General features: G+C 39.9%; 1 protein-coding gene across 1 annotated transcript; it reads right to left on the bottom strand.

The window, feature by feature from the left end:
* Positions 1–13944: 13944 nt before the first annotated feature.
* Positions 13945–40434, bottom strand: LOC134533706 (lysosomal acid glucosylceramidase-like). The gene is made up of 10 exons (XM_063371269.1): positions 40287–40434; positions 36379–36573; positions 35003–35144; positions 30788–30941; positions 29936–30093; positions 25230–25458; positions 22904–23048; positions 22415–22485; positions 15168–15463; positions 13945–14175 (listed from the first exon to the last, which is right to left on the bottom strand). Exons 1-10 carry the CDS (start codon positions 40399–40401, stop codon positions 14076–14078), a joined length of 1605 nt encoding a protein of 534 aa, XP_063227339.1. The 5' UTR covers positions 40402–40434; the 3' UTR covers positions 13945–14075.
* Positions 40435–72089: the final 31655 nt, after the last annotated feature.

The following is a 72089-nucleotide window of genomic DNA, read 5'->3' on the forward strand; positions in this document are numbered from 1 at the left end:
CTTCCGGAATGAATACAGAATCATAGATTTCCCCTACCTCATCAGAGAGCATTACCGCGGCTGAATGGGTTGTAAAATGAAATGTCTCACTCTCGCCTCCCTCCACAGATTCCTTAACAAACGAAGCCGAGAGTGAAATGTAGACTTTAAAAGGGCGTACCAAGACGGAAGTTAAGGCCAGAAAGGGAACCCTACATCTCTGTAGAAACCGGTCCAAATCGGGATCAATAGACTCAACATCATTTCCGATCCGAAAGTCCACTATCCGGTTAGCAAAAGCAGAGTCCAAGATAACACTCTCCAGGGGAGGCAAGTCGCCAGCTTCACGCGGCTCCACCCCGGACGCCCGCGCGCTGTCGCGAGTGCCCGACGTGGAAGCCTCATTGGGACGGGGTCGCTTCGCCTCGGGGGGAGTAGACATGGCGAGGAGGGGATAGACAGGAAGTTACGTTCAGCGGTACAAATAATGTTCTGGAAACATAAAATAAACATTTGTTAATATTAAAGGAAAGGGTCTTGAGCGAAGCCCAAGCTACGTGAGCGCAAACTATGTGTCGCCGTAAACATGACTGAGCGACTGTGAACATGTTACTCTGCGCGCGCCGTAAACGCGACTGAGCGCACTCCCCTCCGCTCCGTGTTGTCATGACAACGAGCCTTTCCCCGCCCCGTGGTCGGGGAGGGGGAGTCCGCCCAGCCGGCAGTCGGGGAGGGAGCCCGCCCAGCCGGCAGTCGGGGAGGGGAGCCTGCCCAGCCCAGCCAGCGGGCGGGACCGTGTAGAGACGTAGAATTAACACTAGCGGAGGAGACTTACCTCATGTAGCATGCGCCGACATCAAATGCAAGCAATCGCCTCCCGACGGCGGTATTTATACATGCCCAGATCGGTCAGTCTGGGTTGGACACACTTTCACCACACGTACGTCACACGAACGTTTTCCGTCTTAAGACAAAATTTAGTGTGAACACATTAGTTGTTTGCAAGGTCATTGCAAGGTCACGGGTAAACACATTAGTGTGGTTTGCAAGGTCATTGCAAGGTCACGAGTAAACACATTAGTGTGGTTTGCAAGGTCAAGTGTGAAGACATTTTTAAAATAATATTTATGTGGTTTGCATGGTTACCAGTGAACACATTAGTGAGGTTGTCAGGGTCAAGTAGAAAGAAAAATACATCGAGACATTTTTTTATGTTTTTAATAGCCCACACCCGTTGGAATAGAGTTACAAACTTGTTACATTGAAAACAATTTACGTATAAAGATATTACACCGAAGACAATAATACGTATAAACAATTTTTATGTATAAACAATTTTACGTATAAAGTTATTACACTGAAGACAATGTTGACGTATAAACAATTTTACGTATAAAGTTATTACATTGAAATCAATACTACGTATAAAATAATACAAAACGTGAAAACAATTTACGTATAAAGATATTACATTGAAGACATGTTTACGTTGAAATGATATTACACGCAAATTAAAAAAAAATCACTGAAATCAATTTACGTATAAATTAAAAGTTACATTGAAAACAATTGAACGCATAAATGGCATTATGCATAATTGATATTACATTGAAATAAATTATATTTTCTTTAAAAGGTCTGTAAGTACTTTGCGCAGTGCGGTTCTGGCAATGTCTAACACTCTTTCGTCACTGCTCACCGCTGGACCCAGGTCGCCCTCATCGAGGCCCCGCGCTCTGCGAGCGGAAGGGCGGCGTCGGCGTCTCGGCGCTACCGGCGGCAGCGGTGAAGTCTGGCTGCAGGCGGGCAATGGCGGCTGCGTCTCGAAGGCGTGTGCGTAGACCTCTTCCCTTGTTGCGGGTAGAGTTGTATCGGTGCGTAGCATACTAACGCAGCACTCGCCGGAGCCGGGGCAGGGAATCACTTCTAGAGACAGGTCTTCCGGTCTTGGGTTGTGTATATGTTTCGAGTGCACGGTAGAGTCACATTCTTCCGTAACATGTCTCAACGCGCCCTGACTCCACTCGCCATACTCTACACTGCCTACGCTTGGAGTTACATCTGGATACGTGTTCCGGGGATTAAAGCTAGCCATCTTTACACCGTCACTGTTTCTGCACGACTGTTCACGCACGAACCTGCGTGTCTATTTAAAACAATATTTACCAGATGAATAATTAAATGTATTATGCAATCACGGCATTCGGAACAGTTCATTGCATGATCTGTTACTTGGGTATTTAGATACGAAGACATTGGGATGTTGTTTACTCTGGACCACCGAGCTATATTTATACCGACATCTCACCACTTGCGGTGACCTTGAAGCCTACCCCTCCTCTGACATTTCCGCCTTATCATTGCTCTCGGCAATGTTTTCAACCATCCATGCTCTGAGCAGCGCTGCGTTGTGGCGCGACGATACCGGTCTTGTGCCTCTGCGGTTGTTGCTGTACGTTTTATCTAATAATTTTAATGATGGGCAGCCATATTCACTTTGAACGTTCACTATGCGCACATGTTTGCGACAATGTTTAGCTAGCCAACGTTTCTGTTCGGCTCCGGCGACCATTATAGTTCCACTCAGGTGTGCCGTCAATATGTTTGGCAGGCTTGTGTAGGGAAATATTCCGTCTTCCCATTTCAGATTGTGGAAGGTGTTGGTGAGCCACGTGTTTGTTTGTTGATGTTTGCTAATTAAATGTTCCCACACAAATGGTGGTTGAAACGAGCGTGTAATCACGTTCCCTTCCGCGTCTGCGATGCTAACTTCCTTAACGATAAACCCGTGCTGTGAGAAGAAGCCTTGGAGGTTAACACACTTCGCCATGGCGGCTGAGACACGACTGAACATACATCGCGTTTAGCTCATTATTTTAATACTTTGATCCCTCGGGTTGTACGATACTAATCTATCGTGTAGAATAATTGCGTATGCCTGTGTTAGCGGCGGTATATTGTTTGCTGCGGTAATGTCTATTTTACAATCTATGACGGTTGAGGTCAGTTTTTCGTTTTGACGTGACACGTCGAATACAAAGAGAGGGGCCTTATCTTTAAATCCCTCCGGGTCAAGTAGAGGCGTATTTAGTCTACCGTAGTAGCTCGCTTGAAAGTCCGAGTACATGTTATATGCAAGTAGGTAGTATCCATTCGTAAAGTTTATTGCTAGGTCCGAATATGGATACGCCTTGGAATTAAGATAGACCTTGATATTTTGTAAATTACAATGGTCGAATTTAGATTTGTTTGCGGCTAGAACATTATGCCTGCCGGTTTGAAATGCCACTATTATATAACGAGGGCGTTCGCTGGAGAAACTAGATTTTACAGCCCAACTGACGCTCTGTGATGGTGGTAAACTCGGGTAAACTTCTACTCCCCACGATCTGAAAGCCATATCTATGTCGCGGCCTTTTTCAATCATTTTCAACAGCCGTGTGTGCTGGGCGGGGCTTACCGTTACATGCGGAACAAGCCAGTCGATAGATTGCAAACTTAATGTCACTTGCTGTGGCTGATCGCTTGTGTCCATTATAGCGTTAATATAACTGTTTGCGGTGATTATAACGAGTGTTTGTTTACAATTTATTAATATTTGTTTATAGTCTTCTGCAAAGCCTAGCAACTGGTTCAACGGAACGCATATTTCAAACTCGCCTTGCGCTGTAAGTGGTAAACTGTAATCGCCGTCCGGACACCATCCCGCCATCTTATTTACGGATTTTTCATCACGCGTGCGCGATAAATAGTTTTTCACAGTTGTCACAATTCCAACTTCACGTACCTCGTCGATTGTCACGCCGTTAAGTTCGAATGATATTCGATTTATCATATGCAGTATACCATTGTTTACGATTTTTGCATTGTCTGGTTTCTGCCCGTTTGGTTTCGTGAATGCACCGCGAATTCGTAGAAACGATTTAGCAATGTGCGTATACACGTCAGAGTTTTGTATTGCTATAACTATCTCGGAGCTTGGCTCGTACGGTCCCGCAATGTATGGTTTGTACGTGTGCATTTCACATTTTGAGACTGCATCGTCAAACTGCGGTGATTGTTGCACATCGAGTATACTATATTCCATTTGGAAATACTTTGAAACCTAATTTTTCTAGGAATCTCACGTTGGCAGGTGTTAACCGCTTGATGTTTGCTTTCGTACTGGCTCTATGCTTGCTCACCCCCGCCCCTTTATGCAAACCAAAGTATCTTACGCCCATACTTTTTTCAAATGTAAGCGTAGTGTAATCACCTCGTTTCTAAAGTTGATTAATTTACCGTTCTGGTCTACCACTCTAATAACCAACTCTCGTATTTGTTGCACGGTAACCGGACTGTAAATGAGTGTTTGAGGCGTATCACTGAGCTTATATCCTGGAGGAACGTTCGGGGAAAATTCGTGTATCGTACTGTTTGGTTTTCCATTAAGGAAGCTGTGGCCAATAATATTCGCCGTGATTCTAATCACGTTTACCGGCATCACGTTTACGGGCTGGGTCGACTCGTGAATTTTATTCGCCTCGTAGACTTCCGGTTCGAATCCAAGCATCGGGGCTAGGGAACAGTCGCCGGTGCAGTCGATTTGTGCATTGCTGTGCAATACGCATTGTAGAGTGTTTGGATTACCTTTCAACGAAAACATTACGTCTGTGGGTAGGTGTTGTTTAATATACGTTTCAATGTCTAAGACTTCGTAGGAACCTATAGGTAATTTAATTTCTCGCATCATCTCTTCGTTCTTCAGCTTGTACCTAAACATCCGGTTGTTTTCGTCCACGTTCGGGATGGAATTGTATACGGTAAAATCCACGAGAGCGAGCTGCCATAACCCGTCACTTACGTCGATCGGTGGGAAGTGTGTTGAACACAGTTCCGACGTGTTTCCACTTAGTATTAGCGTGATGGACATGTTCTTTCGAAGCCGGTTCTCTTATATACCGAGATGAGAAACTTTATGCACAAGTGTCCGCAGTTGAATGAGTTTAACTTTTGCTGTCTATCGTAATTATATGTTATTTTGCAGCCTCTCAGGTATCGCTGCATTTCTAAAGGGGGCGGCAGGTCTCCAAAACTATCGTAATACCGAGCCGTACGACCGGTCTTGGCATACGCTACCCAATGCGTTCCGGGCCCCTTACTCGTATCTAAATTAATAATACCGCTCTCGTTGTGATATGGTTTTGTGGGTAATTTATCCTTCATAAACACGTTTCTAAAATGTGGAATTTTTAATTTCCTAATTGCTGTCTTTATGTCTGCGGTGGTAAGGGCTCGCTTTGGCAGGTTACTCAGTATCCTCATTTCCTTTTCCCGCCCCTCTTCCTTCTTCTTATCCGCTTGACCCCTCCCCCTGACTTTGGGTAGGGACGCAGGTATAGGCCCGAACCGTTTTTTGCAAGCGCCCGCATTTTACTATTGTGCTGTGCGTTGTTTACAGTCTTGGCTATACCCGCCGCTCCGCCAATCAGACTGCCTAGCGCTGCCAGCGCTGGGAAAATGAAAGGTAGTAGCCCGCCTTTTTTCGCGCGGTTTTTCTTTGTTGAAACACCGCCGCCAATCTTACGTTTTACTCTCATTATCTTATTGACTCCCCACGCTGCAATCTTTTCACCGAATTTCGTTGCGGGGTTCTTTGCTATTTGTGCGGCTTTGTTCGCTAATATACCGTCGGCTATATGTCTGTCACTTAGGTTATTACTTTTAGAATAGCTAATATCGTGGAGACGACACGCCTCGTCAAGGGAGTTGACTCCTGTATCTCCGCGTGCTAGCCTCTTGGCGAGTTTCGTTCCCGGACCGCAGTAATTATATCCTGGCAGATGTACTTCTACTGGCAGCTTGTTAATAACAGAGTTTATTATTCCTCCACCTCTTTGTACCTTCTTTCGTGTACAACGCATAACACTATACTGATTAGAGTTGGTATAAGTACGCTGTTTTTATAGTTTTTTGTTTAGTTGCGTAATGGAAGTAGTGCCACAGCGTGAGTCGCTGCCTGTGCGGATTACACAGGCTGATGAAGCCAGTGCTCGCGAGTCGCGGCATGGTTCTTTATTACCGTCGACAATAAGATGTTTAATTGTCGGTCCGTCCGAATGCGGAAAAACGTGTGTCCTACTCAGTTTACTCGAGGAACCGAACGGTCTTCGGTTCGAGAATGTGTATCTATATTCAAAATCACTGCACCAACCAAAGTATAAACGGCTGGCTACGGTTCTTAGAGCGGTGGAAGGTTTGGAATTTTTCCCGTATACGGAAAATGCTGATGTGGTACCTCCTAGCGAGGCTGGGGCCAATTCAGTGTTTGTGTTTGACGATATAATGTGTGAGAAACAAGGAATCATACAGCAGTATTTTTCTATGGGTCGACACGCACATGTTGATTGTTTTTACCTAGGTCAAACTTATGGCAGAATACCTAAACATTTGCTTCGTGATAATGCGAATGTTATCGTGCTTTTCCGCATGGATATGCTTAATTTGCGACATGCCTACGATGATCATGTAAACAGTGATATGGAGTTTCGCGCGTTTAAGGATATGTGCTTCTTGTGTTGGAAAAATGAACATGGTTTTCTTGTTATCGTAAAGGATTATCCTTTACTTAATGGCAGGTATCGTTGTGGTTTTGATCATTTTATTGTTGCGAGTCATTGAAGGATGTCCTACAGCGTATCAAAGTTTGGAGGTGGTCCTCTGAAACGTCAGCTTGACTCGTGTATATCTCGCGATCTTGATGGGAATTGCGATTTGGGTGGAAAACGTTTAAAGCGTGTGGGTATGCCAAAGGATGCTGGGGATGGCGCGAGTAAACAATATATCGACTCTGTCGCGAGTGTAATCACTCGCACGGTGACGGAGGAGCTTTTGCGTCGGTTTACGGAGCTCAATTCATCGTTAGTCAATGTACGGGATGTGCAGGTTGGTATTATCGAGTTTTTACGTAATATGGAGTTGAAGGAGCAGCGGTCTGTGGACCAAATCAATTCTCGTCTGTCGGTACTGCCAACAAAGTTGGGTGATATGTATGTTACTTTGTTGGAGAATAAACTCGATCTATTTGAGAATACGATTATAGAAAAGGTAAACGGTATCTTGGCGGAACTGATATTGAAACTTACCGCTAGTGGTGCTGACATTTCGCAACGTGTTTCTCAATTGGCTCGTACTATTGGTGTTGTTAAGAATGGTGTTGATGGATTGGTTTCTGCATCGACTGTGAGGACTGTTGCTAAGCGGCCCACACCTCCGAGACCGCCTCCTAAAACTTAGACATTTTGTATATAAAAAGGCTTTATGCTGTATGGTTATCTTCAGTCATGTCTGCCGAGGCAAACGCTTTAGATCATGTCATACGGAACATACGTGCCAAATATATTTTGGCTAAGCGAGCGCGAATGGAGAGGGATGCGATTAATCAGGAAATGTTCAAGTCTGTTAATTCGCGTTTGGATAGTCTTGGACAGTCGTTTGTGATCCCGCAACGTGATATTGTTCCGAAACAAGAGTCTTCAGATGTGAAGCCGGAACCGGTAATGAGTGATGGTTATGATTCTGACACTAGTATACGTCGCAATGTTATGAATGATTCATTGGGTGAATTACAGTCTTACTTACGGAGCTACAACCTTCGCTTGGGTGATGGGACCTACGGTCTCTATAAACGCAACAACCATTGGTTCTTAGGGGATACGGAAGTATTTTTTCACGATAATAATTTACTTCGCGTCAACGAAGAATTGATACAGCCTGCTCCCGGCTTATTCGAATTATTGTTCCGCCGAGTGCCGCACACCTACTCCGATTCTGCCTTAAAACAATACGGACATTTACTAGATATTACAAATGCTTATTATAAAAAAAATGATCCTACGACAAAACGATATAAAAGCGAAACGCATACAAAGTTTGATATCATTAAAGGATTGTTTCCGAATATTGACTCATCTCAGCGAGGAAGTGGCTTGTTACAAAAAACATTGGATTTGCAACGCACAAAGCAATTTATCTATTGGGACAACCCGAACCAACTTATTGCTCGCCTCAGATTACTAATGGCCTCGCAAGCTGCTGGCCATACCGGACATAGCAACGAGGTGATATCTATTCTTGAAGAGTTGAAGGAAGCTGGATATATCATAAAATGAGTGTCGCACAACGTGGGATTTCTAATGAATTGCATCGCTGAGTTCGCAGAATTTTTCCTCGTAGACGTGTGTTGACATATGGGCTTCGCGATTTATTACAGATTGATTTGGTGGAGATGATTCCGTACAGCAGGATAAATAGCGGTTTCAAGTACATCCTTACTGCTATAGATGTCTATAGCAAACGTGCATATGCGGTTCCAGTTAAACGAAAGACGGGAATATTAGTCACCGCGGCCATGAAGAGTATTTTAAATGAGGCGGGAAGTTTTAAGAATATTGAAAGCGACGCTGGAGCGGAATTTTACAATAAACATTTTCAAGCCTTAATGCAAAAGTACGCAATTAATCACTACTCTAGTTATAGCGAAGTCAAGGCGTCTGTTGTAGAACGTTTTAATAGGACTTTAAAGGATATGCTTTACCGTGAGTTCTCGGCACAAGGAAATTATAAGTGGCTTACACTTTTACCGAAATTACTTTCTGTCTACAATAATAGGTTCCACCGCACTATAGGCATGGCTCCGAATGCTGTGAGGGATAACTCTTTGCTACAAACAGTTTACAGGTATGTTAAGAAAATAGATTCTAGACGGTTAAAGGCTCGCGTGGGTTCGTACGTACGTATATCAAAACACAAGACAGTGTTTGAGAAGGGATTCAAACCCAGGTGGTCGCACGAAGTTTTCAGAGTGGTCAGAGTTATGAATAATTTTCCACGTGTGTTTCATTTGAGTGATTTGGACGGTAATGAAATTAAAGGCGGATTTTATGGTCCTGAGATTCAGGTAACTGCGTACCCCGATACTTATTTAGTGAATAAAATTCATAAAAAGTGTGGCAACCGTTTCCTAGTGTCGTGGAAAGGTTTTCCCGTTTCCGTAAAGACTTGGGTTAATTACCGTGATGTTATCCGGTAGGTTTGTGGGTCGCACGTCTTTTGTTTTTCGGCCTCGCCGTCGGTGTCCGGCATAACACCTTACCGCCTGGAGCGTTCGCGGGCGAGATCTGTAGTGGAGATTTCATTTCCCCCCTCCGGCCACGCGCCTCTTCGGTCACCACTTTTTTGTCAACAAGTCATCTGCAGTCACCTTCCCCCCTCCGGCCACGCGCCTCATCGGTAAACATTTTCCCTAGCGGCGTTTCGTCAACAAGTCATCAGCAGACGCATCGCGGCCCCCGGTGTGAGAACATGCTTCCCTACACGACATTTATTTTGTTACATGTCGCCGGGGTAGGCGGGGTGTGTTCCGGTGTTGTTTTTTCTGGGTCTTCGCCCCTTATTTTAAATATGTTTATTACTTAACGCTAAGGCGCTAACTCATTGACCTGTAAAAATATTATTAAATTTAATTATGCTTAGTATTATTAAAACTTTTAACTATGCTTATTTTACTCGACGTAATAGTAACTATGCTTATTACTTGGCGTGTTGCACACACACTGTTGTTTTTAAAGACATTATTATGCTTATAATATGATGTGGGGATTATAGTTGCGCAGTTTACGAGTGACGCTCCAGCAGGCAACATCTCGCTCTCTCTGCGCGGGATTTTGAGGTTATGTTTGTTTTAGTCATAGCTGGTATTGCGGGGCTTTTAAGCATTTCTTTTTTAAATTTAATTATGGTTGTTGGAAATTAACTTTGGCGGCTTATGCATACTTTTCCAAATTTAAACATAGCGATATTTTATTTCTTTTCGAACTTTAAATATGGCGATTAAGCATACTTTTTGTGGCGGGGTTTATAGACATAGCTATAATGACTGTATTATTTAAGCATAGCGTAATTTTATTTTTTTTTTCGAAATTTAAACATATCTTCTTTTAAGCATATTTTTTCTGTAACAATATGGCGGTTGTGGAGTGGTGGGGGTCTATAGGCATGTTTTTTTTAAGACATGGCGGTTAAGCATAATGGTGGGGGGTTTGCTTTAAGCATACATCATGGCGTCATTTGTTTTAAGCATTCAACATGGCGGCGGTTGTGGAGTGGCGGGGCTTTTAAGAATATTTTTTTACATTTAAACATGGCGGTTTAAGCATACAATATGGCGGGTATTTTAAGCATAGCGGTTTAGGCATAGCTAGTATGGCGGGGGCTTCTTTTAGGCATACTTGGGTGGGGGTGGGTGTGAGTTTATAGACATTTTATTTTTCGAAATTTAAACATAGCGGTATTTTATTTATTTTCGAATACAACATGGCGGGTTAAGCATATTTTAATATGGCGGTTGTGGAGTGGTGGGGGTCTATAGGCATATTTTTAATATTTAAACATGGCGGCGATTGTGGGGTGGTGGGGTCTATAGGCATACTTTTTTAAAATATGGCGGTTAGGCATAATGGCGGTTAGGCATACTTGGGGTGGGGGTTTATTGACATATATTTTTTTCGAATTTTACGCATAGCTAGTATTGCTTTTAAAGACATAGTTTCTTTTAGGCATAGCTTCTTTTAAGCATATGTTCGTTATTTATTTGTCCATACTTCATATGGTCCCGTGGTCTAGTGGTCAAGGCGTCCGTCTCCTAACCACGATGTTGGTGCGTCCCCGGGATCGAATCCACCCAGCGCCCAGGTTTTTTTGTATACAATTCCCGCCTTTGGAGCGACGGTGGCGCGCTCCGGTAACTAAAGGCTGAACTAAGATGGCGGCCTACCGGCGCGCCCTGGTAACCAATGTCAACAACAATGGCGGTCCCCAGTGGCTGCGACTCTGGCGCGCCCTGGTAACCAATGTCAACAACAATGGCGGCCCCCCACGTGACAAGATGGCGGCCCCCAGGCTGGTACTGGGGCCAGTGTTTACTTTCTATGTTTACATCGGTCCCAGTAACGGCTTACTCTCCCTACTGCCAACTACTGGCGATTTTAAATATACACATTGATTTTTCCGCATTCCTCACACGCTGCCTTTTTTTTTTTTTAAAAAAAACTTGCTTTGAGTGCTGAGAGTAATTTACTCTATTTCGAATTTAGTTTCTTCGTGTCTTCATTTTCTTGCATGCCCTAATAGTTGAAGTTGTATAATAGTAACACAGTATTTTTTTTTATCATGTTGTTGCATGTAACTACGTTATTTGTTTTGTGCCGGAAATTAGGTAGTTCGGCACGTTTTTTAAAATTGTTATTATAATTTTAAATTATTTTTGGAAATTTTATTTTCTATATAATTTAGTTACAAAAGGGTGATTTACACTTTGTTAGGCTGGTGTACTCTACTTAGTTAAACTTTGCTCCAGTGGACCATAGCACCTTTTCTCAGGGGCCAATATGATCTTTTGCAAGTCTAAGACATTGTTAGCAGCCCGTATGACATTTCTCCCGCTTGCAGTCACGCCCGCAGGCCTGTAACATTATTTACCTGCATGACTTTATTTGCACACAACAGCTCTGGACGAGTTGTTACCATTTCTCATAGACGAGCTTACAACAGCGCTTCCCGTCATGCATACGTCTTAGGTTCAATCATAGAAAGTCACGTTAGGACGCTCTTTCCCAGCCTCGTTGCGGTTTTTGTCCACCCTCACCTCCCAGTCCCCTCCCTTTGGTTCTCATAATTTAGCTCAGGATCATTGCCCTGACGTGAACTCGGCAGGCAGTGGCCGACTTCAAGGACGATTTGCCACAGAAAAAATATGTGCAAATATGGACCACACACGTCACCTAGTGGCAGAAATAGTAACTTCTTCATTTGCCGCCAGCTAGTGGAGCTAACGTCCGTGACATTTGGTGGCGACATTTCTAACCTTCCTCTTTCTTTCTTCTGTAGGCCGCCAGAGAGCAGCACCGACTGCACCATTAGCCCCAGGCTGTAGCTGACGTCTCGGGCGAGTCGATCCCTATTTGTTTCAGACACCCCTCAACAGGTAGCACTAAAATCAGCCAGTGCTACCAACTTCGAGATATCGAAGTCAGAGTTTTTTGTGATTCCCACTCTAAGAACTTCGGAACATTTCGGTCTGGACGCCCTAGTCTCCCCCACCTTTGGATTGAGCTTTTCCTTTTAATTACGAGACGCGGCCCTTCCGCGGACACTTCGCGTCGCGATTCCAGTCGGACTGTTTTAGATTATCGGCGGATCGGCGAGACGCACCACTAGACTTCTGTCCGGCCGCAACCGACGATGTAGTCGATTAGACAAGGGATGCTATCCCTGCAAATTCTTTAAATAGTTTAGTCCGTCTGTACAGTACACAGCGTAGTAGTTATTTCTTTTAAATAATTTTTTTTTGAAATGATGGAAACATCCGCGCCTCCCGAGTTTTCGCGATCTTCAGATCCGCACTTGCTACGCTTCAGAAGCTAGAAGCCAACTTCCCTGTGTGGTGAGTTACTATCAGCTTTATTCCCCGACCTCCCCTTATCTTTTTGCGGGCATTTTCTGCCCAGTTTGCTAACTGTCTGTGTACTAGTTCTGATCATGCTTGATTCGGACTGTTCACAGACAGGGTCCAAGAGCCGGATGCGGACTTAGTCGCATTTTCACACACTTCCTCTTCAACAAACAGGCGCCCTGTCACCTTGTTGACTGCTGAACTCCGGCCAGCAAACATCAGACCTCCGGTGATACAGTATATATGAACCTTTTTTGAACAACCTTTAAATTACTATGTTCGAAGAAATAAGAATTATATAAAACTTTCGTTCTGGACTTTAAGAACTTACACTGGGATGGTTTGAGTCTTTTTGTATTTTTTAAATTTATTTATTTATGTTTAATGAAACCTTTTGATAATCTAATTTAGGGCCGGCCCATTTTTTTTTAACATATCCGAGAGCTCTTTTAATTATGTAATTGAAATTGTATTTTAATACATTTTAATATCTGTTATAAGTTTCCTTAAATAAACATGGAGCAATTATATTAAAACGGAATCACACCTTGTTTCTGTTCATTCCTCATATCCTTGTGAAACTAAAAGATCTACTGTTACAGCAGTGTATAATGTTTATGGTACTATTTATGTACTTAATCTGATTTACCTACACTGCCTCAACGTAACAAAAAATGGTAATCAGAGCGCAGTGCTGTAACACTTTGGGTCGCCTTCGTGTCTTTTCTTCAGGTTTGTTTATTTTTGTCAGTCTTATTTTAAGCGCCTTTGTGCAGCCATTGTCAGGACTGCCACCTACTGTACATTTATTTTTCTCTCCGGCACATTTTCACAAACCATTAGAGTAGATAGATACCCTAAACAAGTCTAAATACCCAATAAAAATTTCATAACACGAATGTGGGATCACATTACTGGAACGTTATTATTGTGTCATTAATTCAAATTTATATGAAGTGCCTCAAAACTATTAGCAGCACACCCGCACTACTCACCGTTCTGCTAGGGCTTGCGTCTCCCTAAGAATCAGCCTACAAGTGGAACCACATAGCACAAAGCACAAAACCAGAGCCGTCGATAGAAACTAAAGTCCCGGGGACAAATCATTTGACGGGTCCTCGTCTAGTTACAAAATTTACAACATTTCAAACCCAATAATCAATAAACACATCAATAAACACAATCGGTGCGTACCGCGTAACATGTACGGTTTCAAACGAATTCTGTTATCAATAAACTTGTAACTTTCTTCATAAGAGGGTAAACCCAAGCATTGACAAAATCTCGAAACCCAACCGGGGCCCAGGTGCCCGGACTCCAGGCACCCCTCCTCCCCCCCCCCCCCGATTTTCCCCCCATCACTCATGATGGCCCTGCATACAGCTGTGGTAAAAAAAACACATACTTGAAATTTGCCGCTTTAGAAACTCCACAAAATTTGCCGAAAGAGTGCAGGATGAATGAAAGAGATAAAATACAATGTTATTATATTTATTTATTTAAAATTTTTAAACTAGGTATCTGTTGGTTTTCTGCGGTGTTGTTGAGCGATACACAGTTCTGAGAGAGCGCTGATCTCCGCAGCACAGCAGGTCAGGCGAGCGAACTAGGAGTACACGACGGTGTGTATGCTCCTGGCGCTCACGACCAGGTTGATGTGGCCCTTCCCGGCGTGCGTGATGACCGTGGAGGCGTGCGAGTGGGCCCTGGAACACACACCAGCGTCACTGGCTGTCCGGGCCGCGCACGGACTCCACATCCAGCCCGCGTGCTGCGTCGCAATCCCGGACATTGTCCGCTCCACCTCTCTACCAGTAGTGACCGCCCTTCAAGTCTACAGCTCTGTGCCATCAACACCTGTGGGCTTGCAACAAATATACTTAGTACATGGAGTGACACAATAATAAGTATTCAGTTAATTTTTGATTTTCATCGGGCGAAAAAACATTTTTCGCTTTTATAGGGAATTTTAACTACTGTAGGTTCATTTATTACCACAACTTTGTATACAATTAGACGAAATTTCGCTAAGAGAAAAAAAAAATTACTTTGTCATATTGTTGATATCGTAAAATAAATAACAAACTAATTTCTAACGGTACATATTTTATGCCATACATTGGGACGGGGTGACAAACACCAGGATTGTCTCGCAAAAATTCTTGTAGCTTTAAGTTGTTTCTAAATGTCGGTCCGGAAAACAGGCTTCAGGCTGTGGATGGAGATTGTCAGTCACAATCCACGATGGCTGACCGACAATGTCCATCAACAGTCTGATGCCTGTTTTCAGGACCGACATTTACATACTGCTGCTATCCAACATTGTTATGTAGCACACTTGTATTTATTTGAAGGTGCCTTCATAACGATTGTTTCTGTTTTATTACTTAATTTTTGCTGTATTTAATATTTTTGAGTTGTTTAATGTTTCAAGAAAATACACACATGTGTTTAATACAGGGGAAGCATAAAGATGTATTATAGACGAGAGGGTATGAAGCCAAAAGTTAAGAAGGGCACAGCTGTAGCTTTTGCTGCTAGTAAAAGATTATCAATATTTTATTTTTTCTACAATAAAGCAATGAGATAAATGTTATGACCTTCATACGGAGGAGCGAAAATGTCCGGACTTTCCTCGGCAACAGTCCGGATTGTTTGGGTTCTCTCCCACAAGCGCGAGATCCATCTGCCGACTCACATGTTGATGAGCACGACAACGTAGCGGTTCTGGGGCGTGTGGAAGGCGATGTTGTAGAGCCCGCCGTTGTGCACGGACGTCATGCCGATCCTCCTGGAGCCGGGCGGCACGAAGGTGGAGAAGTGCGCTTGGAAGTAGTAGGGCGGCTGCTTGTACAGCTCGTTCGTTTTGCTGTTGACAATGATGGCGGCGTTGTAGCCGAACTGCGTCGTCTTGTTGTTCTTCGTCATGGGGCCTCCCTCCAGGTTCACCACCATGTTCCAGTCGGTCCAGCCGCCGACCCAGTTGTTGAAGGCCTGAGAACAAGGTCGACGACTCAGCAGCTCTAACAACGACTTGTTTATTTATTAGTGGCTATGAAAGGTGGTTTGGTAAATTTTTTGTCACGTACTGTGTGCTATTTTTGGCACTATTTTAAATTTTAATTTTTGAAAAAATCATGTCATTTATTTTTTGCTGCAAGAACTTAAACTTTTTCCGCCTCCTGTAAACTCCCATTTAATCTTTGTCAGGCCAGCCTCCCAAATCTTTTCCCAGCATAAAAACTAATTTTGCCAACCGTCTAATGACCCAGCAAGTGCGATCGTCACATCCCCGCCTTGGTGCACGTCCGTCACCTGTAATTCTCCTCCGAGCCGTGACAAGAAGTGCTCCGCCCTGCAAGCTATTAGAGCAGCTAGGTTCTGAGATCCAGGCTTACACGAGCGATTTCAGGCACACCCGCGGGTCACCTTAACATAAGTTTCGGCACGCTTCGGACTCCTGCCAAGAGTGTTTCCCACTGGAAGCAGCACATTTCCCATCCGCCCTTACAGACTTTCCAGGGAACCAGGCCCACTTCAATGGCCAGCCGTCAACCCCGGTCCAATCTCAAGGACACCTATTGGTCTCCGAATGTATCGCATCTGCCCTCTCGTGGCAGAGTTTAGAGTTATTTCTCCTGGGTGTTTGAAAACCCGCTAAACGCCTGCCCCTGGCACCTCATGCAACAAACAGTGCCCGGTAGTTCATTTCCAAGCCACCAGAGCGCTGCACTAGTCCACTCCATAAGCCCAATGCTTTAGTAGTCTCCTCGTGTGAGACGATCTCTCCTTGTTTCGGACACCCCTCAGTAGGTCGCGCTGACATCGGCCAGTACCACCAACTTCGAGATATCGAAGTCAGTATTTCTCGACCACCCCCTCGGAAATCTTCGGAACCTTTCGGTCTGGAAGCTGAAGTCTCCCCCTGTCTTTTGATTGACTTCGTCTTTTAATTACCAGTCGCCGCCGCCCCAAATTTACTTCGCTCCGCGAGAGTAGACGGACCACACCGCATCGTCGGCGAGCCGCAAATAAATATTTCACTCTGGTCGTTGTTCAAAAATGTATTCAGCTAGGAAAGGGATGTGGTCCCTACAACTATTATTAGTTAGTTATTAGTCAGTCTACGTATCTCGTAGGAGTAGTCATGCTTTGTTAATAATACTTCATAATATTTTATATCTTTTTAAATCATGGAAACGTCCGCGACAACCGCGTGTTCGCGAGCTCCGCACCCTGGCTGACGCTAGAAGCCATCTCCCTCTAGGGTGAGTTTTTGACAAACTTTATTCCCCGACCATCATCGTTGTTAGAAGGCATTTTCTGCCTATTTTGCTAACTCTCTGTGAACCAGCTCTGAACATATTTGTTTCGGACCTGTTCACAGGCAGGGTCCAAGGGCCGGATGCGGGCCTAACAACACCACCCTCAAGTCTTTCCTCCAGCAATCAGGACGACTAAGGCGCCCTGACGCCTCGTGAGCAGCTCAACTTCGGCCAGCGAACGTCAAACCTCCAGTCCTCCAGCTCTTTTATGTCTTCTGTATAAACATTAAATCACGATTTGAAAAGATCGGAACACCTGAAATTTTTCTTTTGGGACTTTAATCGCTAAGTGCCAACTCTGGGATTGGTCAGTCTAAACTGTTTATTGTTTCTGATTCTATTTTAATTATGTCCAATGAAACATAATGGTAATTTTGTAATTAGGACCGGCCCATTCTTTAGATAATGTAATTTTAAATACGTGTTAATATAATTTAATAATTTTAATATATAGGTCAACCAATTTATCAATTATTATAATTCTAAGTGAAAGTAATTAAAAGTTAAATAAACATAGAGGTACTTATATCTAGACGAAAACATCTGAGCCATTATTTTGCCCTTTGAAACTAAAAGATCCACCAGTTACACAAGCCATCAAGAGAGAGTGAAGTGTAAGAAGCGGTATTTATGGTTTTCTGCTTAATTTGGTGTATATTTTACTAAGATGATTTGATTATAAGAAATTTAATACATATTTTATTATGTTACCCCACAAGCAATTGTTTAAGTTTTTGGTGATCATTTAAGTTAAAAGACGGAAAGAATTTGTTCTTAAAGGCTGTGATTTGCCTTGAATGATAGTAAAGATTGCGTTTAATACATATGTGGTTATGGTATTGTTTTCTCTTTGGCTTCCAGATTGGTAAACTGGTTGCTATGGTTTTGTTTCCTTTTTGATATCCAATGCGGTAAAAACAGTACTTTATGTTTCATTAACAGCATAGTTTTTGTGATGTAAATAATCTGTTTTTACAAAATTATTCTGCAGGGTTTTTGTCTTGCAACAAACGGAATTTCAAGAAAATAAGAAACAGGGGGAAATAGGTTCTACAGAGCTGTTTCAGCACAAAAAAAAGTGATGCTAGAGCCAACAAAAAATGAAATAATGAGATGGACTGCGCCTCCAAGTGCTACCCAGAAGAAACTTACTTGAGCCTGAGTAAGTGTACAGGGAAAATAATTCTGGTTATATTAATATAATTTTAGATTTAAGTATATTTAGTTCAGTATTGAATGATACTGTGTGTTGTAATACACGTGACTAGATAAATATTTATGAAAATGATCTCGAAAGAAATGTTTTTTTTTTTTTTTTTTTTTTTTTTTTTTTTGCATTTTGAACATTTCTTGTGGGAATTGTGACAGTAAGAAAGAATTCCGGACATCGAAATATTTAAAAACTGTGAAATTTTTGAGATTAATGTCAGATTATTTTATGGGCTTAGGTGCATTGACAGGGAAAGCTTTGTGTGCTATCATCTGAATCTGCCTCCCCCTACCTTTATAACAGTTCAAAATGCAGTGATATTTTAGGGGAAGCTATGTAAATCGTTTGTGAAGAATTAATGAACATTTCAGTACAGGAAGCAGTAAAATAAAATTATGGCAACAAAGACATTTTCATAGTTTTTGATGGATCATGACAGAAAAAAAAAGGAATACCAATCTAAATATTTTGTGCAGCTGCAACAACCTTTGGTACTGGGAAGTACTGTCAACACACTGAAATGGATGTAGTACAGTGGGAATTAGTGATGAAAATAGGAGACTGTATGGACATAAAAGTCAGAATTAAACTGAGAGGGCCAGTGGAGGAACAGAAAGAGCTTTAGCTGTAAACATTTCACAGAACCATCAACAACATCGAGAGGTTCCTTATGCTCTCTTCATTTAGAGATGACGACTCCAGTTCATTCAAATCAGTATTAAACAGCCGATAATTTGATTTTTTTGGAACCAAAGAAGTTAGAATGTATATGTCATATGCGGAATCGAATGTACACACAATACGATAAAATAAGTAAGATATCTTCTTCGAAAAAACGTTCAGATGGCAAAACTATCAGGAGATTTTGACTGACAAACAAATTAATCAGCTTAGTGAATACTGTAGCCGATCCATCAGAATAACCTGGGGGAACGAGGAATTCAGTGTGGGCAAAATTATTCAAAATATCGTCAAGCTACATCACATAACTTGTGCTCAATTAAGTGATGAAAATATCGCAAAGCTAAAGCAGCAGAGACAGTTTCTCAGAATCCCCTCACCAACATTATCCCAGAAGTGATAAAGCCAGTATACAGGCTGTATCAAAATTCATGTTACAACGCTTGAGGGTAGAAAGCTCTTATTATTTGCAACAATTTATGGCAATAAATAGGTTGCCGGAAACGCGTAGTTAAGCCCCTGTAGCCCCAGAAAGAGTCAGCATAGGCAACCCGTTGGAGAGTGTTATGTAGTGGATGTGCGGGCGGGCGTTCGAGTAGAGAAATAACCGTTTTAATCGTGACACAGATTTTAATTTCACTCTGAAATCAATCACAGCTTCGGCTTTGTTTCACAAAATTGAAATTGTTGCATACGTTTTAACAATGTGACAGCCTAAAGCAACGGCTCAAAAACACGCCCACCTTGAGCGACACAGAGGTGGCAACGGCGAATCATGTTTTCACGGATAAGCTGGAGCATGTGTGGAGTCGACCATATGATTTCGAACGCTTCAATGATTCGCTGTGTAAGCTCTTCTACCGTTTCTACTGGCGTAGCGTAGATAAGCCCTTTTACGTAACCCCACAGAAAGAAATCTAACGGGGTTAGGTCCGGTGACCTTGGCGGCCATGCGACAGGGCCCGCTCGTCCAATCCATCGGTTTGGAAATGTTTGGTTTAAATACTCTCGCACTTGCAGGGAAAAATGAGGTGGTGCCCCATCATGTTGTTACCACATCACACGTCGGACATGCAATGGAACCTCTTCAAGAAGACCTGGTAGTTCGTTCTGAAGGAAGTGGAGGTATCCGGTGCCGGTAAGTCGTGGAGGAAGAAAAAAAGGCCCGATGAGTACGCCGTCAACAATACCGGCCCACACATTAACTGAAAAAAGTTCCTGGCGAACTGTAACACATGTTGCATGCGGATTGACATCATTCCAAACATGACTGTTGTGCGAATTGAGAATAGCGTCTCGAGTGAACTTGGCTTCATCGCTGAATAAAACCGCTAACTCGGGGTTCCTCAATACTCTTCGAATGTACCAATGAGAAAAGGTCATGCGAAGAGGATAGTTCGCTGGACCCATGTGTTGCACTTTTTGAAGGTGGTACAAGAGTTGCTCGTGAAGAACTCACCAAACAGCCATTTTGTCAGCGTCCATATCGGAACCTTCAGCCCTTGTGCTTGTATCCGGACTCTCCTCAAATCTCTGAAGTACATCTTCTTCAAAACTGGGAGTACGAACCCTGCGTGGAGCACCAGCATTTGGTCTTGTGATGGCACATGTACCAGTATCACGCATTCGCTGAGTAAGTCTTGCAAACATGGTGTGAGCTGGAATTCTACGACCCGGATATCGTTCTTCGTACAGACGACGGGCGGCTCGTCCATTTTGTCTAGCTTCCCCGTAAACAAGCAGCATGTCCGTGTACTCACTAAACGTGTACTACATTGAGCTCCACTAAAACGTCGCCTCAGAACCACAGCGAAAGAAATGACACCACGAGTTTGCTTGTACGACAGAACAGTCAACGACAGACCACCAGTGATATAAAAACACACTGCGACACTGCGACACTGCGATGTCACGCTGCGCAGTGCTATGGCATGGCGCGCGGAAGAAAAGAGGTGAGGGCGCCACCAAAGGAAGTAAAAAGGGGCGGGGGTCAGCATTCGACATCGTACAGTCCACTCGAGCGCTGCCCGGCGTCATAAACACGTAATTCACCACAGCATCGTCTGTCTCGCACAAAGCCCAACGGGTTGCCTACGCTGACTCTTTCTGGGGCTACAGGGGCTTAACTACGCGTTTCCGGCAACATGTTTATTGGCAAAAATGGTTGCAAATAATAAGAGCTTTCTACCCTCAAGCATTGTAACATGAATTTTGATACAGCCTGTATATAGTTCAGGTACAGTCTGATCTCCGGAAGAAGTGCCTCACAGGGTAAACTCATACTGTAAATGAGTCTTTTAACAATTTAGTCTGAACTAGGGAGCCCAAACATATACTGTGGGTCTGAAAACTATTAAGCTTGGGGAAAATTATGCTGTTATATTCTTCAATGAAACTAATGCACGCAGAATAAATGGTATCAAACACCATGGAACGAAGACTGGTTGAAATAAAGAAGTGACAATAAATAAATTAGATAGACATTGATTAACCAAAGCAGAGATCATTGCATGAAATATTCCAGAAGAAACAAGATCAACGAGTAGAAGGAAGAGACTTCGTCTGGATGATGGTGATTAAGATAAAGATTACCTTGCTGGAAGATTATTGGACCCATCTTGGGAAGTGCGTTTGGTCTGACGACAGCTCTGGTCGTCAGGCGTTTAGTGACCCAAAAACTCCGTGTGCGAGGCTTAAAAACATTGTTAAAATTACGGCGACGTTTCACGGCTGTCGCCGATGTAAGATTTCCTCCGATCTGCACAATACAGATGATTATATGAATGAATGAAATTGGACCCTGCGCATCACCAGGTAACCATTGAAAAACGTTATAGCTCCAGGTGACGCTTTTTCGATTAAGGCCGAAATAATCATCTGAGTGAAAAAGTGTAAGGGTAACATTTTTCATCATTTGGAACAGCTACATTTTGATATATAAATCTTAAAGCCAATTTTTATTTATTTTTATTTGTTGACATTCAAATAACACACAAGACTTTACGACCGCAGGTCCAGAAGTCTTGAACGATAGAATTTCGAGCCCTAACGACGTGATGTGAGGTTGTTTTAAGAATATTTTCGATTTCTGAAAAAAAAGTATTTTTCCTGGCAAAACTTTCCCATTTTCTCAAGAACTGCTTATGCCACGAAATTATAAATAGTCCCACCTATTCGTGACATTACTCTGGTAAAGTGGATCTGCAATGGTAAATATAGGATAAATAATGTTGTCATAAAATAACTTAAAGGAAACAAAGAAAAAATTGCATTAAAATATATTTTAGTTATAACTTATGGCAAAATGTATAAAACAATACCAGATAATAAACAAGAAATGAAACAATATCATCTGCCAATTTCATTACATTATCTTGAATAGAAACAAAGATTATAGGACATTATTTTGTAAAATTTTACATTAGTGAGATAGCCATTTTGCACCCCCCTTATCCTTATGTTTTTGTGAATAATATTTTAAGCAGGTTTTTTTTTGTAAATTCCATTGAATCACAACATTTTTTAAAGTTTCTTACTAACTCCGTTAAATTTATCCGAGTTGTGAGGGGTACTAGTCAGAATACAGTCGACATCAATCAGTGGTGAAAGTTAATACAGAAATTACAAAATTTGAAAAATTAGGTATGCATGAAATCTAGTCGTTTATAATAAATTACAGTTTAATGCCTCTTGGAAATAGTGTTAAACCACATAAATTGGGGAACTTACCTCCATCATACTCTTGCCATACTTCTCTCCTATAGCCCAGTCACCGTAGTCCTTCTCCACCACCCTCACCACTGTAAAAAAAAAGACGATGTTATTACAGTCCCAGGTAAGTTATCACCCTCTCCTATACAATACGTAGTATATACAACTGTAGTTGACATACTGTAATTCAAATTGTGGCTTACATTAGCAGCAGGTTAGGTGTTGCGAACAATTAGTTATAAATCAAACATTGCTATTTACACCGAATAACTTTTTTTTTATTCTATTATCTGGATGGCAAGGCGAATATGAACACTTTTTGACATAAAATTATTCTTAAAGAGTTGAACACTATCATAATTGGGCGTTCAGCTAAATGCAGATGTTGTTCTGCTTTGACCGAAGGCACAAGAAACACAAAGCCCAGGGCTACAGAACATGAAGACTGCATGGGTATTACAGAGCATAAGGATTCGCGGAATGTTGGAGTGGAGTTGCAGGACTCACGATTGCAGGCCTCGGTGTAGAAGAGGAAGTCGGACGGATGCCTGTTGTGGGTGTCGGTCAGCAGAATTGGCTTGGCGGAGTCGTCTGTGTACCAGTGCACCGCCACGCCCGAGTAGTACTTGCCGGCAGTCTTGTCGTTCAGCACCTGCGCAAACATGTCGGACGTGAGCAGCAGACTCAGCACTAGGCCCTAAGCACCATGCATAGATGACTCTTTCTATTTTAAAAGACAGCCAAGAGAGAAGAAGTCTGATTCAAACCATTATGTAGGACATACGCCATTGCTAGTTTACTCTGTGCACCATAGAGTAAACCCGAAGAATGGACAAACAAAATATGAATACACACACAGAAAACCTAGCGAAAATCAGCTGATGTCAAATGATAAATTCACAGACAGCACAGAGAATTCCGTGGAAGGATTTAGTTAGAACAATATCACAGCACAAATGAACCCACTGGGCTGACAACGACGATACAGTTGCGGAAAGAACAGCAAACACAGAAAAACGACAACACGCAAACCCAGCGGTGAAATTCAACAAATATTCTGGCGACACCACGACGAAAACACAGATGAGCAAAGTAGGTTTCTTCAGACACAACAGTTGCGAAGTTTCTGGAACAGATCTCAGCTCCAGAAACGTAGCAACTGTGCCATTTTCTTGACATCTTCAGTATATATGGCAATGTTTTACAACACTTTAAGCTTCTCACTATAAACGTATGTTGATTTGATACCAAAATTTATTTATCACAACATTTTTTTACTTCTAGTATTTTACCATGTAGTCCATGCAACTTACACATTCATTATTTTCTATAAAGGATTATTTTTTTTTTAATGTGATTCGGCACTTCAACACCTTGAGTGAGCATGGGGATACAGCATGGATAGTCTTACTCCTTGACCTCACAAAAAACACTACTCTCTGTAAAAATTACTTTGGAGCATAAAAGCGAACACTTTTTCTCAATTTGTGCGGGGATATTTGTGAGGTATTTATCTGTGGATTTAATTGTTGCGACCCTACAACTGTTTCCAAATCATAACAACTGAATGGGTTAATGTAAAAAGGGGCTTAAGTATCATTTAAGAAGCTGTCATAAAAATGTAAAAAAATAAAAAAATTAGACAACTATCGGGATAAAAGAATTTTCTTTTGTGCTGTAATATACACTTGACAAGCCAAGCGAACTAAACTATCAAATCTTATTTTACGTCCATGTTGACTTTCTGTGGTCTTTAGTGTTAACATATTCTCTGCCTCTTCCATGCTCTGAGGAAACGTATACCTTAATTGTGGACGCATCGTGTGCTGTAGCCCATCTATAAAATATGCTAATAATTTATGTTCTGTCTCATTCAGTAAGATTTTCTGCTTTTCTGGATCATCGAACTATTAGACCATATTTTCACAAACTTTTCTACACCTATCATCAAAATCTTGTACATTTTCGCTATACTTATGTTAAATTTTTTTACCAAATAAAGAAACTGAAATGGCTGATTTACTTGAAAATGTTAATTTAATTAGTCCTTAGAATTTTAAAAGTTTTATCACCTGTTAGACACAGAACAGTTGCTAGGTATCTGAAGGCAATTCATTTAAGTTATATTTTCGTTAATTCTATTTATCCTTGCCAATCCCTGTGCCTAAATTAGCTATGCTTTCAAAGTTTAAGTGAATTCATGAAAAGGTGAGAAGACTTTCTCTCCCGACCATTTCTCTATCAAAGACTGAACTGACATTGCCTGTAAAATAATTTTCACGATCGTTTATTGGCGTCATTATGTCATAATAAAAATTTCGATAGGCTACTATTTAACTAACAATATTACTATGCTACTGTAGAGAGTGGAACTCAAGTACTGTAGTCGTTCGTTCTCTTACGCACCATATCGCAATGCTGTGTTATTTCCTCTGGTGCTTTTCATTTAACATGGAAATGGGCAAGCAAGTGTTTACCTCGTGATTCTGTTACAAGAGTTGGTGCTTGCAGTGAGTGTTTGGGCCCAGGTGGACCGGCCTCAATATGTTCAGGGCCAAGGGAAATTTGACGCGGTGACTATGTGCTCTAAACACCAGGATAATGCAAGTGGTACACAACACAGTTAACAAATTTATGGTTCCAGAAGTATAAAAAGAAAATAATATAGTAAAATTGTTTGCCATCATCAAGAGTAGAGATTTTCTCATAAGTAGTTATAGGCCAGGTTATGGGGGCGGGGCAGGTGGTATATATCAAAGCACGCCTACAAGGAAGAGTGAAGAGTGTAAGGGTTAGTGAGGGCCCAGGTAACACCTGCTCCTGGGCGACTCACCGCATCGGCCCAGGCGGGCAGGTGCCAGCGGTTGTCGTCCAGCGCCATCATCTTGAGGCCGCTGAACCCGGCGCGGTGCAGCGCCGGGCCCAGGTAGTTGCCCACGAAGGTGTTCTGCTGCTGCTCCGTCCACTTCATGGTGGGGTAGTCCTCCGGGGACACGGACGGCTCGTTCTGGGGGGTCAGCCCCCAGTAGGACACCCCGTGCGACTTGTAGGCCTCGAAGTACCTGCGGAAAACCCCGTGACCACGAGCTGCAGGAGCGAGCTCATCCAGCACCACTTCATTCTCTTTAAACCAGCACCACTTCATTCTCTTTAAACCAGCACCACTTCATTCTCTTTAAACCAGCACCACTTCATTCTCTTTAAACCAGCACCACTTCATTCTCTTCAAACCAGCACCACTTCATTCTCTTCAAACCAGCACCACTTCATTCTCTTCAAACCAGCACCACTTCATTCTCTTCAAACCAGCACCACTTCATTCTCTTTAAACCAGCACCACTTCATTCTCTTCAAACCAGCACCACTTCATTCTCTTTAAACCAGCACCACTTCATTCTCTTTAAACCAGCACCACTTCATTCTCTTCAAACCAGCACCACTTCATTCTCTTTAAACCAGAACCACTTCATTCTCTTCAAACCAGCACCACTTCATTCCCTTTAAACCAGCACCACTTCATTCTCTTTAAACCAGCACCACTTCATTCTCTTTAAACCAGCACCACTTCATTCTCTTTAAACCAGCACCACTTCATTCTCTTTAAACCAGCACCACTTCATTCTCTTCAAACCAGCACCACTTCATTCTCTTCAAACCAGCACCACTTCATTCTCTTCAAACCAGCACCACTTCATTCTCTTCAAACCAGCACCACTTCATTCTCTTTAAACCAGCACCACTTCATTCTCTTCAAACCAGCACAACTTAATTCTCTTTAAACCATCACCACTTCATTCTTTTTAAGTGCACGGAGTAAACAAAGCATTGGGTTCGGACATTGGACTTTAATGCACGCAAACCGATTGTATCAATATTTTATTTCAATTTTGATCAGAGCAATTCTCAAATTGACTCGGGTTTCGGATTTAGGTTCAAAAATTCTCCTGAATGAAACTTCACACTTTTGACCTCCCTGTCTTGGGATTATGCATGCATTGACTCTAAGGGATTTGTTATATCAGGTTTGGTTAACACCCAGACATCAGTTAATGTTGACCTATGTATACTTCCGATGTGAAACTACTGCCTAGCGGTGAAATCTATACTTTTAATCAATCAGTAACAGAATAATGTTTGTACAAAGGGGAAAAAGAATTATAAATGGTACATTTGGTGATCAAAGTGATACAAAAACAAAACAAAATGATTTTTTAAAATGTTTATGATGATTTGTAAAACTATAAAAAAAAACTGGTCAATGAATTTGGAAGAAAATGGTAAAAATTAAGCCTAGAAAATAATTTAACACATAGGCTGTATACATTTGCGAAATTAATTCCTTAAGGGTGTGCAAGGGCAAGTTAAGTTTCCAAAAATAAATGATTTTCCGAAGCTATTACAGTGGAAGGAAAGATGGATAGAATTAATATGCAATAAATATTAACAGATAATAAAATATTTTCCAAATTTCCACATCTAAAGGGATGAAGAGATGGTTAATGGGGTTTTATAATAAAAAAAAATTCCAAAGTCAATGAAACGGAAAGTAATATATTATGTATAAATATTAAACATAAAAATAATTTCTACCATCAACAAAATTCCACTCCTAAGAGAGTGAAGATGGGGTCGGCTTGATTTTACAAAGAAAAATGCACAATGACAATTATACTAAATAAAATAAATGGAGCTGTAATTATATGTATGAAAAGTTAGGTACCGCGCGTCTTTTCCAATTTTCTAACTTCGATTACTAAGGGGGTAAAAAGAGAAAATATAGTTTTATAGCGATAAGCTTATAAAGCATAATGATATATATAAATATTGCAGGTTTAAATTACTTATCAGCCGTTTTATTTTATGTAAACTATATTAATTTATTAAAAATAATATTTTTAATATGTTATGCAAGGCGTTCTTGAAACTAATCATACTGTTTATTTATCGAATTTTTAGGGCCTAAAAGCTATAATTCAAAAAAGGGGAAAATATTTAATCACAGATGACTATTGAAAAGCGATTAATTGAGTTTGCACATTTAAACCCATGAGAATATAGACAGTAATTAAAGAAAACCGTAACAGAGTTGTGTCCAAATAAAGAATATATTTTAAAAACAGTGGTAAGGTTAAATAATTGATTTGAGTTGCTAATGGAGATAAAAAAGCTTTGTATTTGTTATTTATAATTATTTTTAAGATACAAATGTTAATATTTTAAATAATGTGTGTTGATTTGTTACAATATACTAAAAAAATTTAAATATAATTAAGTGAAATTTAACTGAATAATAATATATTGTAAAGTGTAGGTAGTATATATACATTATTACTATTATATCATATTTTTCATTCTTATAAATGACAAAGTAAATGGTATAAAGTTTTAAAAGACTCCATGTTGGGTATCACTGTATGCATCTTTAAATGTGCAAACACAACCAATAACAAATTATACTTTTTATTTTTTAGCGTTAGAAACAATTCAATATCATACAGACTGCATTTCTTTACGAATTATATTATTTGTTTGCAATTTCTGGTATGATAGGGGTGTATATGCTAATTTTTTTACTTTAAACTTTGAAACTGACACTATTTGTAAAACTTAAAGTTTTTATCGACTTTTGATTTTATTACTGACATTAAATACATTATCTTAATATAATATAAGTAAGTATTTTTTTAAAATTTAGTTTTTTGTATACTTTTTTGTTTAGGGAGCATATATAAGCTATTTTAATACTCATGTGACTTCTTAGTCTTGTCATTTTGCAATCTTATTTTGACTTGCCAAGTATATTTGAAGATCATGCATTAACCAACAAAGTTATTCTATTCTATACACGCATTTTACGATGTATTTCCAACGCTTTTTTTTTGTATTTGCTAAATTATAAGATTAATGGAAATGTGTCAAACAATTTTATACATACCGTGAACGTATTCAGCTAAAACAGTTTGTGTGTGTGAATTTGGTGTAGGGGGGGGGGGGGTCGAAATTCAACCTATTTCGTGGTTTGGCGGCGGGGAGGGGGTGGCTGACCGAGTTTGATATATATTTATAAACGATAACAAAATAAAGAACAATATTTATTAAAAAAATAAAAATATATTTTAGTGAGGATTTGTTACGATTTTTTTTTAACTACAGCCCCTTGCTTCTCTTTTGATACTGTTTTTAAAAAATTTTAACTTAGGAAGGGGGCAGGAGACCTCCTTGCCTCTCCCTGGACGCAACATTGATGCTTACCCTTTTACGTAGAACAACTGTAGGTTTCATATTCTTTCCATTAAATACTTTTACTTACTTTCAAGGAATAATAACACTTTTGGATATTGGCCTATGCAATTCCATTAATTTCCAATTGTATAATTGATTCACGTCTCGTATGAGTAACAAAGTTAATATGATAGGCCTTATTTTATTTATGGAAATGTAGTATCTGTTCAAAAGAATGATCACCCTATGTGTTTTTAATTTTTTTTATTAGAGTACGCCTAAACGTTTAGGAAGAATTGTAAGTGTGTTTAGATTATTAGACACATTCTTGTCCTGGACCTTATTCAGCCAATTTTTATGTATATTTTTAAAATGCACGTGAATTTTGAGCTATTGAGCTATTACCAGAATGCGATGAACTTACGAAATTTTGGAGTCTGATTACAATGTCGTAAGATAAATTGTTAGGCATTGGTATTTCAGTTTTAAGCAACAAAATATATTACATTATTTTCAAGAAAAACCTACGTTATTAAAAAAAAAGCTATAAAACTTTAAACCTATGCGACTCACATATCAATCAATAACCATTTTCAGAATCAGGTTACATATATTGATAATTTCCACTAACACGTGCAAGGGGTTACACAAATGTATAGCGTCAATCTTAGGCAGTGCTTCTCTTCAACAATGACAATTTAAAGAAAGGGAATGCTTGAGGGTCTAAACTCCTCCCCTTCAGTTCGCTACCGGCGAGTAACTAATTTAACTTTTGTAAAATAGAACGAATGCTAGTTTCGGAACACCAACCTCCACGGGGATCTGTATCTGCCACTACTCTACACCTGACTGACTAGGGCAGGGGTCGGCAGACCGCAGCTCTTTTCATAGGACTTTAAGGCTCTACAACTCACTGCGCTGCCACAGCACACAACAAATGCCGAACTGAATCGAGCGGTACAATCACAGCGCAAGTCCTCGACCTGAGTGCTGGCAACTACCACCGCACTCACCCAGCTGCTTCTTTTATTTTAATAATTTATTAATTAAAATTATTTAGGTTTCTCTTGTTTTATCAGTAGAGCTCTACTAGTATACTATTATATTTTTTAGATTTTACATGGTTTTTTTCTTAGTAGCCTTTATTTTTAAGAATTTATTTTGAATTTGTGAATAACATATTTCGATTTTATCTCAAATTTTTTTATCGTATAAGATACAGAGAAAACACATGTTGCGTCTCTCTGGAAAGAGCGGAGAGCGTGTTGGGTGATCTGACCCCTGGACCAGGTGGAGCGGGAGCAGGGCGGGACTCACTTGACGAAGTAGTTGGCCCACGGCTGGTAGTACTTCTCGAGCAAGGAGCCGGTGTACCAGGTGCCCGAGTCCTTCATCCAGGTGGGCGCCGACCACGGCTGGGCGAACAGCCTGATGGCCTGGCCGCGGATCTGCGAGGCGCGCTTCACGATGGGGATCTGCGGGCGATAGTGTGTGAGGCTCACGTACACGCGCACTCTAGGGAAGTACAGTCAGCTCACGGACTTTACAACGAAGAAAAACGCATTAAAAAATGAGAGAAGGGTTGTTCGTTGTTAGAGTTGACCGAATCTTTGTTTATAAAAACACCATATTTCGACTTCCGAGTCATGTGTTCTGTTGTAAATGAGGTGAACGTGCATGTGGCCAGAACAAGCTTTAAAGGCATTGTCAATGCTTGAAAACGATTTTTTTTGAGTTTATGTTCAAAGTGAGTAGATTCAATGATCGAAAATTCACGACGATAACCGCATATTTACAAAGATCATTGGATAATCTGTAAAAAAAATTGTTCATAAATATAATTTTTGAATTTTTAAATGACACTATTAGAAATTAGGGAAATGAATTTACTATTCATATATGATTCCTTTCACATGTATTTGATGTTTTCCGAAAAATAAGAGAATAATTATAACTTCCATTGCATGTTCTGAAACAAAACCACAAAATGTTTTAAGAGTATAGTTTAATTTAAAGAATCGAAGTAAAAGTCAAGAATAAAAGTTGAAGTATTAATTAATGTGCGTATTTAAAATAAAATATAAATGTAAATATCAGTGCGTGGAGCCTCTGACGACTCGGTCCTGGAGTTGGAAGGACATGTCCCACGCCCGCGGGCGCCGCACGCACCTTGTAGTCGACGTCGATCTTGGGCAGGCTGAAGTGGCTGAGCGCGGTGTCGCCCGCCACATCGTCGTACGAGTAGTAGCTGAGCGAGAAGTCGCAGGCGCCCATGTTCACCCGCAGGAACAGGTAGTCGGAGCCGCCGTCGCCGAAGTACGTTCTGCGAAGGGCGACTGGCTATAGTGGCATGTCCTGGGAGGCTCACGTCCTCGTTAAGAAGGAGAGAAATGCCTTGTTGGTTTCAACAGGTTTTATGCCATCACAGCATCATTTAATCGTTTGTTATTGAAAACTGGTACGGCAGAGATAAAACAGATATTTATAAAGCCCATAACATAGTCTACTTTAATAATACCTACTACTACAGTTTTAGTAATGAATTAGAAACAAAATGACAATGAGTTCAAAGAGTAAACTATTTGAAGCACTTTGTCACTATTCATGTTAGGCAATCTCTTAATTTAAGTAGGTGATGTTTTTAATGAAACTCAATTATGAAAATAAAAATAAATGACAGAAACTTTGGTTTCTATAACTAACCTTAAATCAAGCCAACTACGCAGTAGCATGGAGCCTTGAGTGTGTTTTCATAGCCGAACTTGTGGAACTTTAAAAATGGACATTTTATGTTAAAATTACCCTTTAAGCAAGATGAGTGTTTGCATTGTGAACTCTACAATAAGATGACTGAAATTTTTGCAAACTAGCACTTTGCTGATAGTTGTTAACTACCTCATAATTTTGAATGATGTATTAGCCACGTAAGAATGCCCGCAAGCAAATTTTATGGTTTATCAACTTTGATACACCATCCTGATTTGGCTATGGTACACTATAGTTTAGTATTGTTTTTCAGGCATTCAGTTTATTGACAGTAGCTTTTATATATACACAAAACACACACACACACACATATATATATACATATATATATGTATATATATATATATATATATATATATATATGTATATATATATAGCATAGGACTGATGGTCCAGCATCAGGTTCAAGGCTCCGAAACCAAGGAGATGGTCCACCATCTTGGATTGTGATGTCATGGTGGCCACTTTAGATGATTGTAGCCATGACATCTGATATTAACCTTGACCCCAGCATCCATTTTAAATGATCTTGACCCCGCCAAACATCTTGGATTCTGCCATCATGGATTCCATAATTTTGTTTTCTAGAATTTTCCACTATTTTTTCTAAATTGTACCGCCATTTAAATTTTGACATCACATCCATCATATTGGATTCAAACATCACAACAACCATAATGGATTTGGACATCACAGCCACTTTATTCGAGTTTGTTGTTACAGCTACCATCTTGTTTTCGTCTGCTGGAGTCCCCCATTTTGGTTGACATCACAGCCACCATATAATTTTTTTTTTTGCAGGAGGTAGCAATCTTGATTGAAAAAAGTTCTCCATATTTGTTTTTTCAATTTTTTTCCTCGAGAGTGCCGTAATCGTTATGTGTCATGCACTTAAGGTCGATATTCAATTACATACCAGTGTTATGACACTTATAGAAATGTTAAATTTAATTTTTTATGCAACATTCATTGAAAGGGAGGTTATTCGAAACATGAAAGCTTGGACCTTTTGTATGGAAAATATACGTCTTTGACCACACAAGTAGTGTAAAATAGCCAATTCTAGTGCAACGTATTTCTTATGGGACTACGGCTTGATGGCTTGATGGCTTGTTGGCTTGCCAATCGTAAAGATTCAGTCAAGTTCGGGCGATTTCGCCTCTTGTAGACTATGATCAGGAAGTCGGTGGCCATTTTATATGACTCTACATGCGCCATCTTGGAATCCACTATTTTGAAAACCTGTAATTATTTAGCTAGAAATTAAAAAAAAATTAAAAAAAATTTTTTACTTTAAATATTTAGTTACTTCATCGATTTTGGTCCTCGGTTCGATTTCTGGCAAGATTTAACTTGAAGTATTTTAATAAAAAAATTAGTAACTACGATTTAAATAAAATTTTAATAAAAATCTTGCTTACATCACATCAGCCAACTTGAATCAAAATATAACCGTTGCTCTTTTACGTTATGCCCGCCATCTTAAAGAAATATCGTAAATATTATCCGATTTAAATGTAATATACTTTAAACATTTAAAAATAAATTTATAACATTTATTAAAAAGATAACTTTTGCCATGAAGGTTATGGTTCAAACCTGGCTAGATCAATCGAATACAAATGACAACGGATACTTCCTCCATGGTAAATACTGGCAGACTAACCTACCAACACCTATGCCAAAGCAGATATTAGTTAAGCTAGTACGTCGTCATGACAGCCATCTTAGGTCCTCCATATTATTGTTATTTGTTGGAGGTCGCCATCTCATTTTGGTCTGCTATAGAGCACTCTCGCAATATTAGTTTAATTTTCGCTCATAAGAGCACATTAGTATTTATTACCATGCAAAGTTGGCTGAAATTATGGTGGACGCCATGGTAATAAATACTTGTGTGCTCTATAGGGAAAAAATTAAACTAATATGGGGACAGTGCCCTATAGTAGACTAAAATAAGATGGTGACCTCCAACAGACGACAACAAGATAAACAACCCAAGGTGGCTGCCATGACATACTAGCTGACATAATATCTGCTTTGGCATTAGTGGTGGAATTTAGTCTGCCAGTGGCTTCCATGGAGGAACGACTTGTCTTCATTTTTAATCCAATGACTTCGCCAGGCTTAAACCGAAGATTCCACTGCGTAGGTATATTTTAAAATTAAAATTTGTTTGATTATTTTTTCATAAATTTAAAAACTTTTCTTCTTTAAAATCAGATAATAATTACGAATTTTCAAGATGGCGGGCATAACGAAAAGAGCAACAATGACATCTTGATTAAAGCGGGATGCTGTGATGTAAGCAAGATTTTTATAATAATTTCATTTAAATTGTTATTAAATTTTAAGTTTATTCTCGCTGGAAATCGAAGCGAGGACAGAAATCGATTAAGTAACTAAATACTTTTAAGTAAATAATTTTTTGTTATTTTTTTGTAATTTGTAGCTAAATAATTACAGATTTTCAAAATAGTTAATTCCAAGATGGCAGATATAGAGTCATATAAAATGGCCACCGATTTCCTGATCATAGTCTACGAGATGCGATCACGCCAGAACATGACCGAATACTTACGATCGGCAAGCCAACAAGCCACCAAGCCATCAAGCTGTAGTCCTATAAGAAATACATTGTATCAGAACCGGCGAATTTACACTACTCACACAGCCATCGAGAAATTTATCAGACTGAGAGATAACTAAGTTTTAAATAAGGTATACATAAAAATATCACATATTCGGGCTTTTTTTATTTAATACTAATTGAATTACCCGGCTTTGCCCGGTAAGAACACAGGGTAAAGAAGATTAAAAAAAAATCTTTTATGGACAGTAATTGTGTTCTTATTTTTAACATCAAGTTTGCAAAATTTCATCAAGAGTTGCCCAAATGTTTCTGATTTAAGTAGTAGAATGGACTTTTGGGGGGAAGAGAGGATGTGCAGGGATGGAGAAAAGTAGTAAACCAAAATATCATGTATTCAATTAACATTTTTTCAAAATCAGATGTAGATACTTGTGTTCTTATTTTTAATGCCAAGAGTGCAAAATTTGATGAACAGTTTTAAGACCAGTTGATAAGCCCACAGGCACTGTGGTATTAAGAATTCTTGTTTGTTCAGAAAGGGACACAGGGGAAGGTACCACAGAACAGGCATGGTGCAGGAATAAGAAAGAGTAAAGTTCAAGGCGTAGAGGGTTAGAAAAAGAAATGAAAAGAGAAAGATCCTGAGGTGGCCATGGATCCTGGTGCAGCCTACTGAACCAAAGAAGCCTTCACAGTAAATACAGTGAGCAAAACCCGCAAATAATGAACTAGAACTAGAAAGGATAAGAGATATTTTGTAGCACAAACAACATGCAAATCCCATATATATTTGACATACAAAATTTTGAACAGGTTGTTTCTAAAAATCACAGAAAAATAAGTGACCTTTCAAAGAATTGTTTTCAGAAAACATTACGTGTTTCGTATACTACATTATTCTCACCTACATAGGCATATATTATGTACAGTTAGGCTAATTAAGTTATGGAGCTTCAGAGAGGATAATCCGTGAATATAGTTATAAACGAGGGAGTTGCCAGGAGTTACCCTGTGACGTTACTCACTGCAGGACCATCTCCCGTGTCTTCTCGTTGAGCGTGTACAGGTTGTAAGCTGTGGAGTCGGTGAGCGCGGCCCCGAAGCCCAGCATCTCTTGGTAGGTGGTGGACGGCTGCACGGTGAACACAATCACCGTGTTGGCGGCGGCTGTAACACCCCAGCAACTGTGCTCGCTCCCGTCATAAGGGAGTGATATGTTCGTATTGAGCATACAGTGCATACAGTGTGATATGAAATGGGAATTTGCCCTATCTCTTTTTGAAACTTGTATTCTACCATCAACATTGTCCTTGTTTCGCCTCAAAATGTTGCAAGATGGAACTACATTTAGGAATGAAAATTTCTGACAGGTTAATAACGCTTTTGTAGTTTAATAGAAGACAGATATGTTGTATAAGGAAAATACTGAAATCTGAAGATTTTTTGACAGTTGAAAAGTTATTGTAGGTACTCTTAAAATTAACAATTCAACAGTTTCCACCATCAGAATTAAAAAAAAAACAATCTTTTTACAAGCTGGCTAAGCTATGGTGCAGTTATTTTCCCAATTTAAGTTATGCAGTTATATTTGACTTATAGTTCGGGGAATGGTGGTTTTGATTCTCATCTCGACCATGTTTTCTGTAATAATTTAGTCTGAAAGACACCACCATAAACATATTTCAGTAGACGGTGGATTTTAATATATTCTTACTTGAAACATAAATAAATGGCTCGATTAGTGTTATGTCTCTGCTTCTAATGTTGAAATGGATGAGCCTTACTTTGAGAAGAGTTGTTTCATACGTTATGGTGATATGATCTGTGCACAAGTCAGAAGGAAGAATTTTTGAAGAACACCAGATTAATTTATTGGTCGATGGCTCACTTATCTTACAGTCCATATACACCAGCATAAGAAAGGACATACGAATTTGTCACAAACATATTTGTATCATTGGCAAACTTAAGGAGTACGAACTAATTTGCCTTTTGCTACATTTAATTTCTCTAAACCCTAAATAAATGGTCAGTTAGGTCCTACATTTCTTAGTCAAATATATATAATTTTGGCTTGCCTCTCTACATTGTGAGTCGGTATCCGATATATCGAATCCGAGTTTTCAAGTGTATGTATTTTTGGGTTTAGTTTTTGTTTTAAAAGTTTTTATGTCTATAGCAGAAAATTATTTTATAACATGAATTGCTTTTTAATTCTTCCCTAGTAAATAACATTTGGCTAATGTTTGAGCTAACTAGGGCTTTGTATTTGTGTAATGTGATAAATACATAAGTAACAGTATACAATAACTGAAACGCTACTTAAACACGAGCGTGTTTCACAATGTAACGTGAACGCAGCTCTGGTGAAATGCAAACAGGGTACACAGCGCCCACGCACCTGAGGAGAACTTCCCCTCCTGGGGGTGCAGGCGGAGCCCAGCCATGGACGACTCGTAGTGCATGAAGTTGCCGCCGGACACTTGCGATGCTTGGATGGACCTGACCGTGTCACAGTACGTGGCGTTGCACACGCACACGATGCTGCTCGCACCGTAGTTCCGTTTCAAGCATGGCTTGTACTGCGCCGATAGCGCTGCAACAGGTATGCAGCCATGCTCTACCTAATACGAGTCAAATCACAGTTTTGAATACGTAATTAATTTTTTGGACAATTTTTCATATTCATCTAACTCAATACTCTGTCAAATCCTTAGTGGCAATTACTCTTAAGACTTAAAGATAATCTTGTTGAAGGCCGGAACTAAGACATTTTGGGTTCAACCGTGGAGTGACATCAAATATTGATTAGCTATCCAACGACATGAGTCCGTGTACAAAATTATTTGATGTCCTAAAATTTCATGAGTCTGTTATCTCGCACTTACATAATTATAATAGCAAGTTTTTTTTTTTTAAATATTTATTGATATCTGTCTATTTTTATTATTTTTATGCGTGCGGAATATAAATTCACATCAATTGACACAGACTTTTGAATGGTGCGCATCTTAAATCAATATTTAAAATACTAGTGAGACAAAAATAATCTTTTTTTCTAAAAAAAACTTATAGATTTTTGCAGTTTTTTAAAGCTAACTTAGGAATTAATTTTATGTATAAATTATATTACATAACACCAATACACATTTATTTCTCAGAACAAACAAACTTATGTTAATATCAAATATAACTTAATTTAAATAATATGTTAGTTTAAGTAGGGGAAGGGAACGGGTTTTCATCAGTTTTCCGGCACTGTCGATATTTATAATACAGTGTTTCATAATTATATTAAACGCGGCGAAAACTATGGTGAAATACATGGTGAAATATCATGTCATAAATTATTGTATGCCATACCCCAATTTATGGTGTACCAAAGAATTAAAATTATGGTCCTGTCCCAATATCGTCTATACTTGTGGACAATTTGAAATTTGCTTTAACTGTTGTTCTCAGCCAAGTTGTAAGACATCACATAGCTTCCGAAGTGTTGGTAGTATAACATTGGCCCAACCTTTTTTAAATATTTAATATATTTATAAAATCGGATTGCAGCGTTTGTTTACAATGCGTTCCAAAAACAAGACCCTTAGATTGAGATCAATTATCAGTTTGTATTAAGGAATATTTATAATTTAAACGACTTTGTAATTTTCTAGGGAAGCCATAGCCATGTTAAATATAAATAGCTGATGCTTGTAAAATTAGCTAGCTAGTAGGGCTTCCATGTTGATTCAGCATAGTCTGCTGGGTTTCGCTAGTGGTTAACTGCTTAAGCTTGCCATTTTGCTGCAAGGAGTCGTCACATGTAATGTCAAAGCTTCTAGGGAGCGAGAGTTTTTGTATTACTTAGGTTTTCTTGACTGTTCACACTAATGACAGCTGTTGTTGATAGAGCACGCCACTGTTGGCCATATCTAATTCCATCAGGGGCCCTCAGAGCGAAACAAGGCATGATCTATTTCCAAAGTAGTGATTGATGAATTACATTTATTGACCGAGTGTCGTAATTTACAAAGCCTCTATTAGGGCACACCACTATCGTCCTTCTAATTACATTCGTTCCACTCACATACTGCCACTTTCAACTGTAATAATTTATTTCCGAAAAGGTTCCCACATACAGTGTATACAAGTATCATTTCATGCATTAGATGCATGCATAGTTTGCACCATGGCATGTTATATTTTTTAAACTACAATTTATAGCTTTTAAAATATCCATATACAGGTATATTTAAAATTTATACCAAAACAATAAGTTTTATATAAAAAATAAATAAGCAAAGTAGAGTGGCAGGAAACTAATACTAGTTTCATTATTATGCACACAGGTATTCGCTGTAAACAGACTGACGAAATGAATAAGAAAAAAAAAACATACTTACAAATCGAAAAAAATAAGATGAAGTGCAAACAAATAAACATATAAGCTTTTGAAAAGAAAAAAGAAATGAAAGGAAAAAAGGACGCATAGTGGAGACTCACATGAAATACTCGATACACAATAAATATAAAAGTAAGTGAAAATAAAAGAGGTGAAAGGAACTTTAGAGAATATTTAGCACGTGTTTCATATGTTATAGTTATCATGAAAACATTAATTTTAAGTCTCTTCACTCTCCTACGTTTACGGTTTGCTTTATGTGTGTATCACTGGAATAGGCAATCGGTCCTTATATTTTTTTTTTCATTATTTTTATAAATATACGCCTCTTATATGTCTTTAGCAATTTCCAAATTATGTTGTTGGTTTTAAAGCGCAGCACATCCTATATGTGGTCTCCTGGCATGGAAATACCTCTTTGTGTATTCGGCATCATGTGCCATTATGGAACATCACAGAGGGGCCATTAAAGATATAATTGACAATGTTCTACAAACAATTGCATGTATTTATATTTTAGTTGTTGAGGATAGCGGAAATAACGGCGACCATAATAGTGGGTTTTAGATGGATGTGAACACTGGTCATTTTGAATGAGAGTGTACTATGTGCCTGCCACTTTTAGATAATTTATGGTATATTAAAATTTTGTATTTTTCATTGAATTGAATTTTATTGATTTGCAGTTTTTGTGGGTTTTCTAATTTAAGTGTTTTACATTTTTCTTTCTTCAAGTCTTCCGTCGCTAGACGTCGTAAGCTCATGTTCATGTGCTGGTCCAGGCTTATCCTTTTGTTCTCTCGACCCCGGAAACATCCACTTCCAACACTCGATCTTTGTACTTTTCCCATGTTAAAGTTGTTTCCACTCCTCTCGTTTAAGTCTTTTGCTAAGAGTCTGTAGCCGTGCAGCATCCTGGCAGTGTGCTATGTCTTCTAAAACAGGTTTTTCACGGTTCACTTTATCGCCTTTGGCTGTACTCCCCCTTACGCTCTAAAACTATCAAAGTTAATTTGCACTCGCAATTATGCGTTGACTTCACTATTACACTTGTGTATCATTCCATTGTTCCTCGTCTCTGGGAGGATCTTTATGCGCGGCCATTAGAATTGTTGTACCATCGTCACCACCAGTTGATCTTTGTCACCGACGCCATTTCACGTGTTCTATGCAGAAGATTTGGTACGCAGTGTAGTCACTTACTGGTATTAATTTGAATTATTCGGCTGATTTTTGATACAGCTAAACACCAAAATGCCTACTTCTGCGTTCTTTTTATTCTTCTTCGCCATCGCCATGTTATAACGGCTGATGCAAACCCATGCAACTGCGGGCTCCACCGTGCCGTCGAGATGGTCGTAAGTCTACTAACTTCATTCGAGTCTGTTGACGTTTCTCCACGCCTCTTCGCTGTGTCCCGCGGTGTCCTGTTTCTCATCTACAGCTGAGGAATTAAATAATTTAATTTACTTTATTTATATATCAACAAAATATATTGAACCTTCCAATTAAATATTTGGTTAATCTTATATGTAATTTAACAACGCCAATTTAAAATAAAAAATTTGTGTAAACGTAAATATTAAATTTTGATTTTTTTTTATCTCGTTAGGCTGCATTTTATGCAACGTTTAGAAATATGTGTGGCATTTTAAAATAATACAACCAGTAAAAGGAACAGTATTAAAGTCTGCCTCAAAGTAAATAATATAATAGTTTCAGAAAGAAACTAAAATATTTTCCGTGTGGGTTTGTTTACGTGTCTCTCAGACTCTGTAAAGTATATATACATCCCAGCCTGCTTGAAAAGCCTGTATTATAAATATTGAACAATGATCAATGTTACTGAAGAAGGAGGTTAGAGCGAGGTCCACGCGCATCCACGGACTCATGAGACACGGCGGTTGCTCACTCACCCGCGCCCACGCACAGCAGCCCCGCCAGGAACCTCCACGTCATCTCTGCAGTCGCGCGAATCACAGAGCCGCTTCCTCCCCGGCCCGCTGCCTTATATCCCACCCACTTCTTCATTGGCCGCCCCCGGTATCCCCTCGCGATCTTATCACGAGTGGCCTGAAGAGGTTACCTGTGCTATCTGCCCCCAGGGCATCTGAAGGTCAGATGCGAGGAGGCCAAACCGGCCTAGTCCCCCTCGACCAACCAACATGGCGTACAGTCTAACTTCCGAGTCACTAAACATTATGTTTGTAGCCGACTAAAAAAACCATTTGGTGCGATCGCGTCCAATAATATTTTTTTTTTGTATCTTCAAGGGGAGGTAACAAAAAATTGTACTTTCGTTGCTGCTTTGTGCATTATAAATATAATTTGGTGATTTTAGTAAGTGAAATGATGGATACAGTAAATAATACTAGGGAGATGGTGTTTCCTGGTAAATCAGTTTCATTGATGAAAAAAAAAAACGTGATTAATTTTCATCACATCAAAACATTCATGCAAAATACCCTACTTTTAAAAATATATAAAAATAACCAAAATAATCTGTGGAGTATTTAAACCATTCGCTTTAAATATGACTTTCCGCTCTTCTTTTCAAATGATGTATGTAATATTTATTAAGGTCGTCTTCATTAACAAAAATAATATAATACAAACATCGGTAATTACCTGGTTTTGGATTGAAATATCCACTCTTTTATTAGAAAATTGTCTACCGTAATAAAATACAAACCATTAAAAAATCCTAGATTATTTTAATTTTCCCTAAAAATTTATTTGTGACAAAATCATAAAACCTATTTTAATTAAGTAAAAAAAACTACTTTTATAATAATTATTACAAAAACACTGCATGAAAATTTAGTTGTTCTCTAAACATGTTGAATTTTTAGTTTAATTTAAAAAATCGTATCCAAGGGAATTATTCCAGTTTTGATTAAATGTGTGATGATAATTTTGTATGCAAGTCAAAATATTTTTCATATATTTACAATTCGTCCTTGGATATTATATAATACTTGTTTGCTATTTTATTTACACTATTAAAATAAAATTAAGAGAGTTAAAAATAAATAAATATGTACGTTGATAAGAAAATATTTTTTTTTTTTTTTTTGGAATTTTTAAAAAGATAGTTTCTCGGTAAAGCAATATTATTGGTAAAGATCAAGCAAATCACAAATTTTTTCGAATTTAAATCTCTGAATTGAATTACATAAAGCACTATTTTTTAATACCCTAATCCTAAAATAGTTTTAAGGGGTGAACAATTAAACATTTAAATGTTCACCTTTAAAAATATATATTCAGACAAAATATTTAGTTTAAAGAGTTAATAGGTTCAAATGACAATGAATAGTTTGCCATATTTATATATATTTCTAGTAAAGAACATATTGTAGTGAAAATTATTTGAAAGCATTGAAACTTATAACCTAAATAACATTTTTCTAAAACACGAAAAAAATTAACGCAGCCACAAGAAAAATAAATTATTATTTCGGTAGACCTACGTTAGAATCCCGGTCCATTCATTCTGATTTAGGTTCACCGTAGCTCACGAAATCACTTAGGCAAACGTTGGGATGTTTCTATACTATAGGACATAGATGATTGCTTTTCTAAACCAACATTCCTGTTATAAATAGTTGCGTGTTACTGTCTGTAATGAAGTTGCTATATGTCAGTTTTAAATATGTTTTCAGAAAAAAAAAAATGAATTTGTGTGAACATTATTTAAAAATATTTAGACACTCTTATTTCTAAAGAATTTATACTAGAATCTTAGAATAAAAACACAGCTATTCAGGCATAACAAATATTTATTGATGGTTAAAAATACATTGCATTTTTAAATAGAATGGTGTTAACAAGTAATAATTTGAGATTATTACAATTTTGTGTTAAAAAAATAATCACTTATGTTAAAAAGTCTTAAATAATATAAGGGGATTTTAATTACTGCTGGCCTTATGTACCAAAATGAATTAAAATCACATTTACTAAGCCTTAAATGCTAAACACACTTCTAAGAGGAAAGAAGAACCTTAATAAATTGATTGAAAAAATTCGTTTAGTGTAACATAGTTTTTAGTTGTTGTTGCTATTGTTATATCACAAACGTTTATTATTATGCAGTGACAGACCCAGAAAGTCTGATATGCCATGTTACTAAGCTATGTCAGACACTTCTTCTGGACTGGAATTCAGATATTCACTAAGCACTGAAGTTATGTGTGCAGTCGGTACCTGTCACCAAACCTGGTCCCTTAAGAATGATTGTGTTTACGATATCTACTAGAGAGCCTTTGTTTTCTTATAACTTACATTGATTAGAGTTGAGGGCGTGCCGTGTTTTGAAACAAACTGACGCTGGTATCTCAGCTTTGTTACAAATCCTGCGAAGATATCACGCACTCCCATATAACACCAGCCGTGCGCACCAAAGAGGGCCAGAAGTTGCTTCTTCTGGAAGATTTCTTCGTGTGATGTAACAGCAGCGAACAGGAGTGCACATTTTTAAAGTACGTGCTGGTCGGCGCAGTTCGTTCGCTAGGTGGGCAAGGACTATACATACAAGGGGGGGGGGGGAGGGGGCAAGCGTGGCACTGGTAGGTTCCAGCACACGAGCGAGACTGCACGTGAAGGCCACCGACTACAACAATGTGAGTTGTTTAGCTGACTCCTTATCGACTACAAGTTTTGACGTAGGAGATGTTTTTAATGACGCCCACCAACCTACGCGCCATGTCTTGTCGAACGCTCTCAGGCGTTCTCGGCGTGTTTCTCACATGTTCACACACTGCCTTTATTCTTTCACACAATTCTTCAGGTGTCCAAACAGGTTTGACATAAACAAGGATTTTACGCGTGGTCCTAGAAGAAGAGTCCATAGGCGTTAAGTCTGACAAACACTCGCAAAAAAAAAAAACCCAAAAAAAACCAGCCTGTTTAATACAGCAAGCAGGATGTTTTCAGGAAATTCGGGCATGATGTTTTGTAAGAAAGCAAGGTAGGCGTAGTTGTTCAGTTACAGGGGCAGGAAGTGGTGCCAAATCAGTTAGTCTTGCTAATGAACCGTGACTTGAGTGCAAATTTTTGCCACGATGGTATTAAATTTAACGATTTCTTGTAAAAAAGTTGCTTTTTCACACACCAGCAAAGAAATGAAGTGCATATGTTGCAGCCACTGGGCGAGCAACCACTGCCAGTATCCCACAAGAAGGGGAACATCAAACGGGCCCATCATGGGCACTTCCTGACAGTGGAATGGGTCGAGCTGCTGCTCGTGAATCACCTGCTGGACACTCCAACTGATCGAGCACATGTTGTGCGCAGTGGCAAAGGACCTAGAGGTCGGCCGTGTACGACATCTTCTTTGAAACTTGTTGTTCGCGCAGTTCGTCTGCCACTGTTTAGGTTTCTCAAATCTGCACAGTCGCTGGTGAACAGACGTAAACGTGTTCCTGTTCGGCACCAGCCTGTTTGGAAACCACTCTCGTTCATTATGGACCGAAACACGAGCCCCACCTTTTTAGCATTACCGTACACCAAGTGCACATACACTAGTCCTGTGAGCCCGAATAGCTTGTTACTTGGCACTACCCATAACGTAAACACAACACAATGTAACTTCACAACTGACCTTGAAGTAAATACATTGTTGCGACCTCTTTGGCCTGCCACCTAGCTGCAGAGAGCAATCACTCAGCCACGGGGGCCATAAAATTGAATGTACGTAAAACTCGTACATTTAACTGTAACTTCGCAGAGGGGCGTTTATAGACACACGTTCTTCAACAAAAAGGCGTTGTCTCGATGTGCCGTACAAACCTTTAAAATTTGGCCAAATGATTCCCCAAACACCTTCTGTAGAACAGGAACCATAGTAAATTTAATAAAAGGCAACACTTATTTGCATTTTCCAAAAGGAAATTTCAATGGATGAAAAAGTAGCATGCTCCAAACTGAATACTATAACATATTTTTAACTTGAAAATAATTTTACGCTATAATTTTTTTATCTTGTCTTAATATGTTACAACTATGTTTTTTATTTCCTTAAAATTCCAACTTATAGTACTTTACAATTAGCTCAATTATATATTTAGGCTTTTAAACTTGAACTAACAAGAATACAAAATTACATGTACGTAACAAGGCAAATAATTATCTTTCCACCGCAGAGTTTCAGCGACATCTTCTCTCCATGCCCGAAATCAACCCCTATTTTACTTGTTCCCGATGCCAAAATTCCTCTTGTTTCCGGCACCGAGAACAACCTTGCTACCTTCTCTAACTTGTTTCCCCCGGCTACCACCTGGCGCTAGTGGATCGTTCTGGAGACTACACTTCACGAAACCTGTTCTCGCAGCTTCGTGCGCTCATATATGTGTATCTGTGCGGATTCATACACCAAGAGCACGACAGCCAGCTCTACTGAACTAAACCGTCCCGTGGCACAAACAGGTCTTTGTTCAGTGCTCAGCAGTGCACTGTCCGACCCTGTCGGGAACCAGCTACGCCTTCCTGCCAGGCATTCACACGTCTCATGTCAGAATATCTTCGGAGATCTACCTCATGTACAGACCAAGTAAGAACCAAATATCTCTTGAATATTTCCTCTTACCTAACGTGAATAATCCCCTGCTATGCTCTGTAACATATGTTGCTAAGTTGCATTACATACGGTTAACAGTATTAATAAATACTAATTAACCTCATTATTGGACACATATGTAAATTTGTGCACTTCATAGTAAATAATAATCACATAAGTATTAGAAAACTACACTAAATGCTAAAACGTTATCGACATATTTCTTATCCACTAGTTGCTTCCACGGAATTCTCTGTGCGCTCTATGCATTTAATTTTTGACATCGGCTGATTTTGGCTCTTTTTCGAAATATTTGTGTATTTATATTTTTTGTCCGTTATTGAGGTTCCTCTATGACACACAGTGTAACCAGCAATGGTGTGTACAACAAAAATTAATCTTCCTCACTGCAATAATCATTCGAAGAACAACACAATTACCGTTGCACGAACTTTAAATGGTTTGAATAGTTTACAAAAAAAAACAAAAAAACAAAGCACATAAAATATCTAAATCTTAGGTAAGCTCCTGTTTAGCTTTGTGGATATATCGCAACAATGATTTTGGTTCGATGTTTGTCGAATGCGCTGGAAACTTTTCAAAAGAGCCCTCCTATTATCATTTGAAGTAAAGTGACCACAGATGTTCATAATGAGCTTTTTCTACAGAAAAGAGATAAGATTATGTGTATGCTTGAGATTCCACGTAGATTGCAAGAAAAGCTGGTTTCAAATGCGATGAACTCAACCTTCAGCAGACACAGATGAGGGCGTTGCCAGTGTTAGGACCAAAATCAGTAAGATACCCAGGGTGGGGGACAAAGTTTATCATTCCCATTTTACAGATACGATTCTGCAAGAGCAAGCGGGTCCTCTCAGAGAGGGGCTTGATTCCAAGGGGGGGGGGGGCGGGCGCCACACGGGATCAACGCCCATAGTTACAGATCATGCGTAAGGAGGCATTATGCATATGTAACATAACGTTCCACCAGTTTGGTGAACTTAACCTTTAAAAGTGTTTCAAAATGCATCAATATTGACTCTGAATTCACCAAACTGACTTAAATTTCCTATTTTAGAAGGGTGAATTCATAGAATAAAAAAATATTCTGTCGAAAAAATTTATAAACTGAAAATTCTTCAAAGGCTTAGTTATTCTCAAAAAGGCATAGAGGGCCGTTCACATAATAACGTAGAACGATTTTGGCCATTTTTGACCTTCCCTCTCCCATGTAAGGACACATAAAATTTCTCTGACCCACATCCCCCCCCCCATCTTACATAAGATTTTAACCAGAGTTTCCCTAAAAAGCTTTAAATATTTAAATGTCATAAAAAATGTTCAGCTACACTAAAAAAAATACACAGGCCAAGAATAGCCGGGATATTTGGAGCTAATTTTATATGACTTTGGTGCCTTAGATTCAAATATGGCACTAATTTTTGCCTATGAGGTCAAATATTATGAAATAAAATTTGGTGTAATGGATGTTTTACGTTATTTTTAGGGTTAAATTCACGAATCAAATCTAAAAATTAAAAATGAAATTTTATTATCCTTACTGCTGTCTTCTAAATTTTCAGGAAAACGGTCCAGTTGACTGTGTAAATAGTGCACCTTAATACTCATGTGCCACCCAGGGGTTTTGAAATTTTTAACCATATCGTTTACCAGTTCAACATGGTTTGCTACTTTTCGTTGGCCCAGAAAATTTCCTGCAACTGCAAAAAACGAAGTATGGGAATTTTGCTCAGCCTCATTCATGGAATTTACGAAGGCTTGGTCTTTAATGAATTTTCTTTATTCTGGGCCGTTAAATATTCCTGTTTTAATTTTTTTATTACTTAAGTGAGGCATTTTCCCCTATAAATAGAAAGCATGATCCGTCCTTAACAAGAGCCTTTACAAATTGCTTCATAAGGCCCAGCTTGATATGCAGTGGAAGAAAGACGATTTTCTCTCGTTCGTTAATAATGTTTTTTCTCCAACGACTTTTTTTTCTCTCTTAGGCCAATCTCGTTTTACCCAGTGGTGTGTCTTGTCTCTGCTATCCCAGAAACACAGGAAACAAGGATACTTGGTGTGGCAACTTTGCTGCCTTAGGAGAAAGTTTACAATTTTTAAGTCCACTCAAATCACCCATTGATGTAACGATACCTTATCTTCTCCACGACCAAAGCTATGGTGAAATATGTTTCTTTCATTATCGTTGAGTGAGCAATTGGCATTGAACGATGTTTTCTCCCATTGTGTAGAAGAACACATTTCAAGCCTAGCTTATCTCAAGAAGTAGAACCGATAAAAAAATTTCATATTTAAATTCAGCGCCCCAAATCTAGCTAAAATCAGTTCCAAAATCCTAGGCACCAAATTTTTTTTCTTGTTTGCCTGTGTTATTATTTTACATAAATTAAAGATTTTTATAAAAAAAAAACAAATTTAGTCTTTAGGTAAGATTTGTCATGATCTTAAATTAAAGAAACAAATCAGTCAAATATACAAACTACTATGCGTAACATAATAAACGACTGGATTTGAAACACTCTTCAAGAAAATCAGTTCAGATGAGTCGTCCGGGCTGATGGGCTGGCAAGTCGCGCTGCCCGGGCGGAGACAATCAGCGGCTCCAGCCTTCCTCCAGCCACTCGGCGTCTCGGCGTCTTCCCCGCTGCTTGGAGGATGGATCGCACGGCACACCACTTCGCTATTTTGGCTGCGATGCGCCGGAACGTCTGCGGCCGTGGTCGGCAGTGTCTCTGTTCACACGAGGCTGCAGGTGGCGGGAGAAGTGACTGTCTGCAGCCGTGATTGATGCACAGTGCAGTCCACACGTCTACGAAAAATAGGTCGGATATTGGTATTTAGATCGTAAACACATTTGTTGTGTAAATTGAACACGCCTTGCATATCCTGCGCCCAGGCTCGGCGTCACCCCGCACTGTCGGACAGGGTCTCACAGAAAGTAGGGATTGGCACCTGAGCAACCGTAGCCTGGGAAAGTGGCAAGAAATGAGCGTCCTGTACGTTTTACAATGCTTCCACCCCGGATCCTGGATAAGCTGCACAGGTGGTGGGAGGAATCCATTGTTAAGGATCATCTTTAGATCACTGCGCAGTTCTCCGCAACAATCGGCACTGTCGCATTTCACAAACTGAATAATTTTAAATATGTATTTAAAATAATTTTGGTCAAAAAAATAAGTATATTTAAAATGTTAATTAACCTGCAAACAATACTGCGACTCTTTGACGTGTCTGGAGTACCTTACAGCACTTACGGGCTCAGGTACACCTGTTACAGAGAACGAGTCTTATCACTAACTCACTCCAGAGATCCGCCAAAGCCTCACTAGAAGCCTGAAATTTCTCAAGCTCAAGTTCAGGGTCAGAAGTTTTTCCTCTTGCATTCAGATGGGTCCCGAAAGTATCATGTTGCAGCACAACTCCCGCTAGCTGCTAGCTTAGTGGTGCCTCCTGCGCTCAGTGCGATTGAAGGCACTGCGCTCTGGTGCATTCGTCGTCGCAAACATGGCATCCAAATTTAAGTTTTAGAAATGTTGGATGGCAAATGCGATGTTATTAGGAAACCTGAAAAAAGGATAAATTAAGCTCGGGTTATAGAAGCCACTCTTACACGTATACGAAAGTTCTATGCTGGAACTTACTTTGGATTTTCATAGCTGGCTTAACATCGCCCTTAGTAGTATATAATAGGGGCTCCGGAAACTGGGTTCTGGGTGTGGATTGAAGATTGTCGACGCCATCTCTGAATGTAATGTCACGACGGCCATCTTAAATGAGCGTAACGGGACACAATGTAACGGGACACAACGTAACGGAACACAATGCAACGGGATATAATGTAACGGGACAAGTAGATCACGGCGGCCATCTTAGATCTGCCATTTTTGATGACGTCATTTTGTTTTCTCGAACATTCCGGCGTTGTGTTTTCCGCCATTTTGAATTATGACACCACCGTTGCAATTTCCGTTACGGCCGCCATCTTTAAAATCTTTACTTATTTTCCGATTTTAATGAATTTTTTTTTAAAAAAATATAAAGAAATTAAATAATAAAATTTTAATAAAAAGAGTTGAAAAACAAACTTTTACGGCACGGAGCTCGGAGTCCTCGGTTCGAACCCGACGAGTGCAAAAAAATTAAAAATGGTGACCGATCCTTCCCCCGTGGTGGCTGCTGGCAGACTGGCCCCCACCACTAGTTTCATAGCATATATCAGGTAGTATGACGTCATGTCCGCCATCTTGAAATTTGGACACCATCTTGAAAATCTTTATTTATTATCCGATTTTAATGAAAAAAATTCAAAAATTCATCAAAAAATTAACTTATTTGAATTCTGTTTGATTAGATCGATTTATGTCCTTGGTTCGATTCCCGGCGAGAGTAAACGGTCAATCCTTCCTCCATGAAAGCTACCTAGACTGGCATACCACCAACAATAACAAGGTATATATCGTCAACTGGTATGACATCATGTCCGCCACCTTGTCATCATCCGCTGGAGACCACCATCTTGTTTACATCAGGTAGAGTGTGCTGATACCATGTTAGTATAATTATCTGTTCACCATACCTTTGTCCTCAACTGTTGGCATCGAGCTTTGACCTTTACCTTGAACTTTGACCTTGAAATTTGACCTTGACCTTGAAATTTGACTTTGTCCTTGTTGACCATCATGGATCCAACATTTTAAGTTCAGTACATGCTACCAGGAGCTACCACCTGCTGGAGTACACCATCTTGTGTGTGTACTCGTCTTATAGAGTACATTTCCATCTGAATAATTTAATTCCAACCCGCTACAGTGCAGTAAACATTTATTACCGAGGTGCCCCCGCCATCTTGAAATTTTGACGCCATCTTGAAATCGTATAATTATTTAGCTAGAAATTCGGGGAAATATCCAAAATTCATAAAAAAAAAACACTCATTAATTTACATATTGAATCGTTGGATTCCTGTTCTCGATTCGATACTTGAACAGTGACAAGTGTAACTAAATATTAAAAAAATTCAATATTCTGTTTTTCCATTACCTTTCGCGGAGTTTATAAATCATTCTCTCTTCAAAAATAAAACACAATACAATGTACGACAATGTTCGACGAATTAAATACGTTGTCGATAAGCCTAACATGAAAGTCTAGTTTTTCGATAATCTGAAAAACCTCTAAACCGTTCATGTACAAAGCCATACATATAGACCAAACGTCTTCGGACCGAGAGACCGGTTCATAATCAATGTAAGACGTATAGACCAGTTATTACCGAACCTCACGACCTTCCTCATCGTCAGCTAATTATATTCAATTGAACTAACGGATCATGTTTTTTACGCTTATAAGAGGACCAATAATCCAACAAAAAAAAAAAAAAGGCAGCACATTTGGAAGCACCGTCAACGAAAAGGCAGCACATTTGGAAGCACCGACAACGAAAAGGCAGCACCATCATCGAAAAGGCAGCACATTTGTCATTGGCTCCAATATTCATTGGCTCCAATATTCATTGGCTCCAATATTCATTGGCTCCAATATTCATTGGCTCCAATATTCATTGGCTCCAATATTCATTGGCTCCAATATTCATTACCTCCAATATTCATTGGCTCCAATATTCATTGACTCCAATATTCATTGGCTCCAATATTCATTGGCTCCAATATTCATTGGCTCCAATATTCATTGGCTCCAATATTCATTGGCTCCAATATTCATTGGCTCCAATATTCATTACCTCCAATATTCATTGGCTCCAATATTCATTGGCTCCAATATTCATTGGCTCCAATATTCATTGGCTCCAATATTCATTGGCTCCAATATTCATTGGCTCCAATATTCATTACCTCCAATATTCATTGGCTCCAATATTCATTGGCTCCAATATTCATTGGCTCCAATATTCATTGGCTCCAATATTCATTACCTCCAATATTCATTGGCTCCAATATTCATTGGCTCCAATATTCATTGGCTCCAATATTCATTGGCTCCAATATTCATTGGCTCCAATATTCATTACCTCCAATATTCATTGGCTCCAATATTCATTGGCTCCAATATTCATTGGCTCCAATATTCATTGGCTCCAATATTCATTGGCTCCAATATTCATTGGCTCCAATATTCATTGGCTCCAATATTCATTGGCTCCAATATTCATTGGCTCCAATATTCATTGGCTCCAATATTCATTGGCTCCAATATTCATTGGCTCCAATATTCATTGGCTCCAATATTCATTGGCTCCAATATTCATTGGCTCCAATATTCATTGGCTCCAATATTCATTGGCTCCAATATTCATTGGCTCCAATATTCATTGGCTCCAATATTCATTGGCTCCGATATGCATTGGTTCCATCAGTCTATTGATTCCATCAGTCTAGTGACTCCATCAGTCATTGGCTCCTACAGTCATAGACTCCAACTGTCTTTTGTCTCATCAACTCCAAATATATTCGGCTAGAATTCTACGAGTCTAAGAGACTATGAGGCCACAAGGCTACGAGTCTTAAAAAATCTAGCTGGTTACGAGTTATTCATGGCTACGAGACTGCATAGCTAAAAGACCGCGTGGCTACAAAACTACATGTCTTTGAAGCTACAAGAATACAAGTATACTCGGCTCCAAAAGCTCCATCAGCTCCAACACGCCATGTACGTGCAATACATGAATTTTACGTGCAATAAACGTAATGATCACACAGTAAACACAGGAAACGAAATGAAGAAATAGTACACACAGGAAAAAATGGAATGTACACACAGTTCACACAGGAAACGGAACGTACACACAGTACACACAGGAAACGGAACGTACACACATAAATCGGAACGTACACACAGGAAACGGAACGTACACACAGTACACACAGGAAACGGAACGAACACACAGGAAACGGAATGATCACACATACAGAAGCGGAAACACACAGGCTTAGTTGGAAAATCAGAATACAAGAAATAAAACATACTTTTTTTTAAATATAAATAATTCATTTATTTTTCAATAGTACACACATGACAGTTAAACAAATGATTATTTTATGTAGCCAGCTTTCCACAGTTCTTTAAGTACGGACGATACTTCCTCGATATGTGAGTAGTTTCCTCTACGAACAGATGCCACCAACAGTCTTAGCCGGTCAAACAATATGTTTGGATCTTTCCATGATGTGTAACCAATCTCTTCTACCACCATCTTCCTTGCATGTTTATAATAAATATTATGATCTCTGGTGTCTTCCGTTTTAACACCAACCTCAGGTAACTTTCATCATCGAGCCAGCTATCACCACAAGCTTGATCAGATTTATTTATTATAACACGACGTTTCCATCGTTTCGGTCTCAGTACACCATCACATTCTTCGATCTTGCCTGCTTTAGATGCTTCAGCACAGTCTTCGATCACGTCACCAGTTTCAGAGTCACTGTAGCAATCACCGTAGAAGGCATCGTCTTCACCCAGATTTCCATAAGGACTCGATATCGTTGACGTCGAAGTGTCTTCATCGTCTTCATGCTTCCTTTTTAGGAGTCCATAATTTTTACAAAGTATGGAGGATCTACTGAATATAGGCTTGAATGTATTCTCACTTTTCACGGTGTTGATACTTCCATTAGTTTCAGTCTTCCCGAAGCCATCATCATCCTTCAATTTATGTTCTTCGTCACGATCGGGTGAGCTAATACCATCACGCTCAGGACAAGGTAAATTATTGACGTAATGCAGATCACTCTTCTTTAGTCTAGTGGATCCATCGATGTCCTCTATGCCGTAAGTAGTCTTGACTTTACATGTTCTACCATGTCTTTTTAAGCTGTCAATTCGTGTTAACAACCTGCTACAACGATTACAGCTTAACATGTTGCGTAGTGGGTTTTTAGCACAATCATTCTTCTCATGACGTCTAGCATTCCTTCTCATGACAAAATCCTTGACACAGTATCTACAGCGGCTTCCTTCCGATTCAGCTGCAGATAACAAACCATGATCCATGGTAGCTTCTGTGACTAATGTTAGATACAAACTGACAGTTTTCTCCAATTGGAACCATTTCTTAAATATTATTTTTTAAATATTTCACCAGCGAGAGTTATTTATCTAATGCAAAGCAAATTGATGCAAGTAGTTCTGGCTGTCATCAGCAGATGTCGTCACGTGTTGCTTGCAGGTAAATAATATCTATTTCATTTATGCGGGATGCGGAATGCTCACTATCGATCGCAAAGGAAGGTTGGCTTCGCTAGACTCCAAGGAGAAGGAAGTTCATCCTTCCTGTTAGTGCTTCTCAGATTTCTCAGAGCTTATTATTTGACTGAGTAATGATATTTATTTAATTCCACCTAATAAATATATTGCAAGTGATGATTAAGTAGTGGATTTTCACTAATTAAATGTAACCTTGAATAAAATTGTATGACTCATTAAGTAAAAAAAAATCCATCATGCAGAGCACCAATCTCTCATCTGTATCCAGAAGCACTTGGAGAAAACCATCAGATGTCTCGTCAGGAAATTTCAGAAGCACTAAGACAAAACAGTCTAAATATTGTCAAGAATAATCGGAAGCACTTGGAGAAAACCATCAAAATATTGACAAGAATGATCAGGAAAACACGGAGAAAACCATCATAATATTGACAAGAATAATCAGGAGCACACGGAGAAATCCACCATAATATTGATAAGAATAATTGGGAGCACACAGAGAAAAACCACCATAAGTTTTCTTTGATATCATAAAATTACAAAAATAAAAAAATAAATAAAAAAATGTTAAAATAAAAAAAAATACAAACATTCTTATAGCTTGTGAAATTCTCATTGATGTGCAAAGTTAGAGTTCTAGTACAAGCAGCGGGGGCACCTCGGTAATAAATGTTTACTGCACTGTAACAGGTTGGAATTAAATTATTCAGATGGAAATGTACTCTATAAGACGAGTACACACACAAGATGGTGTACTCCAGCAGGTGGTAGCTCCTGGTAGCATGTACTGAACTTAAAATGTTGGATCCATGATGGTCAACAAGGACAAAGTCAAATTTCAAGGTCAAGGTCAAATTTCAAGGTCAAAGTTCAAGGTAAAGGTCAAAGCTCGATGCCAACAGTTGAGGACAAAGGTATGGTGAACAGATAATTATACTAACATGGTATCAGCACACTCTACCTGATGTAAACAAGATGGTGGTCTCCAGCGGATGATGACAAGGTGGCGGACATGATGTCATACCAGTTGACGATATATACCTTGTTATTGTTGGTGGTATGCCAGTCTAGGTAGCTTTCATGGAGGAAGGATTGACCGTTTACTCTCGCCGGGAATCGAACCAAGGACATAAATCGATCTAATCAAACAGAATTCAAATAAGTTAATTTTTTGATGAATTTTTGAATTTTTTTCATTAAAATCGGATAATAAATAAAGATTTTCAAGATGGTGTCCAAATTTCAAGATGGAGGACATGACGTCATACTACCTGATATATGCTATGAAACTAGTGGTGGGGGCCAGTCTGCCAGCAGCCACCACGGGGGAAGGATCGGTCACCATTTTTAATTTTTTTGCACTCGTCGGGTTCGAACCGAGGACTCCGAGCTCCGTGCCGTAAAAGTTTGTTTTTTAACTCTTTTTATTAAAATTTTATTATTTAATTTCTTTATATTTTTTTTAAAAAAAATTCATTAAAATCGGAAAATAAGTAAAGATTTTAAAGATGGCGGCCGTAATGGAAATTGCAACGGTGATGTCATAATTCAAAATGGCGGAAAACACAACGCCGGAATGTTCGAGAAAACAAAATGACGTCATCAAAAATGGCAGATCTAAGATGGCCGCCGTGATCTACTTGTCCCGTTACGTTGTGTCCCGTTACGCTATGTCTCGTTACACTGTGTACCGTTACGCTCATCCAAGATTGCCGTCGTGACATTACATTCAGATATGGCATCGACAATCTTCAATCCACACCCAGAACCTAGTTTCCGGAGCCCCTATTATATACTACTGCCCTTGTCAGTTTTTAGCATTTCTGGATGCTAGCCTCCTTCAGTAGAATGTCAATACATGGGCATGAGTCGCCGCAGTAGAATGAACGTGTTTTTCACTTCGAACTGTGATAAATGACATTAGGATCGCCCTTACCGTTCGGCTTGACACAAATTACAGCGTAGACTGATGGTACAAGTTTATGCCTCTCTCCAACAATATAGTAGTGGTCAGGAAGCTGGAATCTATAGTGAACATGCATGACAGGGACTGCTGCTTCTTGGCAGGGTTGATCCCGACTGGCACACATTGCTTTGTCTCTTGGGACAAAAAATGTGCATTCCTTCGGTCCAGCATTGAGGCAAGCGTTTCTAATTTCTCAAAGTGGCAGTGCGAAACTTTACATTGGGGCACTGTTTGTGCAAATCATTGCTAGTTTGGGAGAGGCGCTCTGGCACTGTTACTACGTGGTGCGATCCTTCTCCAGTTCGAGAAATTTTGGGAATAATCCTAGTAAAGAGCACTCTTTGCAATAGTGAAGCCTGCTTCCTGCATTATAAACTGTAACTCATCTAAAGTTTTGCAACATTTAATCCATCTGAGCTGCGCTACCATAGATGACAGCTGCTTTGAGGGCATCAAGCAAACCTTTCTTGTTTTCCTCCAGGCAGGGACGTCCAGCTTCTGACCGCGCTCCAACATCAGAACTAGAAGGATTTTTTTTTTTTTTAACTTTGTCTTTCAATTGTCCCCGATATTTAGCCTGATATTTGGAATTTTATCCTTGTTTTTGAGTACATACTGATGCTCTGAAATCTCCTTTCGAGTTGTCTTCAAGTAGTCCAACTGTACGTTTCTTATTATAAACGTAAATATAACCCCCACAAAACGTTCCCAAAACGTCGCTTGCTTCTGTTTTAGAAAACTGTTGTGTTTGTTTCGTCTTTTCGTTTTGTCGTGTTTTTGTCTCGTTTTGACTGTTGTGTTGAATTTTTTTGGGTTCAATATTTTTGTGTTGTCATCATTTGTGTTTTTTTTCGTTCTCTTCTGTTTTTGGAAAACCATTGTGTTTGTTTCGTCTTTTCGTTTTGCTGTGTTTTTGTCTCGTTTCAACTGTTGTGCTGAATTTTTTGGGTTCGGTATTTTTGTGCTGTCATCATTTGTGTTTTTTTTTTTCGTTTTTGTTAGTCCATTTTTCTTTGTTTTTCTTTGTTTGTTGACCACATTCCTGTTGTGGAGTATTGTGTGGTGTTTATATCCTGACAACAGCAATTTTTTTGCTAAATTTGTGTTTTTGTCATTTGTGTTTTTTGTAGTTTTCTTCTACAGACATACATGAGCATAGCAATGGCGTATGTCCAAAAGCCTGCATCAAGACCGATGTTCAGGTTAAATGTATAACGTATCTCAACTCCCCAACCAAAAAGCACAAGAACACACTCCAACCCTTATTCCTAACGAGAAATGTCGGCCCGGCTAGGAGGGTGGCAGTTTTAATAGAAAGGTACGCGGGCCTATGCTTGTTAGGAATCCTGATGAGTGGCCATAAAGGTAAGAGATAAAGTGATGTGGAGGTTTAGCGTATATCTCATCTCCCCAAACAGATAGAACCAGAGCACTCCCCGACTCTAATGCCTAGAGAAATAAGCCGGACAGACTAGGAAGGCGGCAGTGTTCGACAGAAAGAGCAATGCAGTGGTTGCGCGGTAGTGTTTGTGAGAAGGGGGTGTGGAAGTATTCGGCAAGGTCCAGACGTCTGGCATCTCCTCAGCGAGCCCGACTGAAAGCGATGGGAGCGGGCGGGGGAGTCGTAATATCGCTTACGCTCGCGGGAAAAGGAACTGCCGCCATTTCCCCCATCGCGAGTTTACAGTGGCGGTTCCCACGGCGTTGGATGGGCTAGAAGGGGAAAAGAAAAAGATGAGAGACTTGGGAGGATGAAAAATAAAACACGTAGAAGTATTTGTGCGCTACTATTCCATCGAGGAAAGAAATCTGGACGATCCACCTAGCGTAAGCATAATGCCCCTCCAGGAAAAGGGTAGGTAGAGCGAGAGTTTCTGTTTGAAGTTTGCTGGAGGGTGCGGGGCCTGGGTCGAGGGTGGGGCATGGGTAACGGGAGATGCCTTGACTGAGCAGTTCTTACAATGACTGCACACAGGACTGCTAGCCCTCGTCGCTACCATAGGGAGGCAGGGAGAGCCCTGATCGCTATTGATTCACCCGTCCCCTTGTCGTGGCAAGCCCCCGCTGAAAGGAAAGGACCCAAACCTCAAGTAATGAACTTCACTGTCCTTCACTCTTCTTCCACCCCTTGCCACCTCCATTGTCTCCCCACCTCTTCGGCTCCACACCACCCCTCATTACATCTCTTCAGCCGCCTCCCCCCCCCCTCCGACCAGCTCCCTTGCTTACTCCACTCTCGAGGGCATAAAAGTTTTACTACATGAAATTTTACCCCTTCCTCCCTCCACCCGCCCCCCCCACTCCTCTCCAGAGCATCCGCCAGTTTCAATATCGCCAAGATTGACTGGCACAATGGGTGCTTCGAGGTTTAAGAGGAGATCGACCCAGGCGTCGAATAATGGTGTCATTATCCAGATATTTTTAAACGAAAAATTGAAAATACATTTAAAGATGAGCTGTTACGTAGCATGTTGCCCATTAAAATATATTAAAATTCCGTGTTTAATAAACATCTTTGTAATATAAGGAAACTTTTTATGACACGGAGGGGGGGGGGGGAGGACCAATTTGCAATAAAAAATGGGTGCGTGTACTTTGGTACACATGTTATAACTTATACTTGCTTAGCGTGATAAAAGAAAAACTTTATTTTTACATGCAACATTTTAACAGAAATAAAATAATAAAAGGACTGGAATGATATTATAAATACGGTTGGTAAAATGTACATTTTATAAAATTTAAAACTCTGTAAGATGCCATACGATATTCAACGGACTCGGGAAGTTGCGCCTAATGCCGATAGATGGCAGTTAATATTATATGCGATCTAGACATTTGTATTGCAATTCTTTTGCTCGTCGCAAGCTAAACCCAGTGTTTAACGTTATGTGAGCTATCTGGCATTCGCAGGTGTGTTTACCAAGTGATGTACTGTTCCCCCGACTATTATTTACAGTTCCCTTTATGCGTGTATACCGACCAAATGTAGGGTACATTACAATATGGTAATTTGTGAAAATGCCATCTTCGATCTAAATTCTGAAGAATCACATATATGCGTGGCCACCATGCGCGCCAGAAGTGCAACTGCACACAAAAGAGGGATAGGAAATGTTTAGGCTACTCTAATATTCAAAACACTCGTAATCATGCTTTGAAAGTAGACTTTTACTATTGATTGTCCATGTCTTCTATGGAATCTAAGAATGAATCAATGGGTTTATGATAGCTAAAATATGATGAGTAATTGGTTTGAAAATGTATATAAATATTGTCAAGATTTTAATACTAATACCGGATCCAACCTTAGAGTTGAGAGTTTACAGTTGCGAATTACGAGTTGCGAAATTATGTGAAAGAAGGTGAAAGTATGCAAAAGTATGAGGAAGTATGTAAACGTTTACAAAAGTATTTGAAAGTACATGAAATCACACGTTGTTGCTGCTATCAGTAGCTGGCATCAGTAACCCTGCGCCATCGAGCAATCCAATCACTTACCGCCTAACTTTCTCTTTCTTTTCCTCCTCCACGGCAGCGTTGGAAGGTAATGCAAACGTCAAACACGAGAACCTCTGATGAGAAGCGTAACTTCAATAATTTCATTCACTTAAATACCTTTTTTAATAAAAATATTGACTGTTTGCTAAATCTAGAGCAATAACTCTTAACACAGTTTACGAAAATTGTAACTTAAACTACGTATATGAGATCGACGGAGGAGATTTGCTTTCTTTATATTCCATCAACGTCAAGTAAAATAATGTCACTTAAGTGGATCAACCATAATTGAAAGAATGCAATCTTGCGTTGGAGAGGTGACGCCATCTGAACTAATGTGGGTATAAGGAAACATTATTTGAGAGAATAATTGAGAATAATTGCAAATTGTGATGCATCTCCTGTCATGTGTTGATAGCATAACTCACTCACTTGTTAACTGGTAAGAATCGGGTAGCTGTGTTATAAACAACCTATTACTTTTTATTTGCGCTGTAGACCTGCGTCTCATGGACAGGGAGGTTATTGGAGTCGGTGGCACTCATCGACACAAATAAGACGAAGTCGGCCATGGAACCATCCGCACACACGTCTGGAGCGATTTCGAAAAACCACTGGAAACCTCAATAGAAATGACGGGACTGGGATTCGAAACTATGTACTTTGGAATGCGAGTCCAGTGTCATAACATTGCGCCACTTCGCTACATATAATGAAATTGTTGGTGTGTGATTCTGTTCATCTCGTTGAAGTTCTGTTTCAGGAGAGTGATGCCTATAGAGTGTTTACTTTTGAAGTAGTGATTGGAGAAAGCAGCTTGCTCGTTAGCAGTTGGTACCATAACTACTTCAAGCTCATTTTATGATAGACGCCCAGATTGGTACGGCGTTACTGCAAAACTGTTTGGTTTTTGTTTGATTTAAAGAGTGATTATTCAAACCTAAGTATGAGGTGCCTTACCATTGATCATGTATAGTTAGAGGCGGTTTTGTGTTAGTGAGGTGAAATGATAAATGTGTTACACACTAGTTCATATTAAGTGGTATCGCCTCTAAGTGAAAGATTGCGAATTCGTATGCAGTCTTTTCTTCGTGCGGCGAGCAGCTATGAAAATTTAAGTGTTGACACTATAATTTTATACTGTACTAGCTGCAATACCCGGCGTTGCCCGGGCTGAACACAGAGTGAAGGGGACCTTTTTCAAAATCAGACGTAGTTAGTAATTGTCTTCTTATTTTGAATGTCAAGTGTGAAAATTAATTTATATCACTTTCAGATCCCGACAGACGTTGTTCTACCAGTTTATAGTTATTTGCCTGGTCTGTATGTAATTTAGACTTTATAAAGCAATATAGAAAAAAGCTGAAAAACAAGAGATTACTAATATTGAAAAGATTCCATTATCTAGCTAATGCTCGGCCTGCATTGCAATGCCTCATTCAGTTTTGTTTTGTAATATGTTTGAAGTAGTTCCACATATACAAATCATCTATCCATCTCTCTATATATATTTATCTCTATCTACATGTATGTACATCTATGTGTCTCTCTATCTCTATTTATCTCTTTATATCTACATATATACTTCCCACTAACTATATCTTCTATATATAAGTCTCTATATAGCTCTATACATCTATAGGTATATCTCTTTATATAACCCATTTTATTCTCTATACCTCGTTCTATCTCAACTTATCTCTCCGTCTCTATCTCACTCTATATATATATCACTCTATCTCTGTCTCTCTTTTATATTTTAATAAATTGTGTCATGCGTGCGCACTTATACAACAAAAACAGACGAAGTGCCGCTATATAAAATGAAATAAACACATTTTTTGACACGATTCGTGCTCCAACTATTGAAAAATAGTTATACCGTCTTAGTAACCTTCATGGACATGCGCATAACAAATCACCAAAATTTCATCGCAATCGGATGAATGGTATAGGAACGCATACGGCACAAACAAACGAAAATGAAAGACATGACAAACGCATCAAACGATGATGCGTTTAAAATTCAAGGAAACTCTATCTATTGAAGTTGTTAAGAACAAAACTGTTATTAGCGCCTTTATTTTGTTAGCCGCTGCGAGCTCCACTAAGCGGACTGGTCTCACCAAGGAGAAAAATATGAATTTGCTTGACCTTACTATGTGTATGATCGTGTGTCAGACATAGAGAAATGACACACACTATTTGTATGTCTATGACCTATGATTTTTTCTGTTATAAAATGAAATTATCACTTTAAGTAGGATACATAATGATAAAATTACTGTAAGTCAAGTTTACTTGTTGCTTTCACGATTGTGAGCCTCGTTTTTATGTTTGAAAATAAATTTACAAAGTTTTTTTTAGTCACATTCACTTTACCAAAAATAATTTTTAGAGATAGAATGTAAAAACAAAAACAACAATAATGACCTCAAAAATGTCTTAAATTCTTTTCGTGAACACACGCCACTCGAATATCACAAGCAGTTTTGAAGTATTGCATTTTATTCTGAACATTTTCACACATTTTGGTGGCCAAGATGACACGCTCCTTGAGTGAAAAATGTAGACAAATTCTGATATTTGTAAGGAGCTTCAAAGCCCAACTTCAAAATTCAAAACGATATAGAAAAGAAGAATTTTAATCTAACTATTTGAAAATGGTGACTTTGATGCACAAAGTGTACGGTCCCCTTTAAGTATTACATTTTGCTCCATCTGTCCTCTGAGCTCCCCCTCCAGCATCTTGAAACGGGACTTGGACGATCAAAGACACGGCGGACCCTTATCAAGTTCCCCGCAGTTCCAACCGAACCGGCAGAGTGGCTGCGATTGTCTCAGGCCCGCCACTGCCATTTCCTTCAGCGCTAGAGCCTACAGCTGCCAAGGGAACTGGGACTCTCTGGGCAATGGCACGGTGCTTGAAGCGCGCGTACTCCACGCGAATAAGAAACCATAGCACTGCTCTCTCGGCGTTTAAAAATAATATTCTCCCAGAGGCAAAACGAAAGAGCAAAATGAATAGTGTGAATGGCGTTTCAAAGCTAAACGAAGCGAGCAAAAGGGCCACGAGAGAGGAAAGAGGTATTAAAAAGAAATAGAAGTGGTCAGTGTTCTGGCCCATTGGAGTTCTCGCCTAGACACTCCACACAATCTTGAGAGGCCATGCGCTTGGGAAATGGTCCATGTAGGCGGAGAAAAAACAATGGGAGCAATGGAAAATATTCTACTCACCATTAAATTCTAATGCGAGTGAGCGAGGGAAAGCATTAAAGCGGGGATATGCAAACCATATTTTATGCCTGGAGATTAACGATTTACTTCATTTACTAGATATTTTAGTTTTCCCGTTAAAAAAAAGTGTATTTGGTGACTGTGATCCCTGAGACTCTATTCTCATGAAGCGAGGCTGTAGGCAATTTTGATGAAAATCACAATCAATACCTACTCGATTTATGAACTTTCAGGCGAACCTTAATGGTTCTGAGACCAATAATTCTCAGAAGCCGTGTTCGCTGACATGTCGCGCTCAGGTGGCGAGGATCGTGGGTTCGATCCCCAAACCCCGTCACTGTCGACATTTACGAGCACTCAGAGGGCGATCAAGTTATTCGGAGGCCACTGCAATCCTGCAAGTCCCGCCGACTGGCGCCAGTGCGAAGAAGCGCAAACCTTGTTACACACAAAAGACCGCCGGACTAGCTCAGATATTTCACGTTTTGGTCTTTGAAGGGTAACTCACAGGTTACACTTGCATACTCGGATGCTGAAAAAGTGAGGTTATGTTTCCCTCAGAATATTAGTTATGGGCGATTGTTGAATTTCAATGATGTTTCTCGTACACAAAATGTTTTTTACTGTTTATTTACTTATACCTTACGAATTCATGAGACATTTGCCACCATCTTGCGACCACAACATTTACAAGTTGAAACAGTATTTTCCTTTCTCACAAAAATAATTTGAATCACACGCTGACTGGCCTAACATTGAATATTAAAACAGTTTGAAGTTAAATCCCGCAGTTGCACTCAACTTTCGGTACAATGCCGAAGGACAATGTTTTCGGAAACAATGACGAATTTTACTAAGTCCTGTTTTGGGCGATTACCGACGACTGTAGTCACTAAATGTCCAAAAAAAGAAAATTAGGTTGATTATAAACCGGTGACGCCCGGACCACAGCCGCGAAATTTACTCTTTAAATCTTCATAATTAAGTTTTGAGCCACCCACTCAACTAACCATCTCAGTCGCTGTTCAGTAGATGACTGAAAAACCAAAACGACACACTGGTCTCAGGAGAGACCAAGGATTGCACCGTGACGTAACTTTCGGCCAATCACAGCACAGTATCAGACACTCCCTCCAACACCAGCCAATCACAGAACAAATTACAATACATGAAAAAACCCTGTACACACGTAACTCGGGGCTTCCCTTGATCTGACTCTTTTCAAATCCACATCAAAATCGGGGACTCCCAAAATATTCTCTCATGATAGTTGCTCTGTCTCTGTCTTACATCAGATGCATCATTATCGTTTTATCGCCTCGGCGTCACTGTGTCTACGCACGACTTTCTTTCTCACTCTTAACTGCCACGCAACTGGCTCACATGATTACATCATCCCACATACAAAATTACAAAATAAAAATACGTTACAGTGCATTTGCGCATATAAACAAAATATTTAAACCTTAAAAACCATTTTAAAACACATAAAAACGTAATTATTTAGGTAGAATTCAGTAAATTTACAGTTATATGGCTGTTTCATAGTACAGCAAATAGTCTTAAACAATACACAAATATTAGAACCGGTAATTAATTGAGAGAGTACATTAATAAAACATAAGCAAACACAAATATTAACCTGGAAAACAATTATAAATGGTAAAATATTATCATCAAAGTTATTTGAAAAGATTCATTGTAAGTTTCAATGATTTACCACATGTACCTCAGTTAGGTTATGATGCCTGAAAATTATTTAAACAACTTACATACTGTATTACTGTTAAAACATATTATTCACAAAAACTTAAAGAACAATGGGGGAAGGCACTATCCTGCAATGCTACAACCTGTATGACGTAAAACCTTAGAAAAAAAAAAAACAAAAACTAAACAAAACAAACTAGTTATTGCAGCTCTTTATTTTACTTTTGATTTGTCCTGGGTTTTTGCATAGTTTCAATTAAATTTGGTTAAAAATCTTTGTTTAGGCCTAGAGTATTAATTTTTTTTAATGTTTAGAAAAAGGTATGCAAAATAATGAAAACGAACATTATACGCTCAGCATAGTGAAATGAAATGCTTTGTTATGAAATCTGAATCTCACAAGCACAACGAGCAGATCAACTTGTTGTCGATGAACTAATTTGCGAATGTTGAATCTCGTACAGCTTCTGCTTAAGTATTCCTTGAAATCTTTTCACGCTATCAAACACAGCTGGGACGTTAATAGAGTTCATTCTAATAATGTTCGCAGGCTTTCACGGCCATTGTCTGAAGTAGCTTGGCTTCTGGGTTGTAGCCGTGTCCTTCGCGAGTAATTCACCGACGTTTCGGTCGACAGTGCAGTCGCCATAATCAGGGAGCAGTCACCAGTAGGTAAGGTAGGTAACAGTAGTGAATTATTCGCCAAGGACACGGCTACAACCCAGAAGCCAACATACTCCAGAGTTCATTCTACATTTAAGTTTGCAAGGTATCGAGAGAAAAGTTTCCTAGAAAGTGCCGATTTATAAAAAGAAAATTCGCATGGCTGAAAATAAATATGGATAGCCGTACACAAGACGAGTCCTACATTCATGATCATATTCAGGCGTACACAAACTCGTAGAATATCTTCGTAATGTAATATAATTTTTGTAATATTGTGACCTGTTACAGGAGTGACCCGATTCGAGCCGCACACCCCTGTAGCTGCGGAGCGTCTACCAGCGTCTAGGTACTACCCGTCCACCGGCTCTTCAGCTCTGCCTGGAATACTGTGTCCAGTTGCATGCCCGAGAGAGAAGCAACTGCGTTTACGAGCGAACATGGTTTTGCCCACATGCTTAAGGCGATTGCACCTCAAAATTATAGTGGGTCTCCTAACCACTAACGTGTAGACACGGAGCTCATAACTCTGAGTAATATAGTAGACAAGGGGACGGTGGCATCAACACTAGAACCCTACCTGGAGAGATATTCTGTAATTCGTTTTCCCCGTAACAAATTACTTCGGCAGTACTCCTGGAAACTGACATTTTAAATTTAATCGATTTCTATACATCAGGAACGTAATTCTGTTAAAAAAATAAAAGCAGTAGTCAGGAGCGCAAAACTGTAGGATTCCAAAAGTGGGTCTCGGAAATTCTTTGGGACGGTGGGGGGGGGGGGGGGGGGGGGAGGGGGCAAATATTTTGCGCGTAGGGTTAACCAACACAAGTCATCTCTGATTAGGGTGCTTGTATATTGTATACTTCCCATATCTGGCCTATATGCATGCAATAAGGATAACACTTTAAAAATACTCACAAAGTTTTCCATAGAACACAGTTCAAGACATCAAACACGTTTCACAGCCACGCTTTTGCAAGCGCAGTGACAGGGCTTCTTAATTCAAGGGGAGGGGAATTGACCTCTCCCCGGGATCTGTGCCCATGGCAGTAGTTTTTAACAGCGAGACACCGATCGTTATGGGTGGTTACCGTCTACTTCCACACCGCAGTTTGACTTACAGTTGCGTGTGAGACTGTATGATCTGATTAGCAGCGACAAGTTTCGGGCGCGAAGCAAAAATCCTCGCTAACCTCACACTAACGAAATGAAACATGTTAGGGTTTGATGTCGAGGGTCACGGGACTTCTCAGTATTGGCTAAAAACGAAGATTCAGCATTATAATGCGAACATATCTAATTGTGCACACCAACATGGTCAGAAGCGAAAACGTCGATCAAGCGTATTAAAAACACTAAGAACAGCCGTTCTTCGTAAAGCATTCTTCGAGATTAAAATAGGAGTTTCTAGTACAATTAAGGCGTATGAAATGCTCACCTGTATGGGAAACTGATATTTAAATAGGTAAGCAAAATGAATTCAAATCAAGCAAAAACGAAAATAACACGTACGGCAAAACACTACCGATCAATGCAGTGATATGTTTGTGAATTGTGAACTGTCACAGTTTCCAACTTGAGTTCAAATATACATCTGGCCTACTTTTCATTCTATTATCTCAGTTATGATGTAAGGTTTGTTGTCGGAATATGAGTATAGCCTAGTTGCTCAATACACAGCTACTGCCACTCGACTTTTGTAATACTTAAAAAAAAAGTTGCTGAAGAGCCTAGGACACAAGGGTCTAGAAATTGTCAATGCTTTTACAAAAAAATTCCAAACGCTGATTTCAAATCGTATGTAATACAACTGTTATCGTGTGACATGTGCCCAATTTCGATAAAATTTTTAAATTAAAACCACTACTAAAATCTTTAGTTATTTACCTTATTATTACTAGGTATCGTATGGCTCAATACCAAAATAATTAACCATACTGCATTATAAATTTTTTTGTAATCATGTTAGTTTTATAAAAAAAATTCAAAAGTTTACTTTATATTCAGCTATGTATTACTGTAAATATTTTTATGCATAGAATAATAATAGAATAGAATTATGACATATTCATTTTTAAAATAATAATCCAATCTATAAAAGGTATTTTTATATTTTAAATAACAGATGGACAACATTCTTAAAGAATATCGATGTCATAAAAAACTGTTTATATCAGCACTACGATGCTTTGAATTGTTGCAGTCATACTCTTCATATATGGAAATCAATATAGCTCCAAAATTTCTTTGTTACGGTGCTACCAAAGAATTCGTTACAAACATAATGAGTTACAGAATTTCACTACACTTGGTCATTGCGAACGAAATAATTTTGTTTCACTTTTTGACCAACAATAACTTCAAATAATCAATGATCACAGCATTTAACCAAAGTATCTTAAAGTGTCGAAGAATTAATAACTCTAATAGTTTTCAGAACATCATCTCAATGTCTCTCTCCTACAATACAACTAAGAATATTGTTTATCATTAATTAAAATTATGGATTGACCAAACTTTACAAAGAGTTTATTTTAAAATAATTTAATGAGATGCAACTTGTTGATGGATTAAAATTCTAATGCATTGGTAAATATGAAAAGAAGAATTAGTATTTAATGCAAAATATGTACTTACTGTACTGTAGTGTACGAGATAGACAAGTTAATTCATTTCTGTTAAATTTTTTGTTTATATAATGTTTTATTGCGCATGCTAATGACCTCATAGAGGTTTTTGAAATTACTTTTTTAAACAGCCCTTTGAAAATTTTCTGTAAAATAAATCCTTTTCTTGCTCAGGGCTGAGAAGCTATTTGTCAGACTGTGCAAAGTGAGCTCTTGTTCTCAGACGTGTAGCTGGTTGTCGAGTAGATGAGCGAGCTCTTGCTCAGGGCCCAGTAGATATTTGTCAGACAGTAGATAGGCCAGCTATTGTTCAAGGACGGGTAGTTGGTTGCTGACAGTAGATAGGCAATCATTTTTCCAGGGCCAAGTAATTGGTGGTCAAACAGTAAATGGGTAAACTATTGTTCAGTGCCACGTAGCTAGTTTTCATACAGTAGATAGGCAAGCTCTTGTCCAGGGCCGAGTAGTTGGTAATCGACAGTAGACGGACAAGCTCTTATTCAGGGCAAATTAACTACTCTTACAGTAGATGACCGAGCTCTTGTTCCAGGCAAAGTTGCTGATTTCCGGACAGTAGAAGGGGAGCTCATGAACAGGGCCGAGTAGTTGGTTGTCGGCCATTAGATGGGCGAGCTCTGGTTCAAATCCGAGTTGTTGGTTGTCGGATAATAGGTAGGTGGGCAAGCTATTCCTCAGGGCCGAGTAGATAGATGTCAACAATTGATGGGCGAGATTTGTTCAGGGCCAAATAGCTGGTGGTTGGATAGTTGGCAGACAATCTCTTGTTCAGGGAGCAGTAGCTGGTGGTCAGGCAGTATATGGGAGAATCCTCGCTAAGGGCCAAGTCAAAGATAGCTGGTTGGTAGACTGGTGAGCTCTGTTTAGGGCCGAGTAGCTGGTTGTCAAACAGTAGGCAGACAAGCTCTTGTTTAGGGCCGAGTAGCTGGTTGTCAAACAGTAGGCAGACAAGCTCTTGTTTAGGGCCGAGTAGCTGGTTGTCAAACAGTAGGCAGACAGGCTCTTGTTTAGGGCCGAGTAGCTGGTTGTCAAACAGTAGGCAGACAAGCTCTTGTTTAGGGCCGAGTAGCTGGTTGTCAAACAGTAGGCAGACAAGCTCTTGTTTAGGGCCGAGTAGCTGGTTGTCAAACAGTAGGCAGACAAGCTCTTGTTTAGGGCCGAGTAGCTGGTTGTCAAACAGTAGGCAGACAAGCTCTTGTTTAGGGCCGAGTAGCTGGTTGTCAAACAGTAGGCAGACAAGCTCTTGTTTAGGGCCGAGTAGCTGGTTGTCAAACAGTAGGCAGACAAGCTCTTGTTTAGGGCCGAGTAGCTGGTTGTCAAACAGTAGGCAGACAAGCTCTTGTTTAGGGCCGAGTAGCTGGTTGTCAAACAGTAGGCAGACAAGCTCTTGTTTAGGGCCGAGTAGTTGGTTGTCAAACAGTAGGCACACAAGCTCTTGTTTAGGGCCGAGTAGTTGGTTGTCAAACAGTAGGCAGACAAGCTCTTGTTTAGGGCCGAGTAGTTGGTTGTCAAACAGTAGGCAGACAAGCTCTTGTTTAGGGCCGAGTAGTTGGTTGTCAAACAGTAGGCAGACAAGCTCTTGTTTAGGGCCGAGTAGCTGGTTCTCAAACAGTAGGCAGACAAGCTCTTGTTTAGGGCCGAGAAGTTGGTTGTCAAACAGTAGGCAGACAAGCTCTTTTTTAGGGCCGAGTAGTTGGTTGTCAAACAGTAGGCAGAAAAGCTCTTGTTTAGGGCCGAGTAGTTGGTTGTCAAACAGTAGGCAGACAAGCTCTTTTTTAGGGCCGAGTAGTTGGTTGTCAAACAGTAGGCAGACAAGCTCTTGTTTAGGGCCGAGTAGCTGGTTGTCAAACAGTAGGCAGACAAGCTCTTGTTTAGGGCCGAGTAGTTGGTTGTCAAACAGTAGGCAGACAAGCTCTTGTTTAGGGCCGAGTAGTTGGTTGTCAAACAGTAGGCAGACAAGCTCTTGTTTAGGGCCGAGTAGTTGGTTGTCAAACATTGGCAGACAAGCTCTTGTTTAGGGCCGAGTAGCTGGTTGTCAAACAGTAGGCAGACAAGCTCTTGTTTAGGGCCGAGTAGTTGGTTGTCAAACAGTAGGCAGACAAGCTCTTGTTTAGGGCCGAGTAGCTGGTTGTCAAACAGTAGGCAGACAAGCTCTTGTTTAGGGCCGAGTAGCTGGTTGTCAAACAGTAGGCAGACAAGTTCTTGTTTAGGGCCGAGTAGCTGGTTGTCAAACAGTAGGCAGACAAGCTCTTGTTTAGGGCCGAGTAGCTGGTTGTCAAACAGTAGGCAGACAAGCTCTTGTTTAGGGCCGAGTAGTTGGTTGTCAAACAGTAGGCAGACAAGCTCTTGTTTAGGGCCGAGTAGCTGGTTGTCAAACAGTAGGCAGACAAGCTCTTGTTTAGGGCCGAGTAGCTGGTTGTCAAACAGTAGGCAGACAAGCTCTTGTTTAGGGCCGAGTAGTTGGTTGTCAAACAGTAGGCAGACAAGCTCTTGTTTAGGGCCGAGTAGCTGGTTGTCAAACAGTAGGCAGACAAGCTCTTGTTTAGGGCCGAGTAGCTGGTTGTCAAACAGTAGGCAGACAAGCTCTTGTTTAGGGCCGAGTAGTTGGTTGTCAAACAGTAGGCAGACAAGCTCTTTTTTAGGGCCGAGTAGTTGGTTGTCAAACAGTAGGCAGACAAGCTCTTGTTTAGGGCCGAGTAGTTGGTTGTCAAACAGTAGGCAGACAAGCTCTTGTTTAGGGCCGAGTAGTTGGTTGTCAAACAGTAGGCAGACAAGCTCTTGTTTAGGGCCGAGTAGCTGGTTGTCAAACAGTAGGCAGACAAGCTCTTGTTTAGGGCCGAGTAGTTGGTTGTCAAACAGTAGGCAGACAAGCTCTTGTTTAGGGCCGAGTAGCTGGTTGTCAAACAGTAGGCAGACAAGCTCTTGTTTAGGGCAAAGTAGCTGGTTGTCAAACAGTAGGCAGACAAGCTCTTGTTTAGGGCCGAGTAGTTGGTTGTCAAACAGTAGGCAGACAAGCTCTTGTTTAGGGCCGAGTAACTGGTTGTCAAACAGTAGGCAGACAAGCTCTTGTTTAGGGCCGAGTAGCTGGTTGTCAAACAGTAGGCAGACAAGCTCTTGTTTAGGGCCGAGTAGTTGGTTGTCAAACAGTAGGCAGACAAGCTCTTGTTTAGGGCCGAGTAGCTGGTTGTCAAACAGTAGGCAGACAAGCTCTTGTTTAGGGCCGAGTAGCTGGTTGTCAAACAGTAGGCAGACAAGCTCTTGTTTAGGGCCGAGTAGTTGGTTGTCAAACAGTAGGCAGACAAGCTCTTTTTTAGGGCCGAGTAGTTGGTTGTCAAACAGTAGGCAGACAAGCTCTTGTTTAGGGCCGAGTAGCTGGTTGTCAAACAGTAGGCAGACAAGCTCTTGTTTAGGGCCGAGTAGTTGGTTGTCAAACAGTAGGCAGACAAGCTCTTGTTTAGGGCCGAGTAGTTGGTTGTCAAACAGTAGGCAGACAAGCTCTTGTTTAGGGCCGAGTAGCTGGTTGTCAAACAGTAGGCAGACAAGCTCTTGTTTAGGGCCGAGTAGTTGGTTGTCAAACAGTAGGCAGACAAGCTCTTGTTTAGGGCCGAGTAGCTGGTTGTCAAACAGTAGGCAGACAAGCATTTGTTTAGGGCCGAGTAGTTGGTTGTCAAACAGTAGGCAGACAAGCTCTTGTTTAGGGCCGAGTAGTTGGTTGTCAAACAGTAGGCAGACAAGCTCTTGTTTAGGGCCGAGTAGCTGGTTGTCAAACAGTAGGCAGACAAGCTCTTGTTTAGGGCCGAGTAGCTGGTTGTCAAACAGTAGGCAGACAAGCTCTTGTTTAGGGCCGAGTTTTTGGTTGTCAAACAGTAGGCAGACAAGCTCTTGTTTAGGGCCGAGTAGCTGGTTGTCAAACAGTAGGCAGACAAGCTCTTGTTTAGGGCCGAGTAGTTGGTTGTCAAACAGTAGGCAGACAAACTCTTGTTTAGGGCCGAGTAGTTGGTTGTCAAACAGTAGGCAGACAAGCTCTTGTTTAGGGCCGAGTAGTTGGTTGTCAAACAGTAGGCAGACAAGCTCTTGTTCAGGGCCGAGTAGCTGGTTGTCAAACAGTAGGCAGACAAGCTCTTGTTCAGGGCCGAGTAGTTGGTTGTCAAACAGTAGGCAGGCAAGCTCTTTTTTAGGGCCGAGTAGTTGGTTGTCAAACAGTAGGCAGACAAGCTCTTGTTTAGGGCCGAGTAGCTGGTTGTCAAACAGTAGGCAGACAAGCTCTTGTTTAGGGCCGAGTAGTTGGTTGTCAAACAGTAGGCAGACAAGCTCTTGTTTAGGGCCGAGTAGTTGGTTGTCAAACAGTAGGCAGACAAGCTCTTGTTTAGGGCCGAGTATCTGGTTGTCAAACAGTAGGCAGACAAGCTCTTGTTTAGGGCCGAGTAGTTGGTTGTCAAACAGTAGGCAGACAAGCTCTTTTTTAGGGCCGAGTAGTTGGTTGTCAAACAGTAGGCAGACAAGCTCTTGTTTAGGGCCGAGTAGCTGGTTGTCAAACAGTAGGCAGACAAGCTCTTGTTTAGGGCCGAGTAGTTGGTTGTCAAACAGTAGGCAGACAAGCTCTTGTTTAGGGCCGAGTAGTTGGTTGTCAAACAGTAGGCAGACAAGCTCTTGTTTAGGGCCGAGTAGTTGGTTGTCAAACAGTAGGCAGACAAGCTCTTGTTTAGGGCCGAGTAGCTGGTTGTCAAACAGTAGGCAGACAAGCTCTTGTTTAGGGCCGAGTAGTTGGTTGTCAAACAGTAGGCAGACAAGCTCTTGTTTAGGGCCGAGTAGCTGGTTGTCAAACAGTAGGCAGACAAGCTCTTGTTTAGGGCCGAGTAGCTGGTTGTCAAACAGTAGGCAGACAAGCTCTTGTTTAGGGCCGAGTAGTTGGTTGTCAAACAGTAGGCAGACAAGCTCTTGTTTAGGGCCGAGTAGTTGGTTGTCAAACAGTAGGCAGACAAGCTCTTGTTTAGGGCCGAGTAGTTGGTTGTCAAACAGTAGGCAGACAAGCTCTTGTTTAGGGCCGAGTAGTTGGTTGTCAAACAGTAGGCAGACAAGCTCTTGTTTAGGGCCGAGTAGCTGGTTGTCAAACAGTAGGCAGACAAGCTCTTGTTTAGGGCCGAGTAGCTGGTTGTCAAACAGTAGGCAGACAAGCTCTTGTTTAGGG

Source organism: Bacillus rossius, chromosome 7 (genome assembly GCF_032445375.1).
Source record: "Bacillus rossius redtenbacheri isolate Brsri chromosome 7, Brsri_v3, whole genome shotgun sequence".
Taxonomy (NCBI): Eukaryota; Metazoa; Arthropoda; class Insecta; order Phasmatodea; family Bacillidae; genus Bacillus; species Bacillus rossius.

Excerpts from the sequence above, each read along its gene's own strand:
- LOC134533706 (XM_063371269.1), bottom strand. The coding sequence starts at position 40,401 with ATGAAGAAGTGGGTGGGATATAAGGCAGCGGGCCGGGGAGGAAGCGGC. Across the intron at positions 35,145-36,378 it reads GGAGGGGAAGTTCTCCTCAG|CCGCCGCCAACACGGTGATT; the intron begins GTGCGTGGGCGC and ends GGGGTGTTACAG. Across the intron at positions 30,094-30,787 it reads AGATCGACGTCGACTACAAG|ATCCCCATCGTGAAGCGCGC; the intron begins GTGCGTGCGGCG and ends TATCGCCCGCAG.